This window comes from Salvelinus fontinalis, chromosome 13, assembly GCF_029448725.1.
Source record: "Salvelinus fontinalis isolate EN_2023a chromosome 13, ASM2944872v1, whole genome shotgun sequence".
Taxonomy (NCBI): Eukaryota; Metazoa; Chordata; class Actinopteri; order Salmoniformes; family Salmonidae; genus Salvelinus; species Salvelinus fontinalis.
In genome coordinates, this window is record NC_074677.1 from 41,841,340 (window position 1) to 41,902,287 (window position 60,948).

Below are 60,948 nucleotides of genomic sequence, written 5' to 3' on the forward strand. Positions count from 1 at the left end.
TGCGAGTGTAATAAATGCTTGTGCTTCTAGTTCCGACAATGCAGTAATAACCAACAAGTAATCTAACCTAACAATTCCACAACTACTACCTTATACACACAAGTGTAAAGGGATAAAGAATATGTACATAAAGATATATGAATGAGTGATGGTACAGAACGGCATAGGCAAGATGCAGTAGATGGTATCGAGTACAGTATATACATATGAGATGAGTAATGTAGGGTATGTAAACATTATATTAAGTGGCATTGTTTAAAGTGGCTAGTGATACATTTTTACATCAATTTCCATCAATTCCCATTATTAAAGTGGCTGGAGTTGAGTCAGTATGTTGTCAGCAGCCACTAAATGTTAGTGGTGGCTGTTTAACAGTCTGATGGCCTTGAGATAGAAGCTGTTTTTCAGTCTCTCGGTCCCTGCTTTGATGCACCTGTACTGACCTCGCCTTCTGGATGATAGCGGGGTGAACAGGCAGTGGCTCGGGTGGTTGTTGTCCTTGATGATCTTTATGGCCTTCCTGTGACATCGGGTGGTGTAGGTGTCCTGGAGGGCATGTAGTGTGCCCCCGGGGATGCGTTGTGCAGACCTCACTACCCTCTGGAGAGCCTTACGGTTGTGGGCGGAGCAGTTGCCGTACCAGGCGGTGATACAGCCCGACAGGATGCTCTCGATTGTGCATCTGTAGAAGTTTGTTCAACCTCAGGAGGCCAAATTTCTTCAGCCTCCTGAGGTTGAAGAGGCACTGCTGCGCCTTCTTCCCAACGCTGTTTGTGTGGGTGGACCAATTCAGTTTGTCCGTGATGTGTACGCCGAGGAACTTAAAACTTACTACCCTCTCCACTACTGTCCCGTCGTGGATAGGGGGGTGCTCCCTCTGCTGTTATGTGGATAGGGGATAGCTCCCTCTGCTGTTTTCTGAGGTCCACAATCATCTCTTTTGTTTTGTTGACGTTGAGTGTGAGGTTATTTTCCTGACACCACACTCCGAGGGCCCTCACCTCCTCCCTGTAGGCCGTCTCGTCGTTGTTGGTATTCAAGCCTACCATTGTAGTGTCGTCCGCAAACTTGATGATTGAGTTGGAGGCGTGCATGGCCACGCAGTCGTGGGTGAACAGGGAGTACAGGAGAGGGCTCAGAACACACCCTTGTGGGGCCCCAGTGTTGAGGATCAGCGGGGTGGAGATGTTGTTACCTACCCTCACCACCTGGGGGGCGGCCCGTCAGGAAGTCCAGTACCCAGTTGCACAGGGCGGGGTCGAGACCCAGGGTCTCGAGCTTGATGACGAGTTTGGAGGGTACTATGGTGTTAAATGCTGAGCTGTAGTCAATGAACAGCATTCTCACATAGGTATTCCTCTTGTCCAGATGGGTTAGGGCAGTGTGCAGTGTGATTGCGATTGCGTCGTCTGTGGACCTATTGGGTCGGTAAGCAAATTGAAGTGGGTCTAGGGTGTCAGGTAGGGTGTCTGACGAATCAGCGTATTCGGCAATGTTGTTGTTGGACGCAATGCGGAACATATCCCAATCCACGTGATCGAAGCAGTCTTGAAGCGTGGAATCAGATTGGTCAGACCAGCGTTGAACAGACCTGAGCGCGGGAGCTTCTTGTTTTAGTTTCTGTTTGTAGGCTGGAAGCAACAAAATGGAGTCGTGGTCAGCTTTTCCGAAAGGAGGGCGGGGGAGGGCCTTATATGCATCGCGGAAGTTAGAATAACAACGATCCAGGGTTTTACCAGCCCTGGTAGCACAATCGATATGCTGATAGAATTTAGGAAGTTTTGTTTTCAGATTAGCCTTGTTAAAACCCCCAGCTACAATGAATGCAGCCTCAGGGTGTGTGGTTTCCAGTTTACATAGAGTCAGATAAAGTTCGTTCATGGCCATCGATGTCTGCTTGAGGGGGAATATATACGGCTGTGATTATAATCAAAGAGAATTCCCTTGGTATATAATGCGGTCGACATTTGATTGTGAGGAATTCTAAGTCAGGGGAACAGAATGACTTGAGTTCCTGTATGTTGTTATGATCACACCACGTCTCGTTAACCATAAAGCATACCCCCCCGCCCCTCTTCTTACCAGGAAGACGTTTGTTTCTGTCGGCGCGATGCGTGAAGAAACCAGCTGGCTGCACCGACTCCGTTAGCGTCTCTCGAGTGAGCCATGTTTCCGTGAAGCAAAGAATGTTACAGTCTTTGATGTCTCTCTGGAATGCTACCTTTGCTCGGATTTCATCAACCTTGTTGTCAAGAGACTGGACATTGGCGAGTAGTATGCTAGGGAGTGGAGCGCGGTGTGCCCTTCTCCGGAGCCTGACCAGAAGACCGCTTCGTTTGCCCCTTTTACGGCGTCGTTGTTTAGGGTCGCCGGCTGGGATCCGATCCATTGTACTGGGTGGAAGGCAAAACACAGGATCCGCTTCGGGAGAGTCATAATTCCTGGTCGTAATGATAGTGAGTTGACGTTGCTCTTATATTCAGTAGTTCCTCCCGACTGTATGTAATGAAACCTAAGATTACCTGGGGTACCAATGTAAGAAATAACACGTAAAAAAACAAATACTGCATAGTTTCCTAGGAACGCGAAGCGAGCCGGCCATATCTGTCGGCGCCGGAAGTAGAAGTAACCGTCTTATGTAACCATACAAAATGTAACATATTATATACATTTAATTGTCCCGGATTTACTGTGTTACGTCTAGTCTGAGACCAAGCTGTTCGTTTTTGCCTTAAATAACCTTTTGTCTCATGTAACCATACCAAATGTAAGGTGCAGTATACTAAATTGATTGTTCCGGATTTAAATGTACTATGTTACGTCTAGTCTATGAGACCAAGCTGCAACCGCAGTCGGCAAACAGGAACCAACCCACATTCTGCTGCTCACAGAATAATTGTGTTCAAGCCGACGTCGTCGTCACTCACTTCGAAGCCAAGGAATGTTTCTCTGGTCGCTGCATTGGGACAGAGGTGTTTTCAGTTTCCCGTTAACTCCAGAACGCGGACTGCTTTGCCTACAGTAACTGAGCGAGTTTGACATATTGGATTAATTTTTTTCGATAAACGAGAGCTGTACCGACGGCGGGCACTTTATTGAACTCGTGTTGCTCTGCTCTTTATCAATTTAGATTTGAACTTTGAAATCCACCTCTCACCTACACGTTTGGGATCACGTTGAGGAATTGAAACGTAAGATCTTTGAAAACTTTCCCTTGCATTACAAGAATAGAATAGAATGCTCGACACAATGTCTGTTTGCTTCGAAATTAAGCGCCTATGGTGGTGAGATGAAAGGAAATAGGGAATATCTATGAACACACGGACATCTATGCCTGAGAGGTAATTTTTTTACAAATATTTAGCAACTTTTGATATGGAAACAAACACTGCAGACTTCTAAAAATAGCCTTGATTGTCTTGGGTTATTATTAGTAGGCTAAGGCTTAGCACGTCTGAATTTTAAAGCTCATATGCAGCTATTATAATTATTACCTATGGAAATAATTACATGCATGTATTGTTAAAATTAGTCACCGGTTGCAATTAAGGGCACATGAACAAAGTCAAGAGTTGCCACTTGCATTATTTAATAGCACAGCTAAGTCTTAGCCCAAATTGTAAAGATGTTTTGCAATTGTGAGGTCCATAGTTTATGATCACTTAATCTGTTGTTATTCCCCATGGGGTACTAACCTTCATGTATCCAGTGACAGTATAGTTGTTTTTCCTGTCTGTACCTCAAATCCAACTCTTTCTCTTTCTCTCTCTCTTTCTCAGCCTGGACATTATTCACCAACAACAGAGCTGCTGATAAAAAGCAAGCAACTTCTGTGGGATAAAAAAACAAACATTTTTTGGGGTCATTGTTGTTGCTGGTCACAGGAGATACTGAAATATGGGTTCTAGCCTGACATGTGCGGGCGTGGTGTGGGCTCTGCTCTCCTTCCTGTGTGCGGCGGCCTCGTGTGTGGGTTTCTTTATGCCATACTGGCTCCTAGGGTCCCAGATGGGTAAACCGGTCTCCTTCGGGACCTTCCGGCGGTGCTCGTACCCGGTGCGTGATGAGGTTCACCAGGCCACAGTGATGCTGGAGCAGTGTGGGCGTTACGCCTCGTTTCAGGGCATCCCTAGTCTGGAGTGGAGGATCTGTACGGTGGTGACAGGGGTGGGCTGTGGCCTGCTGCTCCTGGTGTCCCTCACGGCCCTGATGGGCTGCTGTGTGTCTGACCTCATCTCCAGGACCATTGGACGGGTGGCCGGGGGCATCCAATTTGTAGGGGGTAAGTTAAAATCATTATGCGCTGTTGTTTTTTAAGTGATTTGAAGATTGGATGGATGGATGGGTGGAAGGAAGGATGGATGGGTGGATACAATAATGAGTAGACTGACTCCTCCACCAATGGGTGTAGAATGTTATCGTTGAATGATTTAATAGAATGGAGCTGGGCTGAACAATGACTCCACAACGTTCATTTTTGGTTTCACCGTTTGTCTTATTTTTCGGACCTTGGGGGTCAGAGGGGAGAGAGAAATGAGGTGGTGATGGTGGGAGCTTCCTGATCCAGGTGCAACACACTCAACATGTGGTGTGTGTCCTCTAAGAAAAATTCCTCTTATAGAGGAAAGGCCTCAGTAGTAAATCAGAGCATACTGCTTCTCTTCCCCCTCATGCACTCATCCCCCTCTCCTCCATCTGTATAAAGACTTTGACCGCTTTATTCATTCAGCCAGTGTGGGGGACTGGGGTTGATTTAAGTGTGACCTCTTCTTGCTTGCATATCAGGGCTTCGGAGTCCTCGCTCTGTCTCTCTCAAATTCTGTATGCTTTAATGGCATGAATGACGAGGTCAATGTTGCCAAAGCGATACACATAAAAAGTATGAAAACAACAGGGACAACAATGAGAATATTAGCTATAATACTAAATATACAGGCATCTGCCAAAATAATGGAAACCCCTACATGAAGTGTCTTAATAGGGTGTTGGGCAACCACAAGCCAGAACAGCAATGTGCCTTCGCATAGATTTTACAAGTGTCTGGAACTCCATTGGAGGTATTGCTAGCAATTTATGTTATTCTGTAATAACACAGACCACAAGGCAAATCAGGGGGAGGAAAATAGGTTTATTCAAAAAGGACAAATCATGCTTGGAAGTAGATGGTCATGCTCCCCTGTCCTCAGTGATGCTCTTAGTGATTCTTTCCAGTGGCTCTCTCCAGTGATTCTCTCCCCAGAACAAAGGGACAGCATGTAGTGTTATAACCCAGCCCTAGCCTGTGGTTGACCAATTAGAATTCCTTGCAATAAAACTAGCCAATGGCCAAGTAACAAGTATCCTATTTCAGAAGACATATTCCTCCCATGTCTCTGATCCATTGCTCATTAATCCCCTATTACAGGAAAAAAAAAACTTTTTCCATTGATCGTTATTACTCTTGACTTCTCGGCCTTTTGACCTCTCTTCCTTTTGACCTCTCGTCCTCTGTCTCTGCGTTGTGTATTTATCTTCAACATATTCTTACAGTATGTTACACCATTCTTCCACTAGAAATTCCATAATTTTGTGTTTTTTTTTATGGTGGTGGAAAACGCTGCCCAGAATCTCCCGTAAGTGTTCAATTGGGTTGAGACAGAGAGGAAGAGGCCAAGTGAGAGGTTTTACTCCACCCTAAATTTTTCCACTAAAATAAGCCCATGAAGTGAGGAATTTTTGTATGGTCAATGAGAAAGTGTTGAATTTGGTCAACAACAAAAATGTAATTGCCAATTTGCTACGTAAAAGCTTATTTGATCTAATAGACATTTTGTAATGGTTAAAGCACTGATATATTACTGGACGCACGTGGTGTTTCGGGCGACATTAAATACAACTTATCTGGGAGTTATGCCTTCTGTCATAGAGAGAGGGGAATCATCATGGATATAACCAGTGGTGATTTTAGCATGTAAATCTTGGTGGGGCAAAAAAATTTATTGTGGGATGCATGCCAGCAAAGCCACTACACAACACATTAATTGCACTATAATGGTGACAAACGGTGCCCATAAACTGTTAGGGCCTACATAAAGCTGTCCCAACAGCAGAGTCCCAACAGCAGTCCCAATGGAAAACCAGGTGTTTTAATTGGCGTATGCTTACTTAGATTTTTACCTTACCTTTACCTTTTACCTCAAGATAGTCATGTAAACACTTTACTCTGCTTATTGCCGTACTCGGCTTACTGGCACAATCAGTTTAATATTGAATTATTAGTGTGCATGTAAACATATTGTATCCCTCAGGAGGCCAGTGGCCATTTCATGCACGATAAATATCTCCCGACATTTTGCTCTCTGAGATGACACAGCGTCCGCCTCATTATTTATTAATGAAAGAGGGAGACTGTTTATCCTCCTAAATTCTCCTCTATGGTCTGTTATAAATTCTGTTCTATAGTCCATGCAGTGGTTCTTACACGCTTAGAAATACACTTCCATTAGGTAATGGCTACAATGCCAGCAGGGGGAATTTTAGAGATCCTCACTTATGATATAATACAATACAATTTCCATGAAAATTGAGATAAAGTATTGCAATTTTCATGGAAATTCACTTGTTAAAGTAACTAACGAGTTGCTGTTTATTCGGTTCATATCAACAAAGTACTGAGTAATGGGTCTTAATACTTATGTAAATTGTAATTTTTCAGTTTAATTTTCAATAAACGTGCAAACATTTCTTAATCTGTTTTTTTGTGGGGGGGGGGGGGGGGGGGTTGTGTGGAAATAAACAATTGAATCAATTTTAGAATAAGGCTGTAACGTAACAAAATTTGGAAAAGTCGAGGGGTATGAATACTTTCCGAATGCACTGTATATGAGTACATTCCAGAGTATGTGAGCGGAGTGGAGCGATCCCATTATGACTGGAGCGCGGAGCGAGATTCCCAAAGGCTGGAGCATAAGGCCTTCTCGCCCACTACAATTTCGCTCCAGTAGTGCTCACTTCACGAGCTCAGGGCACGCCCGCACCAGCATGCATTTGTAGTCTACTTGTGTGCTGCTGCTATAGCCCCTTGTTTTAGCTTCTGTCGTGGCGTTCGCTAAATACTTTCATAAAGAAACTGATCAAAACACATAAAACACACAAAGGTGCAAATTCAAGGTGACTTACAAAGATGAGGACCAAGAGCAAGAGGGGTAGTGCCGTGTTCACAGCTAAAGAATCATGGTGGAATCTGAAAAGACATGTATCCCGAAAGCACGATGGTGTACTTATTACTACACGCACATGCTAAAAGGAACAAGGTGGGTAAATAAGTGGGTCAGTGTAGCAAAGTATTTAGAAACAAAAAAATCAGATCTCTTTAAACTTTTTGTTCTATTATATATATATATACACAATAGGCCATATTTGATTTTGGCCTGGTATATAACCACATGCAAGAAGCTCTCTGTTTTGATAGTTTTTTTTTGCCGAAAAACGTTAGGCCTACCTATAGAAAACTAAAAAAACATCTCTGCCCAGCTTGTCAAGAATGGACAAAAGTGTGGAAAGGATATTCTCCGCTGCTGGCCTTCTCTCCAGGCACCATCTCATGAGCCTGAAGCCACAGACTGGCCAAACTCGTGTTTCTAAATATGAATTTATAAAAATAATTTCAAAAGCATGAAGTCCTTTTTTGTTTAATTTGTATTTCATTCTAAGTAAATCACAGCCTATATGTGAAATGTGTAGACTATAATGATTTAATACAACAAAATGTTTAAATGCTGGACGCTTTATGTCCCTACCAACCTATTGTGTCGCACTCGCAAATGCTTCACAATGTATTTCTATGTAGGGTACAGCCTTGAAATAATTGAAATATTATAGCCTAAATAATTCATTTGTTCCTTCTTAGGTCTGGAGCCACACAGGGAGCCTATTTAGAGTGTTTATATGCTGTTTAATATGACATATTAAACAGCCTATTAATATAGCCTATTTGAATTATTCACCTTTTCATGTTTATTCGAATACTTTTCGTTCAAATCAAATGTATTTATGTAGCCCTTCGTACATCAGCTGATATCTCAAAGTGCTGTACAGAAACCCAGCCTAAAACCCCTAACGGCAAGCAATGCAGGTATAGAAGCACGGTGGCTAGGAAAAACTCCCTAGAAAGGCCAAAACCTAGGAAGAAACCTAGAGGAACCAGGCTATGAGGGGTGGCCAGTCCTCTTCTGGCTATGCCGGGTGGAGATTATAACAGAACATGGCCAACATGTTCAAAATGTTCATAAATGACCAGCATGGTCAAATAATAATAATCACAGTAGTTGTCGAGGGTGCAGCAAGCCAGCACTTCAGGAGTAAATGTCAGTTGGCTTTTCATAGCCGATCATTAAGAGTATCTCTACCGCTCCTGCGGTCTCTCATTAACATCAAATGGTTTGGTTTCAATACTTCAAAACCAAATGGTAGGTCCAGGTAGTTACAAAAATAGATGGGTGTTGGTTAAATTGTGATTTTAATCAAGAGTGAATTTGGAGAGGCAGTTTCTTTTTTTTCTGTGAGCGTGGAGCGGTTTTTAGCAGAGCGGTTGGAAGGACATGGAAATCACGTTTGTCTGCATCTGGGTACAATGTCGAAGCAAAAAAAGGTTATTAATTCGAACAAGGGCAGGCAAAGGTACCGGATGGCAGGCAGGGTCAGGTCAGGCAGAGGTCTGTAATCCAGAGTAGTGGGGCAAAGGTACCGGACGGCAGGCAGGGTCAGGGCATGCAGCAAGGACAAAACCGGGAAATAGACAAATAGACAAGGCAGGAGCAAGGGGTAAACCGCTAGTAGGTTTGAGGAAAAAAACAAACTCTCACAGACAGACAGAAAACACAGGTAGAAGTACCCAGGGGATAATGGGGAAGAAGGGCAACACCTGGAGGGGGTGGAGACAAGCACAAGGACAGGTGAAACAGATCAGGGCGTGACAGCAGTTGCACAAGCGCCGATCCATGAGCGATGAGAGGGAATTCCAACTTCAACTCTGCTCACATACTCCGCCTTATCTCAGCTCACTGGTCACCATAACACCCACCCGAAGCACGCGCTCCAGCAGGTATATCTCACTCGTCATCCCCAAAGCCAACACCTCCTTTGGCTGCCTTTCCTTCCAGTTCTCTGCTGCCAATGACTGGAACGAATTGCAAAAATCGCTGAAGTTGGAGACTCATATCTCCCTCACTAGCTTTAAGCATCAGCTATCTGAGCAGCTTACAGATCGCTGCAGCTGTACACAGCCCTTCTGTGTATAGCCCATCCAACTACCTACCTTATCCCCATATTGTTTTTTAACATTTTTTTTGCTCTTTTGCACACCAGTATTTCTACTTGCACATCTATCACTCCAGTGTTAATTTGCTAAAATGTAGTTACTTTGCTACTATGGCCTATTTATTGCCTTACCTCCTTACGCCATTTGCACACACTGTATATACATTTTTCTATTGTGTTATTAACTGTACGTTTGTTTATCCCATGTGTAACTCTGTGTCGTTTTTTTATCGTACTGCTTTGCTTTATCTTGGCCAGGTCGCAATTGTAAATGAGAACTTGTTCTCAACTGGCCTATCTGGTTAAATAAAGATGAAAATAAATAAATACATGTGCTATAGTTCAGTCAATATCTGATGGATTTAAAAAATGCAAAGAATTTGGATTATCTTCATCCGTTGTCTGACTGTTTGCGTTTATTAGAATTGTTTATTAGAACCTTTTTAATAATTTTGATGACCATTGTTAATATAAGAGGGGAGGAGATGTTATACAGTGCATTCGGAAAGTATTCAGACCTCTTGACTTTTTCCACATTTTGTTGTTACGTTATAGCCTTATTCTACAATTGATTAAATAGTATTTTTTCCCCCCTTATCGATCTACCCACAATACCCCATAATGACAAAGAAAAAAGTGATTTTTAGAAATGTTTGCAAAAAAAAACTGGAAATATATGGGGAGTTTCTCCCATTCTCCCCTGCAGGTTAGATGGGAAGTTTCGCTGCACAGCTATTTTCAGGTCTTTCCAGAGATGTTTGATCGGGTTCAAGTACGGTCTCTGGCTGGGCCACTCAAGGACATTCAGAGACTTGTCCCGAAGCCACTCCTGCATCGTCTTGGCTGTGTGCTTAGGGTCGTTGTCCTGTTGGAAGGTGAACCTTCACCCCAGTCTGTCCTGAGCACGCTGGAGCCGGTTTTCATCAAGGATCTCTCTGTACTTTGCTCCATTCATCTTTCCCTCGAATCTGACTAGTATCCCAGTCCCTGCAGCTGGAAAACATCCCCACACCATCACCATGCTTCACTGTAGGATGGTGCTAGGTTTCCTTCAGACAAGAGAATCTGGTTTCTCATGGTCAGAGTCCTTCTTCAGGTGCCTTTTGGCAAGCTCCAAGTGGGCTGTTGTGCCTTTTACTGAGGAGTGGTTTTTGTCTGGCAACTCTATTATAAAGGCCTGATTGGTGGAGTGCTGCAGAGATGGTTGTCCTTCTAGAAGGTTCCCCCATCTCCTCAGAGGAACTCTGAAGCTCTGTCAGAGTGACCATCGGGTTCTTGGTCACCTCCCTGACCAAGGCCCTTCTCCCCTGATAATTGCTGAGTTTGGCTGGGCAGTTCCAAACTTCTTCCATTTTTAAGAAGTTTGGTAGCCTAGTGGTTAGAGCGTTGGGCCAGTAACCAAACGGTTGCTAGATTGAATCCCAGAGCTGAAAAGGTAAAAATATGTTGTTCTGCCCCTGAAGAAAGCAGTTAATCCACTGTTCCTAGGCAGTCATTGTAAATAAGAATTTGCCTAGTTAAATGAAAAAAGAATGATGGAGGCCACTCTTCTTGTGCACCTTCAATTGCGCAGAAATGTTTTGGTACCCTTCCCCAGATCTGTGCCTCAACACAATCCTGTCTTGGAGCTCTACTGACAATCCCTTTGACCTAATGGCTTGTTTTTTTGCTCTGAGATGCACGGTCAACTGTGGAACCTTATATGGACAGGTGTGTGCCTTTCCAAATCATGTCCAATCAATTGAATTTACCACAGGTGGACTCCAATCAAGTTGTAGAAACATCAAGGATGATCAATGGAGACAGGATGCACCTGAGCTCAAATTCGAGTCTCATAGCAAAGGTATTTTATTTCTTTTTTGCAAACATTTCTAAATAATGTTTTTTGTTTTGTCATTTATGGGGTATTGTGTGTAGATTGAGGGAATTTTTTTTACTTAATCCATTTTTGAAGGCTGTAATGTAACAAAATATGGAAAAAGCCAAGGGGTCTGAATACTTTCCGGATGCACAGTGAAGCTAGAATGGTTGCGGCACGGTAGTGGGTTGAGCTAAAGGAGAGAGCAAGCTAATAATTCTACCCTAGGTTTTGGCGATATGGCCCAAATAACATAGAACAATATTTTTCACATTTTTCCCAGTATGCTGTTATTTTATGTTTTTGAATAATAAAAGTTCAACATTATGAGGTGTGCATGACCCTAGGGTGGCAAGACATACAGTACCAGTCAAAAGTTTGAACACACCTACCCATTCCAGAGTTTTTCTTTAGTTTGACTTTTTTTCTACATGTAGAATAGTAGTGAACACATCAAAACTATGAAATAACAAATGGAATCATGTAGTAACCAAAAAAGTGTTTAACAAATGTAAAATATATTTTATATGAGATTCTTCAAAGTAGCCACTCTTTGCCTTGATGACAGCTTTGCACACTCTGTTTGCTGCACGATATGGGCAAAAAAGGTTGGCCTTATTGTTTACCAAATATTGTAATTGCGATTTGACTTGCGATTTTAGATCAACAATTTTGGGTGAACTGTTGGAATCAAGGAAATAGAATGATTTTTGACCTTAATCAATTCAATGTTTATTGGTCTCGTACACAGTTTTGCAGATGTTATCGCAGGTGCAGCAAAATGCTTATGTTTCTAGCTCCAACAATGCCGCAACAATGCAACATTCTATAGTTCAAATGTAATAGAGGGCACTTTGAATACAGTGTTGTTTGACATGAAACAGCCAAGAGGCTGGGAATTAGAATACTAGCTAATAGGATCTCTATAGAGGCGTTATTGTGACAGGGTAGGGACACAAGTGTTGGTCAGTGTTTCCAGGGGAGTAGGCTACATTAAATGTTTTCTCTTTCTTCATGTAGCTAACATATTCATGCTTCACCTATTCCTCTCTGATTTAGAAGATACCATTGCACAAACAACATGCTGGCCTACACCAGCACTTGTGCGAGGCTGTATTGACTCAGTACATTTATTAGCTAGCTAGCCAACTAAATAGCAATTAACATAAGCAGCTAACACAATTTTTTTTTTAGCAACTTGATAAGAATAGACAAACTAGCTGTTTGCAGACGGTAAGATACACAAACTAATAGTATAATTATGGAATGCTTGAGGATTTATATTAGGAAGCGACGTGGAAAGCTGCATTGTTGTCATCAACATATTGTTGCATCTGCTGCAATCATGCAGACTAAAGAGGGAACGGTCGGCAAATGATCCCGTGGTCGAGCAACAACAACTGCGCTCATTGAGTGACAGGGGGCGGGGCTTGGTGAGAGAAGGAGAGAGCCGATGCAAGTAGCACAGTAAATTATAAAAACGGGAGTGGTGTATCACTTTAAACCTCTACAGGATCGGTAGGTCCCCCACGGGACAGTTGAGCTAACATAGGCTAATGCAATTAGCATGAGATTGTAAGTAGCAAGAACCTTTCCATGGACATAGACATATCTGACATTGGCAGAAAGCTTAAATTCTGGTTAATCTAACTGCACTGTCCAATTTACAGTAGCTATTACAGTGAAATAATACCATGCTATTGTTTGAGGAGAGTGCACAGTTATGAACTTGAAAATGTGTTAATAAGCCAGTTAGGCACATTTGGGCAGTCTGGATACAAAATTGAACAGAAATGCAATGGTTCATTGGATCAGTGTAAAACTTTGCACATACACTGCTGCCATCTAGTGGGTGAAATTTAAATTGCGCCTGGGCTGGAATAATACATTATGGCCTTTCTCTTTGCGTTTCAAAGATGATGGTACGAAAAAACAAAAAAACACATTATCGTTTACCAGATCTAATGTGTTATATTATCCTACATTCATGTCACATTTCCACAAACTTCAAAGTGTTTCCTTTCAAATGGTATCAAGAATATGCATGTCCTTGCTTCAGGCCCTGAGCTACAGGCAGCTAGATTTGGGTATGTCATTTTAGGTGAAAATTGAAAAAAAGGGGCAGATCCTTAACATTGAAATAAAGTAAATACCTAAACTAGTCTGTGCAGCAATACCGATATATAGTAAAATAAGAAATACCGCCCATCCCTATTCTACCCTAGCTGTATGATGATGTATGTATACCACAGGAGACAAAAGGAAGAAAAAGCGGAAAAGCAGTCACCTTTGTATCCGACAGACGTGTGTGATTGGTTCTTCGAGCTTCTGAGATTCCAGTGAATCGCACGTCAGATATCTAAACAAAATTATTGAAAGATAACCTAAAATACCATTTAAAAAAATTGAAAATATTGTGATATGATATTTTGGCCATATCACCCAGCCCTAGCACAGCTCAGCACAACACACTGAGCACTACTGTGTCTAGACAGGTTAGGGCTATATGTTCTGTTTTGCATGCTTTAAATCCTATTATGACGGATGAGGTTCAGATGGAGCCATGCATAGGTAATATTTCACTGTTTCAGACGACTTATGAGTTATCCGGAAACCAAAAGCTAAACCGCAGCTGTGAAATTGATCCTATTCGCTTGAGGCTATATGATATATTATTGTATGGTAAAGCACAAAATATGTGCTCTTGGAAGTATTTCTCTTCTTGGAAGTGAGAGAAGGAATAAAAAAATCATATTATTCTGTCTGTTTATTTTCATGCTTTTCACCGTCTGTCTGTTCGGTCGCTCTGTCTATCAGTTCTTCTATCAATCTACTGCATCATACATATCCACAGGTGCCAGGTGGTACTTGTCTGCTCATCTCCCACCCAATCCCTCTTGTTTCTCTTTCCTTCTCCCTGGTCTCTAAACTCTGGTCTTTTGAAGTATAACACTGTTCTCTCTGCAATCAATCTCCCATTCATTTCCCACAAAGGGCCCCATACCTCCAGTCTCCCTAATGTACGGCCCGGCAGTTCATCAAAAGAGGGAGAGACAGGTAGTGGAGGGGAGGAAAGAGACAGAAGGACCGAGGGAGGTGGAGAGAGAGCACGAAGGAACAGCAGTAGAGTAAATCAGTGACCTGAAGACAGCATGGACCGGATTGGTTCCACAAATAGAGACTGAACGTGCTGCTGTGGAAATTATACCCTTCTCAACTGGAGACTCACTCATGTAAATATGTCAATTATCCTCCAAGAGAGGTCATCCTGTCAAAACAAGGGGAGATTTGAAGGAAAGCACATTCATTAATTGCTAAAACAACAAACAAGTTTCTTTCCCAGAAACCAGATCTGTGGCTTGTTTTGGTGAATCCAAACTGATCAGGCAAAAGCCACATATACATATATGTATGTATATACTACTGTTCCAGAGTTTGGGGTCACTTAGAAATGTCCTTGTTTTTGAAAGAAAAGCAAAAAAATGTAACATTAAAATAACATCAAATTGATCAGAAATACAGTGTTGTCACGACCGTCGTATGAATAATTAGACCAAGGCGCAGTGTGAGTAGAGTTCCACATTTTAATAATAGTGAAACTTCCAATAACTATAAAGATCGTGAAATACATAGCGAACATAGGCACTCACACAAAACAATATCCCACATCGCAGGTGGGAAAAAGGACACACTAATAAGTATGATCCCCAATTAGAGGTAACGATTATCAGCTGCCTCCAATTGGGAACCATACACAGACACCAACATAGAAATATAATACCTAGAAACCCCCCTAGTCACGACCTGACCTAAAACACCATGGAGAACCCCGAGGGCTCTCTGTGGTAAGGGTGTGACCGTACCCCCCCCCCCCAAAGGTGCGGACTCTGACGCAAAACCTGAAACTAGATGGTTAGGGTGGGCAACTAGTGTCGGTGGCGACTCCGCTCAGACCGCAGATCCGGCCATGAAGCCGGGCTGAACGCCATGCCGGACTGGGCACCGGTGCAGAGGAAGGCTCCGGCCATGGAGCGGGACTGGACGCTGTGCCTGGACTGTACTTCGGCGCTGTGGAAGGCTCCGGGCCATGGCACCGGCGCAGTGGAAGGCTCCGGGCCATGGCACCGGCGCAGTGGAAGGCTCCGGGCCATGGCACCGGCGCAGTGGAAGGCTCCGGGCCATGGCACCGGCGCAGTGGAAGGCTCCGGGCCATGGCACCGGCGCAGTGGAAGGCTCCGGGCCATGGCACCGGCGCAGTGGAAGGCTCCGGGCCATGGCACCGGAGTCGCCTCTTCACTGTTGACGTTGAGACTTGTGTTTTGCGGGTATAATTTAATGAAGCTGCCAGTTGAGGACTTGTGAGGCGTCTGTTTCTAGACACTCTTGTACTTATCCTCTTGTTCAGTTGTGCACCGGGGCCTCCCACTCCTCTTTTCTGGTTAGAGCCAGTTTGCGCTGTTCTGTGAAGGGAGTAGTACACAGCATTGTATGAGATCTTCAGTTTCTTGGAAATGTCTCACATGGAATAGCCTTCATTTCTCAGAACAAGAACAGACTGACGAGTTTCAGAAGAAAGTAATTTGTTTTCTGACCATTTTGAGCCTGTAATCGAACCCGCATATGCTGACGCTCCAGATACTCAACTAGTCTAAAGGACAGTTTTATTTCTTCTTTAATTAGAACAGTTTTCAGCCGTGCTAACATAATTGCAAAAGGGTTTTCTAATGATCAATTAGCTTTTTAAAATAATAAACTTGGATTAGCTAACTCAACGTGCCATTGTAACACAGGAGTGATGGTTGCTGACAATGGGCCTCTGTACGCCTATTTAGATATTCCATAAAAAATCTGCCGTTTCTAGCTACAATTGTTAATGTTGTAAATGACTATGTCTACACTGTATTTCTGATCAATTTTATGTTATTTTAATGGACAAAAAATGTGTTCTTATTTCAAAAACAAGGACATTTCTAAGTGATCCCAAACTTTTGAATGGTAGTGTATATTAAAGGAGCAGTGCAGTCAAAAACGTGATATTCATGTATTTAAAAATATATATATTTCCATACTGAGGTCGAAATAACACTGAAATTGTGAAAATTATGATACACTAAAAAGGCAGTAAGAGCTTTTTGAAAGAAAGAAAAAAGGATGAATTTCAGCCTGTTCAGGTGGGATGGAGTTTTTGACCCACAGCATGACATCACAATCTGATCTGGTTATTCTGACTAATGACCAGTAATCTTTTGTTTGCATATGTATCCTCCTACTTTGAATGGGTAAGCGAGGTAGGTCTAGATGATCCTATCCGCCAATCAGTGCTTTGTATGTAAATATATACGCATTTCTATCAACATGCCCACAAGATCAGACTGATCATTTCAATGGCAAAAGGAGGCTCGGCGTAAATTTATAAAAAATATTTTCATGAAATATATATATATTTTTTAATTAGACATACAGTGATTTAAAAAATAAAGACTGCATGGGGGCTTTTAACACCCGAGCCACTGCCTGTTCACCCCGCTATCATCCAGAAGGCAAGGTCAGTACAGGTGCATCAAAGCTGGGACCGAGAGACAAGCTGGTTTTCAATCTCAAGACTATCAGACTGTTTAACAGCCATCACTAACATTGAGTGGCTGCTGCCAACATACTGACTCAAATTTCTAGCCACTCTAGCCACAATAATAAATGTCACTTTAAACAATGCCACTTTATACAGTATAATGTTTACATACCCTACATTACTCATCTCATATGTATATACTGTACTCTATACCATCTACTTCATAATGCCTATGCTGCACGGCCATCGCTCATCCATATATGTATATGTACATATTCTTATTCATTCCTTTACACTTGTGTGTATAAGGTAGTTGTTGCGAAATTGTTAGATTACTTGTTAGATATTACTGCATGGTCGGAAAAAGAAGCACAAGCATTTCGCTACACTCGCATTAACTTCTGCTAACCATTTGTATGTGACCAATAAAATTTGATTTGATTTGAACATTGAGTTCTTCACTTCACCTGCCACATTATTATGTAGCTTACGGTAGTCCCCAGTCACATGTTGTTTGTTTACAAGCAAACAACTCACTGTTGTGCAGCATGCACCAGGGGATCCAAGTACAGAATGGAAATCAAAACTAAATGTTTGCCAGCTTGAAATCTTATTACAATTAAGTTAAATGTCTAAAATATTTTAAATGCTCTGCAGTTGTGCATTTGGTTTGCTAATTTAGTAGCTAGTTAGCTATTTAGCTAAGTGGTTAGCTTCTTTCAAAATCAAGCATTCGCTTGGTAACAGCAGAGAATCCCCTCCTGGATCAAGAGCCTTGCTAGCTAATATTAATTTTGTGCGTGCAGCAAACTGTGAGTATATATTTTTTTGTATTACTTGTATAGTTTAGGTCAGAAACTGTACAAAATGTTGGCAATGCGCTCGTTAGCATTTAGTTAGCATTCTCTATGAGGATTCCTTAGTTTTTGTTAGCATTGTGTTAGCATTCTGGTAATTTATGTTTTGGGGCTTTGAATATCAGTATTTTTTTAATAAATAGCTGCGGTAAACTTGCGCACTAGGTAATAGATAAAGCAGATCGCGTTCATTATTTTGCTCATTCGATAATTTTTCATTATTAAGCTTACCAGTACTAGTTTCACAAAACTGTGGTTTGAGCCAGTCACATGTTTGTCTACAAAGAAGCACAATAAGAAAAAATGTTAGCTTCTATAAGTACTAATGTTTGCCAGCTATATATCTTAGTTAACTTAATAGTTATATCTTAGATGTGCCAAATAAATTCTCTCCAGCTGAGTTTTGCTAATGTTAGCTAAGTGGCTAATGTTAGCTTGGAAGATAAAGCTTCTTGCTAACAGAAGCAGAGACAATTCCCTCCTGGATTAAGAAAGTGCTTGTTTTGTGTGTGCTGCAAACTGCGTTTTGAGAACCTCGCATAACTTCATGAGCTGGGTTGTCTGTCCTCATAGTAAATGTTTGTGTGCACTCGTTAGCATTTACCTAGCATCTGCTCTGAGGATTCCTTAGTAGGTGTTAACATTTTATTAGCATTCTGGTACGTGACTTTTTTTGGAGATTTTATTTAATAAATAGCACCCCTTGTGTGCACTACCGGTAATACTGTATATCCTGGGATGGCACAGGCATAAAGGTATGGAAATCTGGATACCGTCCAACCCTAGTGTACAATGTAGCTCTGTGATTGTGCGTGTCTTTGTGTGCATTCAACGTACAGTGCATTCGGAAAGTATTCAGGCCCCTTGACTTTTATCACATTTTGTTACATTACTGCCTTACTCTAAAATTTATGAAATATAATTTTTTCACCTATTGACAAACAATACCCCATAATGACAAAACAAAAGTAGTTTTATGCAAATAAAAAATAAGTATTCAGACCCTTTGCTATGACAGTTGAAATTGAGCTCAGGTGCATCCTGTTTCCATTGATTATTCTTCAGATGTTGCTACAACTTGATTGGACATGATTTGGAAAGGCACACACCTATCTATTTAAGGTCCCACAGTTGACAGTGCATGTCAGAGAAAAAACCAAGCAATGAGGTTAAATGAATTGTCCGTAGAGCTCTGAGGCAGCATTGTGTTGAGGCACAGATCTGGGGATGGGTACCAAAACATTTCTGCAGCATTGAAGGTCCCCAAGAGCACAGTGACGTCGATCATACTTAAATGGAGGAAGTTTGGAACCATCCAGACTCTTCCTAAAGCTGGCCACCCGGCCAAACTTAGCAATCGGGGGAGAATGACCTTGGTCAGGGAGGTGACCAAGAACCCGATGGTCACTCTGACAGAGCTCCAGAGTTCCTGTGGAGATGGTTGTCCTTCTGGAAGAGTCTCCCATCTCTGCAGCACTCCACCAATCACGCCTTTATGGTAGATTGGCCAGACCGAAGCCACTCCTCAGTAAAAGGCACATGACAGCCCACTTGGAGTTTGCCAAAAGGCACCTAAAGATTCGCAGACCATAAGAAACAAAATTCTATGGTCTGATGAAACCAAGATTGAACTCTTTGGCCTGAATGCCAAGCGTCACATCTGGAGAAAACCTGTCACCGTCCCTATGGTGAAGCATGGTGGCAGCATGCTGTGGGGATGTTTTGTAGTGGCAGGGATTGGGAGACTCGTCAGGATCGAGGGAAAGATGAACGGAGCAAAGTACAGAGAGATCCCTTATGAAAACCTGTTCCAGAGCACTCAGGACCTCAGACTGAGGAGAAGGTTCACCTTCCAACAGGACAACAACCCTAAGCACACAGCTAAGACAATGCAGGAGTGGCTTCGGGACAAGTCTCTGAATGTCCTTGAGTGGCCCAGCCAGAGCCCGGACTTGAACCCGATTGAACATCTCTGGAGAGACCTGAAAATAGCTGTGCAGCAACGCTCACCATTGTACCTGACAGAGCTGGAAGAAGATCTGCAGAGAAGATTGTGAGAAACTCCCCAAATACAGGTGTGCAACGCTTGTAGCGTCATACCCAAGAAGATTCAAGGCTGTATTACTGCCAAAGGTGCTTCAACAAAGTACTGAGTAAGGATCTGAATACTTATGTCAATGTGATATTTAAAATAAAATAAAAACTGTTTTTGCTTTGTCATTATGGGGTATTGTGTGTGTGTGTGTGTGTGTGTGTGTGTGTGTGTGTGTGTGTGGATTGATGAGGGAGCAAATCTATTGAATCCATTTTAGAATAAGGCTGTAACGTAACAAAATGTGGGAAAAGTAAAGGGATCTGAATACTTTCCGTGTGTCATGGTGTCACTGTCCGTTCCATTCTTGTGGGTTTTGGAGAGCTTGTCAGGGGCCTCTGAGTCTGCCTACGGAATGTTTGTAATGCCTTGGAATTCACATAGAATGCCAGAGTGCAGGACATTCTAAACCCTCCCCGACACCCCCACCATCTCACCACTCCAGAATATAAAGCCACCTACAGCTGCCACTTTCCATGGCCACATAATAGGCTATGCTGCCTTGCTATGTGACTGTGAGGGCAGGCCATGCTCCAGTGCTTAGGGTGGGCTTCTGTATACGGTTTTGGCTGGCTGCTGCCTGCAACTGCTCTCATTTTCACCATCAGACATTAGATCTTGTCAATTCATTTATGTGTGCAGGGAAAGCTGATATCTACGGGTACACTCACAATACCGCATCCGCAAATGATTGAGCTTTGCCATTTTTAGCAATCAGTTGGCAAGAAGAAACGGATCTGTTGTGCTGATAAGATCTTCCATTATAGGTTTTTATATCCTTGTGGTTTTTGCCATGTTTTTCACTTTGAGCATTTCCCTGCCTCATTCTGGTTCTGTCTAATCTGAACATATCCCCCCCAGACGACATCTTGCGTTTGCTAATACCGTCATTCCTGGGCTGAATTACTGTAGCAGCAGGCAGACTCTGTGAAAGTCTGAAGATACAATCACTACACAAACACCCAAGGTTTAGACGGATTCCAATCCACCCTTTTATCAACAGTCTTTACAGGAATACATCAGCAATGAGGCCAACTTGTAGCAATCATGGAAATGTGAGATTCAGAGAGATTTAAAAAAATATATATTGCATCATCACCCTTTGCTTAAATTCCAGTTACTTGCCGATTTTTTTGTTTTTTTGTTGTTGAATTATACAAACATCACCAATTGGGACGTTTAGAACCATCTTGACACAGTAAAAGGGTTCAGTCCAGAGAGAATGGCAAATGTATTGGGACCAGTCTGTTTAGTCCAGGGGCACAGTAGGGCTACTGGCAGGCTGGATGCAGCCCAGAGGGAGATCTTTGAAAGCTACACAGTCTCCTTTGTTCTCCAGCCTCACGGACGTGCCAGTGGCAGTATGCCTCCTCTGACCAACCACCTTCTATGGACAATCTATTGGCTTTCATTATATTATAGCCTGTAAATACAGACAACTTTACTTCAGTTGATCCCTTTCTCTCTGTAGCTGTCAAGGTTAGTCTCAGACAAGGAGGTAAGTCTCAGACATTGTTCAAGTTCCTAACCCCATGCGCACGCAGGCAAGCGAACCGGACACACACACCACAGTACAGTCATTTAGACATCCAATATGGAGTAAATCACTGCCTCTCAGGCAGGTTGTTAAATATGCGGAGTGGTTGCGTTGCATAATTAACAGCTGTATATTGCCTCGTGACCAACTTTCTCATTTTCCCTCATTTGATAACCATGCTGCCTGGCAGACACTGTCTGTCTGTCTGTCAACGCTGCTGCTGCACACACTGTCCTGCTTTTAGAAGCCAATCACAGTAGATGTATTATTCTCCTTGGTTATAACCGTTTGGTTGGGGAATGTCTGAAGTTCTTTACTCTGCGGTCAGTGTTCTGTAGGGGTTCTAGAAGGCGAAATGGAATGGTGCTGGGTTGGTTGACTGCTATTCTTACCCTGCGGTCAGTGACAGAGTAGGGGTGGGTTGGTTGACTGCTGTGCTGTTCTGACTGTGTGGCCAATGGTCAGGGTAGGTGGGCCGTTCAGCTAATACATTTTGTACAGTTTGCGTCCGTTTGATATTTTCAGTAGAAATTGTGCACCAATATTGCGTTTTCAAAGCCTGTTATATTAGATGAAGTGCACTTTACTATAGACTACATGGAAAATTCAATAAATCTGATTTTTTATATCATTAAAGACTTGCTAAAGTGCCAAAAATCTAAATTGTAACATGTCCCTTGTCATGTTTTTACGACTTCTAGGAAGGTTTTAACCCACTTAACCCCCAAATTTCTTCATGTTTTCACCATCATTGTAAAGTGATATTCTTGCTTTGACAAGTCATCTCTGAAGATAATTTTTTATTAGTGATTCATTTACATCTGTCCCTCAGCCCTGTTAGGTGAACTGAACTTTAGTTTTAATACGGCGAAACGCTTCCTTTAATAAACAAATTAGGCACATGTGGGCAGTCTTGATACAAATGTTTGAACAGAAATACAATGGTTCATTGGATCAGTCTAAAACTTTGCACATACACTGCTGCCATCTAGTGGCCAAAATCTAAATTGTGCCTGGGCTGGAATAATACATTATGGCCTTTCTCTTGCATTTCAAATATATTAATATTGCATTTCAAAATAAAATGAAACTATCTCTTTGTATTATCTTTTACCAGATCTATTATGTTCTCTTACATTTCTTTCACATTTCCACAAACTTCAGTGTTTCATTTCAAATGGTACCAAGAATATCCTTGCTTCAGGGCCTGAGCTACAGGCAGTTAGATTTGGGTATGTCATTTTAGGTGAACATTTAAAAAAAAGGGTGTATTCTTAAGAGTCATCCGCATACATAGGTTCAGTTTGCGCCTAGCAGAACTTGGCTAGGTGAAGCGACTGTATGTGCTCGCATACTCCCTAAAGACATTTGCTTGAAAAACTTGGGGGAAAAATGGCAATATTGCTGCTGTTTATCTCTCTTGAGCCACCGTGCAACAACATAGCCAGTAATGCTTCCTCAAAATAATCTGAATTTATCTAAGATAAATCAAGAGATCTGTATTAAATGTTGACATTTTTGCAGAGGATGTCTTAGTTCCACAATTTTACGTCTAGCTAAGATATTTGGTGCAGTACTTTCATGGATCTAGTAGTGCACTGCAGACAGTAGGGTGTAGCTGCTGCTTAAATGACAACAAACACTTAATTGAAGAATCCCGTCCTTAGTTCCCACCCCTACTGTTGACCAATCACCAATGAGAGGGCGTAGACATCGGCTACCGAACTTCGACTCTCCTCAAGAAAACGTGTTGTGTGCGCGAACAGCCTGACAAACCCCCCCCCCCCCCCCGCCTAATATCAAAACGAACGAAATTGTCATCATAATATATGCTCAAACTGTTTCGACTGGGATGCATGCGACAGCCTTTTCTTCCTACCGCTTCTTCTCCCACTTCTGATTCCTCTGAAGCTCATCCTTTGCAGTCTTTTTAATCCTACCTCATTTATATCCCTCTCTCTCTCTTAAACCCACAACCATAAGTCTATATTGCTCACTTTTTCTCACTCTCGCCTCCTTAAAGACCCATTGGAGTCAAAAACATGATTTTTCCTGTTTTCTATACAGTGAGTATACCAAACATTAGGGACACTTTCCTATTTCTGAGTTGCACCCCACTCCCCCGATTTGCAGAGGGGTAGGCCATCATTGTAAATAACAAATTGTTCTTAACTGACTTGCTTAGTTAAATAAAGGTTAAATACATTATTTATTTATTTTTGTCTGGAGATGGACTCTAAAAGGTGTGGAAAGCTGTGATGCTGGCCAATGTTGAATGCAATGATTCCCACAGTTGTCAAGTTGGCTGAGTGTCTTTTGGTTGGTGGCCCATTCTTTATACACACGGGAAACTGTTGAGCGTGAGAAACCCAGCAGCATTGCAGTTCTTGAAACAAACCGGTGTGCCTGGAACCTACTACCATACCTCGTTCAAACCCACTTACAATAAATCTTTTGAATGGCACACATACACAATCCCATGTCTCAACTGCAGCTAGCGACTGGAACAAGCTGCAACAAACAGTCAAACTGGACAGTTTTATCTCCATCTCTTCATTCAAAGACTCAATCATGGACACTTACTGACACCTGTGGCTGCTTTGAGTGATGTATTGTTGTCTCTACCTTCTTGCCTTATTTGCTGTTGTCTGTGCCCAATGTTTGTACCATGTTTTGTGCTGTTACCACGTTGGGCTGCTGCCATTTTGTGTTGCTACCATGCTGTGTTGTCATGTGTTGCTGCAATGCTATGTAGTTTTCTTAGGTCTCTCTTTGTAGTGTTGTGGTGTCTCTTGTCGTGATGTGTGTTTTTGTCCTATATTTTTATTACATTTTTTATCCCAGCCCCCGTCCCCGCAGGAGGCGTTTTGCCATTTGGTAGGCCGTCATTGTAAATAAGAATTTGTTCTTAAATGACTTGCCTAGCTAAATGAAGGTTAAATAAATGAAATTTAAAAAATGGTTTCAAGGCTTTAAAAATCATTCTTTAACCTCCTCCCTTAGTCTCCTCCCCTTCATCCACACTGTTTGAAGTTGGATTTAACAAATCACATCAATAAGGGATCATAGCTTTCACCTGGTCAGTCTGTGATGGAAAGAGCAGGTGTCTTAAATGTTTCATACACTCGGTGTATATTTCCACACTGAGGTTGGAATAATACTGTGAAATTTGAAATAAAATATGACCATGCCCTTTTAGTGTCCGTGCTGTTTGTAAAGACCACCTGAAATTTCAGCCTTTTTTTTGACATCACCATGCAGTAAATTAGTTAATATAGCAATAAGAAAGAGATTTCCAACCTTCTCCGACAATTTTTTTCCCTCACCACTCAAACCAGTCCCAGACAGTCCTAGCAAAAATCTTGCTTGAGAAATTGATCTTAGCTAAGAAGCTATTTTTGTTTCTTTTTGGCCATTTTTAACTGAAAACAATCACAGTAAGGTACTTAATTGTTACTCAGAAATTCTTATATTGAGATAAAAATGGCTGCATTGGACTTTTTTAAAGCGTGCCATGCTTGTGCAGCGCAAGACTTTCTCTTCCAAGCTAAATTATGATGAACTGAAAGCTGATCTTACACGGACTAGGGTACAGTGAATAAATCAACATATGAAGCTGCAACTTAGCTCATTCCTGCCTACCTCAAATCAAATCACATTTTATTTGTCACATACACATGGTTAGCAGATGTTAATGCAAGTGTAGCGAAATGCTTGTGCTTCTAGTTCCGACAATGCAGTAATAACCAACGAGTAATCTAACCTAACAATTCCACAACTACTACCTTATACACACAAGTGTAAAGGGATAAAGAATATGTACATAAAGATATATGAATGAGTGATGGTACAGAACGGCATAGGCAATATGCAGTAGATGGTATCGAGTACAGTATATACATATGAGATGAGTAATGTAGGGTATGTAAACATAAAAGTGCATAGTTTAAAGTGGCTAGTGATACATGTATTACATAAAGATGGCAAGATGCAGTAGATGAGATAGTATATACATATACCTAAAGGCCCAATGCAGCCATTTTTATATTGATCTAAAATCATTTCTGGGTAGTACCTTACTGTAGGGGAGAGTGGGGTAAGTTGAGCCACCCTTGTTTTTAGGAAACCATACACAAAATGAATCATTTGACCAAATATTTAGGAAGTGGCCATCATTTCATGGAGTTTGTGAAGGAAGAAATCACATGGGCAAAGTGGTAAGCAGGTTAGGTCCAAAAAAACATATTTTTACCAAGTCAAATTAATTTGTTTTATAGGTTTCATGATGCTTGTATCTAAACCAAAGTAGATAATTGTAAGACTGTTCTATACATCAGTTAGGGTCTCTATAAGATTCAATATGAGGTCCTAAACCTAGCATGAGAGTGCCTCATAGCTGTGTTGGCTAATATAGTCAAAATGCTTGTTGTCTAAACTTTAAGTTCCGGCCTCCACCCAAAGTGTTTAAGGAAATGTGATTTCTAGTTCACTTGACTGCCAAGGAGCTACAGTATGCAACATACCAGGAGAACCTCTGCTTCAAGCCCAAACTTGGAATGAACTAAACATCCCTATCAGACACAATGTTTGTAATTGTATTATCTGCAAGTGCAGTAACTCAGTTCTGCAATGTGCTGGAATGTCCAAAGCCTTTGATACATCTAGGATCACAAGAATGCTGTATATACAATATGTTCCAAATCAGAAATGTACAGTATATCCACTGTGAACCAGTATAGACATTGTTTACTTGATGGATATCCTGTGTTGTAGAAGCACTATCTAATGTTGTAAATATGTCGAACCATCCTCCATGGTATGATATGAGCTAGTCTTTCTCTCACAATCATCTAGGATTGCTATTCCTATAAAGCTCTCCTTCGTCAAGCATTTCGCAGCGTTGAAATTAAGTAATGAACATAGTTGAACACACACGTGCGCTCTCACCTTCACCCACACATATTGTTGTCTCAATCAGAGCTCAGTGGAGTGATCGAGAAGACTCTCAGTGCCTCTCTCTGACTGGCCTTATTGGGGCCTGCTGACAACCGTGAAGTCTCTCCCCCATTGCGGAGAGAGGCACCGCAATGGGGGAGAGAGGCACCGCAATGGGGGAGAGAGGCACCGCAAATGCGGAGAAAGGTACTACAATGGGGGAGACTAGACGTAACACAGTAAATGTAAATGCAGGACATTAGTATACTATTTAACTTTTGGAATGGTTACATAAGGCAGATGGTTACTTAAGGCAAAAAATGAAAGGAGGGCGATTGGTTGGTGAGTATATAACGCAAACCAAAGGTTGCGAGTTAGAATCTCATCACGGACAACTTTAGCATTTTACCTCATTTGCAACTACTTACTACTTTTTAGCTACTTTGCAACTATTTAGCATGTTAGCTAACCCTTTCAGCATATCAGAATTTGTTTTTCCCCACAAAAGGGCTTTATTACAGACCGAAATACTCAGTTTCATCACCTGTCCGGGTGGCTGGTCTCAGATGATCCCACAGGGGAAGTCCTGGGCTGGCATGGTTACACGTGGTCTGCGGTTGTGAGGCCGGTTGGACTTACTGCCAAATTCTCTTAAACAATGTTGGAGGTGGCTAATGGAAGAGAAATTAGCATTTCAATATCTGGCAACAGCTCTGGTGGAAATTCCTGCAGTCAGCATGCCAATTGCACGCTCCCTCAAAATTTGGCTTTGTGTTTGACAAAACTGCATTTTTTAGAGTAGGCTTTTGTCCCCAGCAGAAGGTGCACCTGTGTAAACTTCATTCTGTTTAATCAGCTTTTTGATATGCCACACGTGTCAGGTGGATGGATTACCTTGGCAAAGGAGAAATTCTCACTAACAGGGATGTACAGTTAACACATTTTGTGCAAGACGTTTGATAGTAATAAGCATAAACAAAAAAATAATCAGCTCATGAAACATGGAACCAACACTTTACGTGTTGTATTTATATTTGTTCGTAAGAAATGGGTGACGGACATCCACAGATGAATACATACCATATGAAACGTAACATATCATACTAAATGTAGTGTTTCGGATTTGCGTACAGAATAATACGACCACGAGACCACGTTGGGGAGAGAGGCACTGCAAAGGAGATGTCATTTCAGACCAGGGGGAAGAAACCCAATTACACTCTACGGTCATGGTTTGAAGATTGGAGATACTCTATCCAAATCACACTCCCTATGTGGCTTGGAAACTGTTCTGTTCTTCCAACATCAGACTGGAGTTGATACCAGTTGAAGCCATCTCCCTCTTTTTCTTCCTCTTCCCCACGTAAAGAGCTGAGCTTTACAACACACCAACAACCTCTGACAAAAAAACAGGCAAAAGCAAGACGGCTCCCTACTTTCATCTGAGCGGCAGACTGACAATTTCAGAATACAACTTCAAAGACTCGCCGAAGGGTGTGAAAAAGAAACCAGAAAGAAAGAAGGAATGAATATGTATGAGTCATGGTGGTGAGACATCTAGAGGCACAATAATTAAGAATCCTCGCAGGGGGTGTCCTGATTTAAAACAGAACTGTGCGGGCTAAATGAGAGTACCTCAACATTGTTTTGGCAGACGAGAGGAGTTATGCCTACCAGACTGATTTGAAGGACATCCACTCACTATTAAACCAGCAACTACATGTTATTCAGTGTTTGGTATTTAGGTCGGGATACAATCCCATCGTGCCGTGTTGCGCGCTTGACATCGGATTGAATCCTGCCCTTAGTGTTAGTGTTGTGTTTACAGTACCCATAACCGAAGTGAGACGAGATAGAGAGAATGTTCTTGCTTTAGTTAAAAGGATGCCATCCCCATAAGATAGTGTAAGAAGTCTTATACAGTGCCGGATGTAAACACAGAGTTTTCTCCTGGCACCTATTCTGCCGGTGTGTTGTGGCCTATGGCACTTCAGAGGTTTGTAAAAAGACATCAACACATGCTGTGCTCTGTAGTGCTGCCGCTACCGCTCAGTTCAGTCAGTCAGTCTTGACCTAATTTTCCCACTCACACGTGTCTATTCCCGGCCTCTATAACCGTAGTCACAGACTCACTGTATACTGTCACACTACATTTCCTTCCAGCATCATTGCACCCCCTTGTCTCGCTCTCTCGCTCTCTCACTCACACACACCTCCTAATCTATGAACACCTCATTATCAGTGCATACTGAAGCTATCTTCTCCCACTCATTCACAATCTCCTCCTCACTCCTTTCTCTGTCACGTTATTCTGATCTTTTCCAATAGAAACAGTCAAACTCCTTCCCAGTTAGTTTTCCCACCAATATGTCTCAATTTTAGATTGGAAGTTAAACTGTTTACATACACTGGGATCAAATGAATATAACAGAAAATAAATAGCGCTATAGAATACACTGACTATACTGTAGATGTCTGCAATAGTGGGATTTGATCAGAGGAATCATGCCCTTCTCTGCTCCTTTCTCTTCCCAGCATTATGCAGATCTGCAGTAGAGAGCCGAGTGTTATAGTCTCTGGTGTGTGGTGTTTTAGGTGTTGAAGTCGTGAGTCTCTGGGACTATCCCAAATAGAATCCTGTTCCCTATTTATAGTGCACTACTTTTGATAAAGTGTTGCACTATAAAGGGAAAATGGTGCCATTTTCAAAACAAAATCGAATGTTAGTTGTCACATGCTTCGTAAACAACAGGTGTAGACTAACAGTGAAATGCTTTCAGGCTCTTCCTAACAATGCAGAGAGAAAAATATAAATAATAGAAAAATAATAACACAAGAAATAAATACACAACGATAACTTGGCTATATACATGGGTACCAGTAACCGAGTCGATGTGCAGGGGTACGAGGTAATTGAGGTAATATGTAAATATAGGAAGGGATAAAGTGACTAGGCAACAGTATAAATATAAACAGTAGCAGCAGTATACAGTATGTGATGAGCCAAAAGTTGCCGTTCAGTAGCAGAGAGAACAGTCTATGACTTGTGTGGCTGGAGTCTGACAATTTTTTTGGTGCCTTCCTCTGACACCGCTTGGTATAGAGGTCCTTTATGGCAGGGAGCTCGGCCCAGTACACACTACCCTCTGCAGCGTCTTGCGGTCGGATGCCAAGCAGTTGCCATACCAAGCGGTGATGCAGCCAGTCAAGATGCTCTCAGCTGTAGAACTTTTTGAGCATCTGATGGCCCATGCCAAATCTTTTCAGCCTACTGAGGGGGAAGAGGTGTTGACGTGCCTTCTTCATGACTTTGTTGTTGTGTGTGTGTGGACCATGATAATTCCTTAGTGGCCAGCTGCCCAGGCTGGCCTTATCATGACCATTGCATTGGCCTGTATTTGGCCTGCATAGCTCTGCCCTCCCTGCCTAAAGGTGGCTTTCCACACCAGACTAGAACTCATCAAAGCCAACTGCAGGGCCAGGAGGGGTGAAATGGCTGGAGACCTTTCAACTTCCGCAGACCAACTGTACTTCACCCACTGTTGGTCTGCCTACATCACCACCAGCATCTTCAGAGGGACCTATGACTTCAGAGGGACAGTTGTCTCCCTTTGAAATATATTGCTATTGCTACAGCTGAGCCCACTAGCTACATACATAATCATCAACACTTTTGTTGTGAGTGTCAGGGGTGACGTGATTGGCTGCCGGTGGGGGATACTGATGATTTGTCACCACAGATGGTTTGTTTACATAGCTGGTTTGGATAATTAACGTTGCAGGTTAGGTGAACTAACCTCTTTTGGATTCGTGAGACGGTAGCGTCCCACCTCTTCAACAGCCAGTGAAACTGCAGGGCGCCAAATTCAAAACAACAGAAATCCCATAATTAAAATTCCTCAAACATACATGTATTTTACACCATTTTAAAGATACACTTGTTGTAAATTCAGCCACAGTGTCCGATTTCAAAAAGGCTTTACGACGAAAGCAAACCAAGCGATTATGTTAGGTGAGTGCCTATTCACAGAATAACACAGCCATTTTTCCAGCAAAAGAGAGCATTCACAAAAAGCAGAAATATAGATAAAATTAATCCCTAACGTTTGATCTTCATCAGATGACACTCATAGGACTTCATGTTACACAATACATGTATGTTTTGTTCGGTAAAGTTCATATTTATATCCAAAAATCTGAGTTTACATTGACGCCTTACGTTCAGAAGTCACAAAACATCCTTTGATTTTGCAGAGAGCCACATCAATTTACAGGAATACTCATAATAAACATTGCTGAAAGATACAACTGTTATGCATGGAATTTTAGATCCACTTCTCCTTAATGCAACCGCTGTGTCAGATTTAAAAAAAGCTTCACGAAAAAAGCAACCCATGCAATAATCTGAGTCGGCGCTCAGAGCCCAATCAAGACACAAATATAGCCACCATAGTATGCAGTCAACAGAAGTCAGAAGTAACATTATAAACATTCACTTACCTTTGATCTTCATCAGAATGCACTCCCAGGAATCCCAGTTACACAATAAATGTTTGTTTTGTTCAAAAATGTCCATAATTTATGTCCAAATTCCTCCTCGTTGTTCTAGCGCTCAGTACACTTACAACTCACGACGCGCGGGCAGGTCCAGCGGAAAGTACGGACGAAAAGTAAAAAAAAGTTATATTACAGTCCGTAAAAACATGACAAACGAAGTATTGAATCAATCTTTAGGATGTTTTTAACATAATTCTTCAATAATGTTCCAACCGGACTATTCCTGTGTCTTCAGAAGTGCAATGGAACAGAGCTCGCTCTCACGTGAACGCGCATGGTCAGAGCATGTTCAGGTCATGATAGACCTTACTCATTCCTCTCTCCTTCGGCCCCACTTCACAGTAGAGGCATCAGACAAGGTTCTAACGACTGTTGACATCTAGTGGTAGCCTTAGGAAGTGCAACATTACCAATATCCCACTGTATCTTCAATAGGAGCTGAGTTGAAAATCGACCAACCTCAGATTTCCCACTTCCTGGTTGGATTTTTGCCTGCCTGATGAGTTCTGTTATACTCACAGACATCATTCAAACAGTTTTAGAAACTTCTGAGTGTTTTCTATCCAAAGTATATGCATATTCTAGCTTTTATGTCTGAGTAGCAGGCATGTTAACTTCTTATGGCTGCAAGCCCGATGTCGGTACACTTATGACAACAGCCAGCTCAAGTGCAGGGCGCGAAATTCAAAATATATTTTTTTGAAATATTTAACTTTCACACATTAACAAGTCCAATACAGCAAATGAAAGATAAACATCTTGTGAATCCAGCCAACATGTCCGATTTTTAAAATGTTTTACAGCGAAAACACCACTTATATTTATGTTAGCTCACCACCAAATACAAAAAAGGACAGACATTTTTCACAGCACAGGTAGCATGCACAAAACCAACCTAACTAACCAAGAAACAACTTCATCAGATGACAGTCTTATAACATGTTATACAATAAATCTATGTTTTGTTCGAAAAATGTGCATATTTGAGGTATAAATCAGTTTTACATTGCAGCTACCATCACAGCTACCGTCACAAATAGCACCGACGCAGCCAGAGTAATTGCAGACACCAACGTGAAATACCTAAATACTCATCATAAAACATTTCTGAAAAATACATGGTGTACAGCAAATGAAAGACAAGCATCTTGTGAATCCAGCCAATATTTCCTATTTCTTAAGTGTTTTACAGCAAAAACACAATATAGCATTATATTAGCTTACCACAATAGCCAGAAACACAAGCCATTTACCAGCAGCAAAAGTTAGCGATTGTAACAAACCAGCAAAAGATATAGAATTTTTGACTAACCTTGATAAACTTCATCAGATGACAGTCCTATAACATCAGGTTATACATACACTTATGTTTTGTTCGAAAATGTGCATATTTAGAGCTGAAATCAGTGGTTATACATTGTGCTAACGTAGCATCTTTTTCCCAGAATGCCCGGATATTTTTATGACACTCACCTATTCTGACCAAATAACTATTCATAAACGTTACTAAAAAATACATGTTGTATAGGAAATGATAGATACACTAGTTCTTAATGCAATCGCTGTGTTAGAATTCTAAAAATAACTTCATTACGACATCCAGCTTTCGTTATAGCGAGAGCGTGCCCAAAATCTGGGCGCAAACTAATAGTACACATGTTCGACAGATATATGAAATAACATCATAAAATGGGTCCTACTTTTGACGATCTTCCATCAGAATGTTGTACAAGGGGTCCTTTGTCGGGAACAATCATTGTTTGGTTTTAGAATGTCCTCTTCTCCAGTCAATTAGCACGGAAAGCTAGCAAAGTGGCGCGAAGCTCTCCTTCGTGAACAAACGCAGACAACGCAACACGCCTAACGTCCCGAAAAAATTTCAATAAACGAATAAAACTATATTGAAAAAACATACTTTACGATGATATTGTCACATTTATCAAATAAAATCAAAGCCGGAGATATTAGCCGTCTATAACGACAGCTTTTCAGAAGGCAATACCCGGTCCCTTCTCGCACCTTCCAGAAAACAGGAAATTGGTGTCACGTCATGCCAAGAGCTCTTATTCGGCCTCAGATCAAGTTATACACTCCATTTCTTCTCTCACTGCCTGTTGACATCTAGTGGAAGGCGTATGAAGTGCATGTATACTAATACATATCAAGCACATTTATAGGCAGGCTCTAGAATAGAGCATCGATTTCAGATTTTCCACTTCCTGTTAGGAAGTTTGCTGCAAAATGAGTTCTGTTTTACGTTAATTTTAAAAATCTAACTCGGCGATTGCATTAAGAACTAATTTATCTTTCATTTGCTGTCCAACTTGTATTTTTTAGTCAAGTTTATGAATAGTTTTCGATTAGAATAGGTGCCTTTCCCAAGATTTCTCCTGACATTTTCTTTGCAGCTTGGCTACTTTTCTCATTGTATAACCACAATTTGTGCCGCTAAATATGCACATTTTCGAACAAACTCTATATGCATTGTGTAATATGATGTTATAGGACTGTCATCTGAAGAATTCTGAGAAGGTTAGTGAAAAAATTTATATATTTTGGTGGTTTATACGTTATCGCTATGTTTGGCTTGAATCAATGCTGTTGTGATGTTTGCTATTGGTAAGCTAATATACCGCTATATTGTGTTTTCGCTGTAAAACAAAACAGAAAATCTGAAATTGTCTGGATTCACAAGATCTGTGTCTTTCAATTGCTGTACGCTGTGTATTTTTAAGAAATGTTTTATGATGAGTAATTAGGTAATACACGTTGCTCTCTGTAGTTATTCTAGTCGCTTTGGTGAGAGTTGTGATGGTGGCTGCAATGGTAAACAATGATTTATACCTGAAATATGCACATTTTTCTAACAAAACATATGCTATACAATAAATATGTTATCAGACTGTCATCTGATTAAGTTGTTTCTTGGTTAGTGGCTATTTATATCTTTATTTGGTCGAATTTGTGATAGCTACTGATGGAGTAAAAAAACTGGTGGAGTAAAAAAACTGGTGTCTTTTGCTAACGTGGTTAGCTAATAGATTTACATATTGTATCTTCCCTGTAAAACAATCAGAAATGATGGCTGGATTCACAAGATGTGTATCTTTCATTTGGTGTCTTGGACTTGTGATTTAATGATATTTAGATGCTAATATTTACTTGTGACGCTATGCTAGGCTATGCTAGTCAGCTTTTTTACTGATGGGGGTGCTCCCGGATTCGGGTTTGGGAGGAACTAGAAGTTAATCTTTGAACAATAACCCTCATTTTATTGGTCATATTAAATCAATCCCTCTTATGAAATCTGAAATGATTTCTAATTAAAAATTACTAATAAATTGTTAACATTTGTTTGAAATAATCTTATGTTTGTCATTGGTTTCCCATTGTGTCACTGGTGTTACCTTGCGTCACTGGTGTTACTGAATGGCGTGTTGGTGTTCTGGCATCAGTTGCCCAATTTAATTGAATAAGGTTTTTGTATCTACCTAACTGTTGCTACATTCATTAGTAAACATTTTAAGGATATGATCATTCAATTTTGATGACTCAACATCAATTATTTCTAATGTTACCAACAACAAAAATCAATGGTATAAATGAAAAAATGTCAGACAATATAACTTTACACATGCATGTTGACAATGCTTATGCAGTTCTACTACGCAATATATTATTTAAAAAATGCTGCGTCAGACAGGATTACCTACACATACTGACCAGCTCCAATAGAAGCATTCTACATGGCAGACCAATCCGAACTCATCTCTCGGCATGTCCAGCCCACTTATTATCTCAGACAAACATGGCTAGTGGGAAGGTTGCCGCCTTTTTCTGTGGCTTAACCAACTAGGCTCGTAATTTAACAATTTTATTAGTATTTACAGATTGCATACAAGTTTGTTATTAAGGCACATGAAAGTTCATATGTTCCAAAAGGCATTTCTGCCCAAAAATGCATTTTGATGAAAAAAGTTTATGTTCAAATGGTCTCCTGTAAAGTAGTGACACGCGACATACGCCTGGTTTCCTGAAACGAGTCACATATGCAAAAGTATATGGACATCTCTTCAAACTAGTGGATTCGGCTATTTCAGTCACCCCCGTTGCTGACAGGTGTATAAAATCGAGCACACAGCCATGCAATCTCCATAGACAAACATTGGCAGTAGAATGGCTTTACTGAAGAGCTCAGTCACTTTCAACGTGGCACCGTCATAGGATGCCACCTTTCCAACAAGTCAGTTTGTCAAATTTCTGCCATGCTAGAGCTGACCCGGTCATCTGTAAGTGCTGTTATTGTGAAGCAGTAACATCTAGGAGCAACAACAGCTCAGCCGCGAAGTGGTAGGCCACACAAGCTCACAGAACGGGACCACCGAGGGCTGAATCGCAGAGCGCTTAAAAATCCTTTCTCCTCGGTTGCAACACTCGATATCGAGTACCAAACTGCTTCCTGAAGCAACGTCAGCACAAGAACTGTTCGTCGGGAGCTTCATGAAGTGGGTTTCCATGGCCGAGCAGCCGCACACAGGCCTAAGATCACCATGCGTAATGCCAAACATTGGCTGGAGTGGTGTAAAGCTCGCTGCCATTGGGCTTTGGAGCAGTGGAAACTCGTTTTCTGGAGTGATGAATCACGCTTCACGATCTGGCAGTCCAACGAACAAATCTAGGTTTGGCAGATGCCAGGAAAATGCTATCTGCCCGAATGCATAGTGCCAACTGTAAAGTTTGGTGGAGGAGGAATAATGGCCTGTGACTGTTTTTCATGGTTGGGGCTAGGTCCCTTAGTTCCAGTGAAGGGAAATCTTAACGCCACTGCATACGATGAAATCCTAAGCGATTCTGTGCTTCCAACTTTATGGCAACAGTTTGGGGAAGGCCCTTTCCTGTTTCAGCATGACAGTGCCCCCATGCACAAATCCAGGTCCACACAGAAATGGGGTCGAGATCGGTGTGGAAGAACTTTACTGGCCTCCACAGAACCCTGACCTCAACCCCATCGAACGCCTTTAGGATGAATTGGAACACCGACTGCAAGCCAGGCTTAATCGCCCAAAGTCAGTGCCCGACCTCACTAATGCTCTTGTGGCTGAAAGGAATCAAGTCCCTGTAACAATGTTCCAACATCTAGTGGAAAGCCTTCCCAGAAGAGTGGAGGCTGTTATAGCGGCAAAGGGGGGACCAACTCCATATTAATGCCCATGATTTTGGAATGAGATGTTCGACAAGCAGGTGTCCACCTACCTTTGGTCATGTAGTGTATGTCTATTTGCTTCATTGAGTCCTGTAATCAGTGAGACTTTTCTTACAACTGCAGGCTTCCTCCACTCGTCACCTTTTACCAATGTGTTTCTAGTTGTGGTGCTTTTGGCTGCACTAGCTATATTGTGTTAAGTTAGAGCTTGAGTGAGTCCAGATGTTTCAGATGTTTTTTTTTAAGAGAGAGCACTGTCCCCCATACAGAGAAGGCCAAGCTACTTTCTAGGTGTGGTGCCCTTTGGCTGCACCACCTCGCGTGTTGGAGCTCAAGTATGTCCAGATGTGGTGTTTCTATAGGTACTAGTGGTGAATTAAAACATTGTCCCCTATCATATTCCTGTACCAGAGATCCTGGCTGTAAGGATCCTTCATGTCTAGTATCTGTAACTCTGCTACTCAGTGCTCACTGGAGACGTACTGTAAACTGAGTTCACAAAACATTAAGAACACCTTCCTAATATTGATTTGCACCCATGTTTTGCCCTCAGAACGTCGAGGCATGGACTCTACACGGTGTCGAAATCGTTCCACAGGGATGTTGGCCCATCTCAATTGTGTCAAGGCTTAAAAATCCTTCTTTAACTTGTCTCTTCCTCTTCATTTACACTGACTGAAGTGGATTTAACAAGTGACATCAATAAGGGATCATTGCTTTCATCATAGCTTTCACCTGGATTCACCTGGTCAGTCTATGAAAGAACAGGTGTTCGTAATGTTTTGTACACTCAGTGTATACAGACTTCACAGAGAGACATACACAGAAAGACATACAAAGATGTCAGAAAGACTGTGTTCTGTTCACGGAGGCCGTCAACATCGGTCTGGGGAATCTCTTTAAGGCTCAAGTCTACTTTACAGCTGAGTTCTATTTGTGTCATGTTCCGTTTCTGAGAGGAAAGCTTTATTTCTTCTGCGAAATCATTTTAATCACAGCATTTTTGTGGTGGGCTACTCTCTCACACACTCACCTCATTATGCAGGCATAGCTACAGTACTGTCTATATTTACCGAAATATACACAGAAGGTGCTTACACTCAATTTCAGGGGGAGGCAGTTGGTGGATTATGTAAAATCCTGACTTGGTTTAAAACTGCAAAGCAGCAGTGAATTTATCACAATCTTTTTCCTCACTATCCTTACTCTACATGGCAGCAACGTCAGGATTTTTAAGATCGAAGCAGGGAAGATTGTGACACCCAAGTCGTGACTAACATAAATGCACTTTCACTACGTTCACTACGTTCTTTAAAGGGATAGTGGTCTGTTTTTTTTTCTTCTAATCAAGCCCTTTTTTCTATTTACCCAGAGTAAGATGAACTTATGGATGTCATTTTTATGGCTCAGCATACAAGAGTCAAATCACATAGGGTGTCTCATCAGATATCAACAAGCTAGAGCCATCTGTGGAAAGAGCAAAAGTAGAACAAAGATATAAGTGCAAACCGATAATACGTGTGTCATTCAACATAAGGTGACAACTAAAACAGTGACATGAGCTCTGTCCCAATTCATCTCTGCTCAACTCCTCACTTCATCTCTGCTCGCATCCTTCTCAAAACCCATCGGAGGAGGTCTGAGGCGAGGAACCCCGGGTCGTCTCCTCCAATGGGGTTTTAGAAGGAGGCGTGATGGTCAGTCCATGCATCCATAGCTCTTGTCTATGAATTTGAGAATGGTTACATTTCTCCAGCCTCATCCCTAGTTTTTTACCAAAACGGGTGGGAATGGCAATGTTTTTGTTTCAACTGCTGATTTCTGCTTTAAAAAAACACAAATGAGTATACAAGTATGTTTAAAACCTCTACAGGATCAGTGTACCCCCCGCGGGACGGTTGAGCTAACATAGGCTAATGTGATTAGCATGAGGTTGTAAGAAATCCCGAAAATTCTCAGGACATATCTGATATGGGCAGAAAGCTTAAATTCTTGTTAATCTAACTGCACTGTCCAATTTACAGTAGCTATTACAGTGAAAGAATACCATGCTATTGTTTGAGGAGAGTGCACAATTATGAACTTAAATGTATGAATAAACCAATTAGGCACCTTTGGGCAGTCTTGATACAACATTTTGAACAGATATGCAATGGTTCATTGGATCAGTGTGAAAATTTGCACATTCACTGCTGCTATCTAGTGGCCAAAATCTAAATTTCACCTGGACTGGAATAATACATTATGGCCTTTCTCTTGCATTTCAAATATGATGTTGCAACAACAAAAAAACGGTTTGGTTTTTCTTTGTATTATCTTTTACCAGATCTAATGTGTTATATTCTCTTACATTCCTTTCACATTTCCACAAACTTCAAAGTGTTTCCTTTCAAATAGTATCAAGAATATGCATATTCTTGCTTCAGGTCCTGAGCTACAGGCAGTTAGATTTGGGTATGTAATTTTAGGCGAAAATTGAAATAAAAGGGGCGGCTCCTTAAGAGGTCATTATACATGACTGTTGGGAGTGCGGTACCATACCTTTAGATCCCAGGTGAAGCAGAGCTGACACGAAGTTGTGGCAGATGTCTTGACCACCCTCCGACTGTTCTCTAGACAGAGGTAGTGATGGAAGGTGGGTGTCCCAGGCACTGTTTGTGGCCACGTCACCTCCCTCAGAACCAGTCAAGATCTCCAGGTTCTTACAGTGGAGCATCAGCATAATCTATAGAGAGGGCAAAACAATACAGGAGATGGAATTAGATTTAGCATGGAATCGAAGTCCCAACTTGTACAAACCATTAACATTGGTAAAAAGATAAACAAAAGAAGGGTACGGGAGTTTGAGGAAGGTGGAGCGATACATATGTGCCGAGTTGTGTAAGGCATAAGATGACTTGGTGACTCACTGGTCCAAACTTGAGATCCTCTGTCTCATTGGTGTAGTGGTCCAGGGCGATGAAGTAGAAGCCCGACTCCACCTGGTCAAACGTGTTCTGTACACACACTGACCTGTCTCCTGAGAACAGCTGGAGTGAAAGAGAGCGAGAGGAAAATAAGAGGTCGGGAAATGTCGCAGACAGAGTTCAATGAGAGTTCAAACGTTTTAACATCTTTAATGTTGCATTCAAGGCAACAGTCCATTTTGAGACAGCTGTGGCTGTATCAAAAGAGGCAACTATTGCTAATCATTTAGCCAAGTAAGTGATAACACACTGTGGGACTGAGCTGCAGGGCAATTACATGTTAATTGAGTGATCCCTCAGATCTGTACAAAAAAACTATGATTTGTGTAACAAACCATACAACTCTATGCACTGTTAACAACTTGCAATTATTGGTTTGTTTGACATACATTTTAAAGTGGGAAAAACCTGAGTCTCAGCATCACTGTTGCCGTGGAATTGCCCTGTTCCAATCCACGCCACTTGTCAGTCAACAAGGCTCAGTATTAAACAGCCTGCTGTAATTTCATGCCCAACCTACCTTGTGGAGAGCTTCATCCCTTACCTACATTCCACATATTGTTTAGCAATGACTATCCTATACATTCAGTGTAGAACCATACTCTGCGTAGAACCATCGTTCTAACCAATAGCCAGCAGCTGGTCATCATCATCATCTATACATGACTAATGTCCTATATACAATGCCTTCATACGCCGTCAAAGTAATTAGAGGAACTCTCAGTACCACTAATGATTAAGTTATGAGGGTGAGTGGTGTGGTACCACATATTAGTGACAGTGGACCTGGACGGAGAGATACAATGGTTTGACTTCATTTATTGTAACTGCACAAAAACTGACAGACTAAAAGTTATCAAATCTTTATTTGGTTTGGCACTTGACCTCTCTTGGCTCCCCCTCCTCATTCACTGACCTCTTCCCAAGTGAGGGTCTTCCCTGTCTGTTCTCACCCTTCCGCCACGCTGGTCTTCCAAGTCCTCCTCCTCAACTTTTATTTATTTAACTAGGCAAGTCAGTTAAGAACAAATTCTTATTTACAATGACGGCCTACCCTGGGCAATGTTCTGCCAATTATGTACCGCCCTATGGGACACCAAATCACAGCCAGATGTGATTCAGCCTGGATTTGAACTAGGGACTGTAGTGACTGATACCTCTTGGACTGAGATGAAGTGCCTTAGACCGCTGCGCCACTCGGGAGCCCTAGACTTAGCTACAATGCTTTTAGTTAAACCAGAGACGGTATGAAAACAAAACCACCTTGGCTTTGGATAAACCACAGGGTTAAACATTAACTAGTTAGCTAACGTTAGTTAGCTTCCTAGCTAACTGACGTTTAACCTAGCTTGCCTCATCAATTGCTTTCTTTAAGAACAGAAGACCAAATAGCTATCTACTTAAATTTCAATATTGTAATCCTAGTTGGTTAACTAGCTAGTTCGTTGTTTAGCTAGTTTCTCTACTGAAAACAAGCAAATTTACCTCTTTGTCAGCCATCATTCACCTTTCACCACCCCCATTAATCTGTGATAAAAAATCAGTCAAGCCAGATTGGTCCAAAACCTGACCAATTGCATTTCAGTAGACTGCTACAGGCTATGTTAATTGGCTAGAATTTCCCCCTGATATAGAATTATAGTAAGCAGTTGAGAGCAAAATGGATTTTGGAGAGCAAATTGGAAAATTGGTTTGAGAGGGAGAGGAGACATTGTTTGGGGACGTGGTGTATTCGTGAGAGTTCAGCAATTTCTGGGTCTTGACAAAACACAAAAATCGCTCCTCTCAAATGAATTTACTACATGCAGTTCTGCTCACTCAAAGTCCCACTTGCAAGCTCTGAAGTTGAATTAGCGTGCACCACGCTGACCTGCGCTCGCTGGACCATCCTTTGCTTGCTCTACCACATTTTTTCTCTCTCAACTCAAGTATTTGCTCTGGCAATGATGTTACATCTTGCTCACATGCGCTATCTCGCTTCCGTTGGATTTTTTTTATCGTATTTGACTCCATACACTTGCACTAGTCTTACTGTATTTGGAAAAAAGTACACTTGAGGTGCAGTATGCCCTTGCTCTTTAAGGAATGACTTTGCATTTTCTCTTTCGTTGTGGAGGGCGTGGACCTGGCCTGTTTATTGAGGAATCCAGAAACGTTAGATTTTTTTTTGAAGTGCATCAGGTTGAAATAAAATAAACTTTGACAACCCTAAGGTGTCGCCTCTCCCTTTAATAGTATTTGTTTTAATGCAGCCATCTGCAGCAGCTTGAATACGGGAGCCAGGATTTCACCGGCGTCTGGTAATGAATAATGAGCAGAGAACGGTAGCAGGACACAAGACTCCCTAGCATGTTGAAAGGAGTCATATTAAAAAGTAACCGAAAACTAAACACGAAAGGGATTGGAGCCAGTATGACTGATACTACTTCAACTTTTTTTTTTTACACTTTGTGTCTTTGGCTGATTGAGTTAGCCCAGTGGTATTGAGCAAGGACCCCATTTTTTTCCGCCAGAATTTCTGGGGACCCCATTTTTTTCCCGCAATATTTTACATTTACATTTAAGTCATTTAGCAGACGCTCTTATCCAGAGCGACTTACAAATTGGTGCATTCACCTTATGATATCCAGTGGAACAACCACTTTACAATAGTGCATCTAACTCTTTTAAGGGGGGGGGGGGGGTTAGAAGGATTACTTTATCCTATCCTAGGTATTCCTTAAAGAGGTGGGGTTTCAGGTGTCTCCGGAAGGTGGTGATTGACTCCGCTGACCTGGCGTCGTGAGGGAGTTTGTTCCACCATTGGGGTGCCAGAGCAGCGAACAGTTTTGACTGGGCTGAGCGGGAACTGTACTTCCTCAGAGGTAGGGAGGCGAGTAGGCCAGAGGTGGATGAACGCAGTGCCCTTGTTTGGGTGTAGGGCCTGATCAGAGCCTGAAGGTACGGAGGTGCCGTTCCCCTCACAGCTCCGTAGGCAAGCACCATGGTCTTGTAGCGGATGCGAGCTTCAACTGGAAGCCAGTGGAGAGAGCGGAGGAGCGGGGTGACGTGAGAGAACTTGGGAAAGTTGAACACCAGACGGGCTGCGGCGTTCTGGATGAGTTGTAGGGGTTTAATGGCACAGGCAGGGAGCCCAGCCAACAGCGAGTTGCAGTAATCCAGACGGGAGATGACAAGTGCCTGGATTAGGACCTGCGCCGCTTCCTGCGTGAGGCAGGGTCGTACTCTGCGAATGTTGTAGAGCATGAACCTACAGGAACGGGTCACCGCCTTGATGTTAGTTGAGAACGACAGGGTGTTGTCCAGGATCACGCCAAGGTTCTTAGCACTCTGGGAGGAGGACACAATGGAGTTGTCAACCGTGATGGCGAGATCATGGAACGGGCAGTCCTTCCCCGGGAGGAAGAGCAGCTCCGTCTTGCCGAGGTTCAGCTTGAGGTGGTGATCCGTCATCCACACTGATATGTCTGCCAGACATGCAGAGATGCGATTCACCACCTGGTTATCAGAGGGGGGAAAGGAGAAGATTAATTGTGTGTCGTCTGCATAGCAATGATAGGAGAGACCATGTGAGGATATGACAGAGCCAAGTGACTTGGTGTATAGCGAGAATAGGAGAGGGCCTAGAACAGAGCCCTGGGGGACACCAGTGGTGAGAGCACGTGGTGCGGAGACAGATTCTCGCCACGCCACCTGGTAGGAGCGACCTGTCAGGTAGGACGCAATCCAAGCGTGGGCCGCGCCGGAGATGCCCAGCTCGGAGAGGGATTTTCTCACATCCCCACCCCAAAACTAATGACACAACCTAAACAATTGAGAATTTCACATTTTTACATCAACAGATAAACTTCATTACATTTTCAAAATGAAAAGAAAACAAATACATTTACTCTAACATTTTATTTTTCAAAAATGATCTTTCATAAAAACGTTTGTATAGTGTCCCATACAATAATCTGTACGCTTATTTTTTTGTTTAAAAAAAAAGCCTCAGCTTGTCATAGAAATTTGATGGATGATGTTTGTCCATTGCCAAAGAAGGCAAAGGCTATAAAAAGGGTAGAAGAAGAGAGATGTTTTTCTGTTACCGCTTTGACCGGAGGCTCTACATTCACTCCAATATAGAAATGGGTAAAACAATCACTTCAACATCACAAAGCCAATGAATTGTAGGTCAGTGGCACTAGAATTCCACACTTGACCTTTTCAGCAGAAAGACTTTTCTGTTGTGACGTGAGCAACCAGGTGTGGAGTTGAGGCCTCACCTATCTAATCTAAAGGGTGTGTGTTCTGCTCTGTGACTGGAACAAATTGTGTTTTTGCAGCTGACAATAGATCTCCCTCCCTCACCCCCCCCCCCCCCCCCTCCCTCTCCCAATGGGGTGAGGTCACCAGGTTCTGAGACAATAGCAAGGTAGGAAGTGAGCTGTTTTGACTGTTCCAGGTCAGCATGAGGTTAAGGGTAACAGGGAAGGGTTGCTACAGCTCCTCTGTGCCCTCCGAATTGTAATGAATTCATGCCCTGTTGGGCAGTTCAGTTAGCACAAACACTAAGGTTATCGCAGGCGAGCCATCTGAAGTGAGCCACGTATATTGATTGGTGATGAGTCGTTCGCGAACAAACAGCTCTTTTTGAAAATCTCTTTTTTTGTGAACATTGGGAACCAAATTGCATCGGGGAAAGAGCCGTTCATTTGGTTCCTCATCAGAGAGAACACTATTCTGTTGTTCTTGTGAAAGTCACCTCAGTTCTGCTGAATGTATAGAATGCCACTAATCAAAACAGGCTGGAAATAGAATCCCCAAAGGGAGTTGCTAAGCAGTTAAAATACACTAATAATGTCACTGTGTATCTTATTCCATTATAACAAGGTCCTCTTCCTGTATCCAAAAATAGCACTTGGCAGCTTCATAAAAGGGCAACATCAGAGCAGCTATGACGGCATATCAGTTCTGTATTTAAGCTGATTCATACAGTAAGCAGATGGCTGTCAGAGAAATGTTATAGCGGAACTACAGTAGTGCCGTTAGGGGGCCTCGGGGTTCTGTGTGAGCAATATTGTGCACTTGTTCTGTAATAATTTTGTCAAGATTCGCTTAAGCAGCTGCATGATCTATTTCAGGGAAGCAAAGTCTTCAAAGTGGTTCCATTGGTACTGGCATACCTGACAGATCTTATCTGTTACAGCCTGATAAATTGCCAGTAAAGTTGAGGATTTTGTATGCATTTGGCATATTCATATCAGGTCAAGGAAATAATGAAAAATGTTCTCCTTTTGAAGATTATTTCCTAACAAATTTGAAGCACTATCCTTTTCCAACCATTATGAACTCAGCAAAAAAAGAAACGTCCTCTCACTGTCAACTGCATTTATTTTCAGCAAACTTAACGTGTAAATATTTGTATGAACATAACAAGATTCTATAACTGAGACAAACTGAACAAGTTCCGCAGACATGTGACTAACAGAAATTGAATAATGTGTCCCTGAACAAAGGGGGTTCAAAATCAAAAGTAACAGTCACTATCTGGTGTGGCCACCAGCTGCATTAAGTACTGCAGTGCATCTACTCCTCATGGACTGCACCAGATTTGCCAGTTCTTGCTGTAAGATGTTACCCCACTCTTCCACCAAGGCACCTGCAAGTTCCCGGAGATTTCGGGGGGGAATGGCCATAAACGTCACTCTCCGATCCAACAGGTCCCAGACATGCTCATTGGGATTGCGATCAGGGCTCTTCGCTGGCCATGGCACAACACTGACATTCCTGTCCTACAGGAAATCACGCACAGAATGAGCAGTATGGATGGTGGCATTGTCATGCTGGAAGGTCATGTCAGGATGAGCCTGCAGGAAGGGTACCACATGAGAGAGGAGGAAGTCTTCCCTGTAATGCACAGTGTTCAGATTGCCTCCAATGACAACAAGCTCAGTCCGATGATGCTGTAACACACCGCCCCAGATCATGACGGACCCTCCACCACCAAATCGATCCCGCTCCAGAGTACAGGCCTCTGTGTAACGCTCATTCCTTCGACTATAAACGCGAATCCGACATTCACCCCTGTTGAGAAAAAAAACATGACTCGTCAGTGAAGAGCACTTGTCCTGTCTGGGCAGTCCTGTCTGAGTTTGCCAGTCCTGTCTGGTCCAGCCAGTCCTGTCTGGGTTTGTGCCCATATGCAACGTTATTGCCAGTGATGTCTGGTGAGGACCTGCCTTACAACAGCCCAGCCTCTCTCAGCCTATGGTGGACAATCTGAGCACTGATGGAGGGATTGTGCGTTCCTGGTGTAACTCGGGCAGTTGTTGTTGCCATCCTCTACCTGTCCCACAGGTGTAATGTTCGGATGTAGCGATCCTGTGCAGGTGTTGTTACACGTGGTCTGCCACTGCGAGGACAATCAGCTGTCCGTCCTGTCTCCCTGTAGCGCTGTCTTAGGCGTCTCACAGTACAGACATTGCAATTTATTGCCCTGGCCATGTCTGCATTCCTAAGGCACGTTCACGCAGCTGAGCAGGGACCCTGGGCATCTTTCTTTTGGTGTTTTTCAGATTCTGTAGTGTCCTAAATTTTCATAACCGTGACCTTAATTGCCTACCGTCTGTAAACTGTTAGTGTCTTAACGACAGTTCCACAGGTGCGTGTTCATTAATTGTTTATGGTTCATTGAACAAGCATGGGAAACAGTGTTTAAACCCTTTACAATGAATTTCTGTGAAGTTATTTGGATTTTTACGAATTATCTTTGAAAGACAGGGCCCTGAAAAAGAGACGTTTCTTTCTTTGCCGAGTTTAGAATCCATTTTGCTTTTGATGCTCAGCTAAACTATTTTTTCCCCAGACAGAATTGTGGGGGTTGTGTTTTCCTTCCCTACTTTCCAAGCCCTTGGCCCAACCTCATTCCATGTCTCCCCATGGTCTCTTCTAGAGTGAAAGGAAGGTCGTTGGAAACACTATAATACACTCGTTGCTGCAGGCAATGCCAATAGACAATGACAATTGACCTTTTAATTAGTATTTTAGAAAGTCTTCAAGGATGAAGTCTTCAAAAATGAATCAGACAACGATAGATTGGTTGTGGGAAATGTACTTTTGCAGCGATGTAGCAAAGCTGAAATGTGTCAGACACTGAGGATGGAAAAGTCTTACCATAATCACAGTAAGTTAGCCCAACTATTATAATCCTTATCCCTCTAGCTAATTTCCTCATTGTTCTCCCCCACATGCTCTCAAAGGCATATCCTTGGTTTGTTATTATCGTTCACATTGCTGAGCTTAATGCAAACACTGTATCATTCCCTTATCTTTGAGAGGGCTAAAGAAAAATGTAGAAAGTTGAGTCAGAGTTCATGCTGGATTAAAATATTATCTTGTTAAATGGTGAAAAAGTTAGCTTGTGTCAAGTTATTAATAGTTCAAGTTGTACAGTGTATAGCTGTACAACTTTTGAGTAAAAAAAATGGTGTACAAAATTATGATCTTTCCCCACTCTGCATTGCTCACTGCATACCATGCATACAATTAGTCTTGTGAGTGTAGTAGGCCTGTTTGGGTGAGTTTTATGAGAGGAGGGCGGTGTGAAATACGCTTCTACATCTGCTTCTACATGTGAGCAAGACAAATGAGCTGATTGTGGACTATAGGAAAAGGAGGGCCAAACAGGCCCCCATTAACATTGACGGGCGTGTTTGGCCCCCGGACCATGACCCATGGAGCGGGGTCAAGAGTTTCAAGTTCCTTATCCATATCACCAACAAACTATCATGGTCCAAACACACCAAGACAGTTGTGAAGAGGGCAGGACAACACCTTTTCTCCCTCAGGAGACCGGAAAGATTTGGTATGGATCCACAGATCCTCAAAAAGTTCTACAGCTGCACCATCGAGAGCATCCTGAGAGGTTGCATTACCGCCTGGTATGGCAACTGCTCGGCATCTGACCATAAGGCGCTACAGAGGGTAGTGAGTACGGCCCAGTACATCACTGGGGCCAAGCTTCCTGACATCCAGGACCTATATACTAGGCGGTGTCAGAGGAGGCACAAACAATTGTCAGACTCCAGTCACCCAAGTCATAGACTGTTCTCTCAGCTACCGCATGGCAAGCGGTACCGCAACGCCAAGTCTAGGAACAAAAGGCTCCTTAACAGCTTCTACCCCCAAGCCATGAGACTGCTGAACAACTAAACTAATAAAATGGCCACCCGGACTATTTACATTGACACCCTCCCCCCACTCGCTGGTTATTATCTATGCATAGTCACTTTACAAATTACCTCGATTAACCTGTACCCCCGCACCTTGACTCAGTACCGTAACCCCCTGTATATAGCCTCGTTATGTACATATCTTGTGTTACTTTTTGACTTTAGTTTATTCAGTAAATATTTCATTAAATCTATGTCTTGAACTGCATTGTTGGTTAAGGGCTTGTCAGTAAACATTTCACGGTAAGGTCTAACTACACCTGTTGTATTCGGCGCATGTGACATAACATTTGATTTGATTTTTACGTGTACTTGCTGTTTGGGGTTTTAGGCTGAGTTTCTGTATAGCACTTTGTGACATATTCTAATGTATAAAGGGCTTTATAAATACATGTGACAGATTTGATTGAAAGTACATAGTTCTAGCATTCACACCGAAATGGCCAGCATGGTTTCTTTAAAGTATTGAGAGACGGGATTCTCTAGTGATGACCTGAAGGCCTTGTGCTGAATACTCTGCAAGTATCCGGTGGAGTTGGTGGTCCACGGTAGTGTTTTAAACGGCACGCAGTTGTCATTCCAGCTGTCTCTGTGTTGTTTGGGGCTCTTGTGTTGAGTGAGCAGTTTTAAGGTCCTGTCAAGCTAGTCTTCGACAGCAGAGCCTCCTGACGGTGCGGTGCACCACCTGTTTCTGTAGAGACGTCAAGTTCAGTGAACAGTTTTAAGGATTTGGTCGTGCCGTCGAGCGACTCCGACAGAGGGCTGCCGACAGCATGCCACCTGTTCTGTGGTGAGATCAGAGAGCTGTCGGTAGGAACTCTCTCTGGGACACAACAACGGCTCGACGTTTGAATACACTCACTGCGGAGAGGGCAGCTGTTCTAGTGGGTCAATAGGCAGTTCTCCTTCCAAGACTAATAAAAAAATGATTTAACCTTTTATTCAACTAGGCAAGTCAGTTAACTAGGCAAGACTATTCTAAGGGGTGCACAGATAATGACTCAACTAAGAGGAATGAACTTGCCGGTCGTGAAAACTGTGAGGATTGGAAGGAAAATCTGTGGTGAAAATCTGGTCAACGTTTCTTCTAAGAGCTAACATAGACATCTTGGAAATCTTATAGAAGTCTGAGAGACAAAATGTTGAAGTGTGTGTGTGTGTGTGTGTGTGTGCGTGCGTGCGTGCTCTCTTAAAGAGTGGTAGAGCTCAGGACTCTGGCTGGAGTTCTTTACTGTAGTATGCATTTCACCATCCTGATTAGTAGGGCGCTGTAGATAAATGTTTACCAAATCACTCAAAAGTCAGTATAATGTTAATTAGGCGTGACTCAATTTTCCCTAAACCTTCACACTATGCAGAAACCATTTAAAGGAACACCACCCCTTTTTAACTTCCTATCATCTCAAGCACCATACCAGTGTCTACATAAGTAAAAACTTAAGTTTTCTATGTTTTATAGTCCAAAAGATAAGAAAAGGTCCTAAGAAAATGATTGATTAATTAAAATAGTGAAGTGTTCCCTTTTTAATATTCTGTGATTGTTATCTGTTCTATTTTGTTCTATTTTTTGCCATCTTTGTTTTTCTCACTTTGGTTTTGTCATCTGTATTATCTGATGACGTTCAAATACGGACCCTACCTCTCTATTGTATCACCTTGTTCCTTTATGGCATCCCTCAGGGCATAATGACCTATAGGTCATGTTCAGGGTGTGGTTTATTCCCAGACAGGCATTTCTCTCCTACTACTCTCTCCTGCTCTCATATACTGCAGTCAGTAGTCTGTGGACATTTCACAAAGCCTTTTAACCCAGATGAAAATGCCTTGAATGATTTGGGATTCGATTAAAGAGTAAAGAATCTAAAATGACACATACTGGATTTTCTGGGGTAGTATTCATAAGAAATGGAGGGAGACACTTAGGCATGTGTGGAATGTCTATAGAAAGGATTTGACGCATACAGACAAAAGGGGCTTAGAGAAAGACACGATGATATAGTGGGCCTGGGCTGGCAGCAAAGTAAGAGGATGATTTGAATACAAGACATTGCAATGTATCTATCTATGCATGTGAGTGGTTTCTACTTGTGTCAGCTGGCTGAGTTATATTCGAAAAGTTCTTCAGAGGATTCTTAAATAAAAGACCTCTCCCTAAGCTCCCAATGAATTTGTTTTTCAATAAGAGTAAAACATAAATTCTTCTTCTTTTCAGGTCAGGGTTTCAGAATATTCCGAATAGAAGCCATTCCCATAACGATGTTCTTAGTTAGATATAGCCCACTGCTGGTGGCACTGCAGTCATGCTTTCCTCTGTAACTTCTTACAACCTCCCGGAAGTAACAGACAGACAGTCAAAGACAAACAGCATACCACCATGCAGACTATCTGTGGTGTTTCTGTATTTGACTCCAGGTTATAAACCCAGACCGCAGGGTCTGAGTGCATCCCAAATGGCACCCTATTCTCTATAGGGTGCAACACTTTTAAACCAGAGTACTATGGGCCCTGATCAAAAGTGGTGCACTATATAAGGAATAGGGTGCTATTTGGGACACAGCCCCCAAGTCCTCCTGCCACATGCTCCAGTTGCTTGGACCTCCACGATCATCTCACCCACATCCTCACAACATCACACCTCCAAATCAACACATTCAATCTGGTTTAGCTACTGCCATCGCCGTTAAAAAAATACACAGTCAGTTTGAGGGACGTTTACTGCACATAAAGTGAGGTACAAGTGGTGTCCAACTTTTCACACAGTTTGAAAAGGAAGTAGCTATAGCATTTCACAAAAACAATCCTGACACCTTTCATGTGGTAAAGCAATCAGCTACAGCTGGCAGGATCATGCGCAGTGCCTTCAGTTCAGTGCCTTCAGTTCAGTGCCTTCAGTTCAGTGCCTTCAGTTCAGTGCCTTCAGTTCAGTGCCTTCAGAAATTATCCACATCCCTTGACTTATTTCCACATTTTGTTGTGTTACACCCTGAATTTAAAATGGATTCAATTGAGATGTCTTTGTCACTCGCCTACACACACCATAGTGGAATAATGTTTTAGGATTTTTTTTTAAACAAAGTATTTAAAAATTAAAAGCTGCAATGGCTTGAGTCTATTAGTATTCAACCCCTTTGTTATGGCAAGCCTAAATACGTTCAGGAGTAACAATTTGCATAACAAGTCACATAATAAGGTGCATGGACTCACTCTGTGTGCAATAATAGTGCTTAACATATTTTTCGAATAACTACCTCATCTCTGTACCTCACACATAGAATTATCTGTAAAGTCGAGCAGTGAATTTCAAACATAGATTCAACCACAAAGACCAGGGACGTTTTCCGATGTCTCGCAAAGAAGGACACCTATTTGTAGATTTTTATTTTTTATATAAAAAAAAACAGACATTGAATATCCCTTTGAGCATGGTTGTCACGCCCTGACCTTAGTTTTCTATGTTTTATGTATTATTTTGGTTAGGTCAGGGTGTGACGAGGGTGGGTATTCTTGTTTGTCCTGTCTAGGGTTTTTTGTATATCATGGGGTGTTTGTTAGTCTAGGTTCATTATAGGTCTATGGTGGCCTGAATTGGTTCCCAATCAGAGACAGCTGTTTATCGTTGTCTCTGATTGGGGATCCTATTTAGGTTGCCATTTTCCATTTTGGTTTTGTGTGTTATTGTCTATGTGTAGTTGCATGTCAGCACTCGTTATATTAGCTTCACGTTCGTTTTGTTGTTTTGTATAGTTTGTTCAGTATTCTTCGTTGAATAAAGAAGAATGTATTCAAATCACACTGCGTCTTGGTCTCCTCACTACGACGAACGTGACAGAATAACCCACCAAACCAGGACCAAGCAGCGTGAAAAGGAGGAACAGCGCTTAATGGGGAAATGGACCTGGGAGGAGATATTAGATGGTGCAGGACCCTGGACGCAGCCGGGGGAGTATTGCCGTCCTAAGGAGGAGATAGAGGCAGTGAAAGCAGAACGGTGATACGAGAAGAAATACCGGAGAATAGAGGAACGGCGACGATATGAGGGTACACGGCTAGCACGGAAGCCCGAGAGGCAGCCCCAATAATTGTTTTTGGGGGGGGGGGGGGGAGATTGGCTGAGTCAGGTAGGAGACCTGAGCCAACTCCTCGTGCTTACCGTGGTGAGCGTGTAACTGGTCAGGTACCGTGTTATGCAGAGATGCGCACGGTGTCTCCAGTTCGCATTCTTAGCCCGGTGCGCTCTATTCCAGCTCCTCGCATTTGCCGGGCTAGAATGGGCATCCAGCCAGGACATATTGAGCCAGCTCTATGTTCTGGATCTCCAATGCGTCTCCACGGTCCAGTGTATCCTGTTCCTCCTCCCCGCACTCGCCCTGAGGTGCGTGTCCTCAGCCCGGTACCACCAGTTCCGGCACCACGCACCACGCACCAGGCCTCCAGTGCGCCTCCAGGGTCCAGTACGCCCTGTTCCTGCTCCTCGCACTCGCCCTGAGGCGTACAGTGCGCCTCGGCAGTCCAGAGCGTCCGGCGACAGTACCCAGTCCAAGCGTCCGGCGACAGTACCCAGTCCAGAGCGTCCGGCGACAGTACCCAGTCCAGAGCGTCCGGCGACAGTACCCAGTCCAGAGCGTCCGGCGACAGTACCCAGTCCAGAGCGTCCGGCGACAGTACCCAGTCCAGAGCGTCCGGCGACAGTACCCAGTCCAGAGGGGCCACAGTCCAGAGCCTCCGGCGACGGTCCCCAGCCCGGGGTCTCCGGCGATGAGCCACAGTCCAGATTTGAGCCAGAGTCCAGATTTGGGTATGTCATTTTAGGCGAAAATGTGAAAAAAAGGGGACTATCCCTAAGAATTAAGAACTAATTCTTATTTACAAGGACAGCCTACTCCTTCCTCCCCGCTGGGGGATTGAACCCCTGTCTCCTAAGTGCCTGCAATATAGAAGACTATCAAATACTTCTCAAAGATGCCCTCTGGTGGTTATGCCAGAGATACTGTCTATAATGATGTAATGGTCTTGTATCCGCCCTAACAATGGGAGTTGTTGTCCCAAAGGTGAGAAGGCAGGCAGTCTGCCTATTAATCTGCTTATCGGTCTGCTTATTGTGGACAGATTTTGATGGGAGTAAACGCTCTCGCTTCGCCTCTTCCTCTCTGGTTATGCTGTCAGGTGGGAGAGTGTGTGCGGGGACACTCGCAGTCGCTAGCTAGTAATATAGTAGTCTTTTGAGGCGAGTGGATACTGTACTGGACATCATTACACCGGAGGGGTAAGTTTCTTTGTCTGTTGAAACTGTGTCGGTGCCCAAAAGGTTTAATAACATTAGCCAGCTACTTAGTGAGCCAGGTAACGTGAGCAATTAACTTTCTTACGCCTCATATCCACCAGATGCATCAAACTCTTTGCGTTCCGGCGGAAGTCATTGTCAGTGGAGCAGTCCGCAAAGCTATGGTAGGGGTGCCGCACTAGGCTGCGTTGCGTTCTTTGTACCGCATGTGTGCAATACTTTCAACTTGTGCATTGCTTTGCTTTACAATGTGGTGGTAAAAAGGGAAGTACACACACTCCAACTAGCTAGTTTTTAGCAAGTTAAAAAGCGAAGCACATGTGCGACAAGTTCGTAAAATGCGGGCTGGACATCCGACAAAACAAAACGCATATGCATCTGGTGGACATCGGGCATTACGCCTTGATCTCACGGACAGCGTCATTGAGTTTTGATTCACCAGAAGTACATTTATTTCCAATGGAACATTGCGTTGCAATGCTGCAGGTAGCCTAGTGGTTAGAGCGTTGGACTAGTAACCGAAAGTTTGCAAGATCGAGTCCCCGAGCTGACAAGGTAAAAATATGCCGTTCTGCCCCTGAACAAGGCAGTTAACCCACTGTTCCTAGGCCGTCATTGAAAATAAGAATTTGTTCTTAACTGACTTGCCTAGTTAAATAAAGGTTAACATTGTTTTGTTTTTTAAAGAGGCAGTTGCAATGCGTTCTGTGTTCTGTGTGGTGCATATGTTGGATTTAGCCAATGTATGCATCAAATTGTATGTGTAGACTTGACAGAAATAGTAGCAAAAGGTGAATGTTGAACTTTTGTTGCACACATAGCCAGATGATGCTGCATATGATTTTGAGCAGTGACGCTGTAGGTGTGATCGAGGCACAAGTGTCGCTTTATTCGCGTCTTAGCTAGCTAACATTGAAAATAGGCACTAGTTGGTTACTAGTCCAACGCTCTAACCACTAGGCTACCTGCCGCCCCGTGCAATTCACTATCTACAAACAAACACCCTTTGATTTGTATTTGTAAATCGAGGGCCTTAAGTAAAATGACTGCCATAAAGATTTGCACATAGGAGAGACATGCGCAAACATGACAGATTTGACAAACCTGCAACTCCATATTTGGAAGCGCTTAGGTCACCGGACTTTTGGCAGGGATTTAACGACAAGAATAAGACTAGAAGTTCTCAGGCGTAGACAAGAAGTTCTCACACATAGAAAACAAGTTCTCACGGTAGAAAGCGATGTGTAGTTGTAGAAAAAAGGTTTGTAGCCATAGAAAGCGATTTCTATAAACTGCTGGCAGCCTCTCATTTGGCCATTTTGATGCCTGCCTTTCAAGGCTGCATAAATTATAGTATTGTAACCATAATATGTTAACCATATATGTACCCATACTATGTCCAACGTAAATAATCAAAACCCTAGCCCTAGATTACTCTATATTTGCAACACTATTGCGGTGTACACCCGTTCATCACCCAAATAGTTGAATTAGCTGGCCAGTGTGATAGCCCCACTAAATGTGAAGGATATGTCATACATTGTAAGTGATTATAATCCATCCGCTGTCTCATGTTGCACAGACAATGAGCATTAAGGAGACATAAGTATTCCTGAGGCCTCTAACCATTTCCCCAGGAGAGGCATGCAAAAGGTAGAGGGGAGGTGTAGGACATGGGATCAGACTTTGTAACTGTATTGCTTCAGTCTCTCTCCTCGCCCCAACCTGGGCTTGAACCAGGGACCCTCTACACACATCGACAAGTCACCCTCAAAGCATCGTTACCCATTGCGCAACAAAATCTACAGCCCTTGCAGAGCAAGGGAAACACCTACTTCATTGAAACGCTATTAGCGGACACCGCTAACTAACTAGCCATTTCACACCGGTTACACTCACCCCCTTGTTTCCGCACCAACCAGTGATCCTGGTCAACAGCATCAATGGGGTCAACTTTTTCTCTACAACTACAAATCGCTTTATATGCGTGCTAACTTTTTTAAACGCGTGATAACTGTTTTCTACGACTACAAATCGCTTTCTACCATGAGAACCTTTTTTTACGTATGAGAACTACTTGTCTTATTTTTGTCGTTGAATCCCTGACAAAAGTACGGTGACCTAAACTATTCCAAATATGGAGTTGCAGGTTTGCCATATCTGTCATGTTTGCGCATATCTCTCCTATGTGCATATCTTTATGTCAGTCATTTTACTTAAGGCCCTCGATTTACAAATCACAATGTGTTTGTTTGTGGATAGTGAACTGCATTTGTGGATAGAGATTTACATTTGTGGATTGGTGATTTACATTTGCGAATAATACATTTGGCATGATATTGATCCCATATATTATGGCCTTTCTCTTGCATTTTTAAGATGATAAAAAATATATATAAAAAAATAGAAAACGCATGTTTATTTCTTTGTATTATCTTTTACCAGATCTAATGTGTTATATTCTCCTACATTAATTTCACATTTCCACAAACTTCAAAGTGTTTCCTTTAAAATGGTATCAATAATATGCATATCCTTGCTTCAGGTCCTGAGCTACAGGCAGTTAGATTTGGGTGTCATTTTAGGCGAAAATGGGGAAAACGGTCCGATCCCATTGGTTGTAACTGTCAATTGGGTAATTGCCTGGTCTTCATAGGGGCCAAGAACTTAAATGTACCTGTTTGAGGTCCTGTTAGACAGATTCAACTTGGTTTCTCAAGGGAAGGGTGTGCGGTCTTGCCCTCTACTTGTGTCCATTCAGATAGGACAGGTTTAGCCTGATAAAGAGGCTATTTCTTTTGGGCCATTGGCCGTCTACTTGTATATTTTGTATGATATACACACGGGAAACTGTTAAGCGTGAAAAACCCTGCAGTGTTGCAGTTCTTGACACAAACAGGTGCGACTGGCACCTACTACAATACCCCATTAAATATCTTGTCTTACCCATTCACCCTGAATGACACAATCCATGCCTCAAGGCTTAAAAATCATTCTTTAACATGTCTCCTCCCGTTCATCTACACTGATTTGAAGTGGATTTAACAAGTGACATCATTAAGGGAGCAGGTAAGAGCAGGTGTTCTTAATGTTTTATACGCTCAGTGTAAATCTACACCGAGCATGTCAACATGCCTTGCCTTCTGCTGACAATTACGTAATCAAAATGTGTTGTAGCCAAAATAATGTAAAGGGCTGACTGGTAGCCTCAATAAATAGACAAAGATTTGTAGTCGAAGAAGTCATTGCACTGCTATATGTACATATGTACCTCAATTTCCTTGTACCCCTGCACATTGACTTGATACTGGTACCCCGTGTATATAGTCAAGCTGTCATTGCTCATTGTGTATTTATTCCTCGTGTTACATTTTTTCCCATTCTATTTTTTTTTACTTGACTTGAGACTTGACTTGAAAAACTTGTCTTGACTTGACTTGCTCTTAGCATGCATGACTTGGACTTGACTCAACCCATTCTACTTGGGACTCAACTTGAGACTCGGAGCTTGTGACTTGAGACTTGCTTGTGACTTGAATAATAGTGAACTGGTCCCACCTCTGCTACAGACCATCAGTAACATTTCTACCTTCTTAACCCTAGCTGTAACTGTAAACCTTACCCTAACCCTAAACTTAACCCTAGCCCTAACCTTAACCCTTACCATAACCCTGATCTTACATATTGTGTCAATGTATTGATTTCCCTGTCACAGAGATGTGGATGTAGGAGAGAATTGATTTTTAGAGACCAATGGTACCTGGTAAAACTTATTACTACCTGGCTTTTCTCTGTATTTTCTTCCCTGCAGGTACCACCAGTCTTCTCAGTAGGGTTAGGGCTACCCTGCCCTCCATGAATAGTAACTACCTGAAGTTCACAGCACAAGTCTATAGTTGGAGACAACTGTGTATCTGAATAAAGCATGCATTTTACTTTTGTGGCCTGATTTAATTTACCCTCCTCTAAACCTGTTCCACTGTAGCAAACCCCTCACCAAAGTTATAAATCGAATAAGGACGTGCAGTAGACCTGTTTTTATACTTTTGTTTAATTAAACATTTAATATATTACATATCTTGCGACTCCTCAACCTCCAGGAACCCCACGTAATGCCCATCAGGAGAGGGGAATTTGCTCCTGGTGGAGCTGACAAAACAGCACCACTTGGTTGTCTGGCCCCAGCCGCTATCCTCGCATGGCCCACTCCAGGCACCAGTAGGCAGGCAGAATTGCCTACAAAGAACTAAACAAATATCTGTCAGGCACAATAGATAGCAAGACATTCATGTTACTCACCTGGTAACAGGTACTGTCTCTCCCGATACCATCATTGTCATTGATAATTGTAATATGTGGGGATGGGGGATTTTCTGAAATGAATGGGTAGGTTTGAATGGGTGAAAATAAAAAGTGACAGTCCTTCCAGTTATGCCACATCCTCCACACAAAAATGAATCAACATGTCTTTATACAAAGCCATGGGCTTTTCAGAAAGGTATATGAGTATATCATTATGGGACAGTTTGTTTGGTAGCTAGCTAAATTGTTTCATTACTTTTTCACAATGTAGCTAGCTATTCGTATGGAAATGAATTAATGTAACGTTAACGTGATCTGGTGACGCAAGTCAGCTAGCTAGGTAGAACCAGTCTAGCTAGCTACCGTGGCTAGGTAGCTGGCTACCGCTAGCTAGTTACTGTCACGTTTGAAGGTAAGACCCAGGTGCAGACAATGTCAAAGTAGCAAAAGTTTATTATTTCGAACACAGGCAGGCAAAGGTACAGGATGGCAGGCAGGCTCAGGGTCAGGTCAGGCAGAGGTTGGTAATCCAGAGTAGTGGTTGCAAAGGTACCAGATGGCAGGCAGGGTCAAGGCCGGCAGAGGTCGGTAATCCAGAGTAGAGGGCAAAGGTACAGGACAGCTAAATATATTTAGGGTCAATGATGTCAGAATATAACGTTATGTAGTTAGCTAGTTAGCTAATAACTTGTGCCGCTAGCTACTGGTTGCTAACGGTGCCAATTAGTCTAGACAAGAGAATGACGTCACATTCCTCAACATATACTAAATAGATTTCCAATCACGACATTCTACATTCTCACGTTAACTGAGACTGTATGATCCATAAACCTAATTGTGTCTATACTTTCTGTTTCTCCTCCAACAAAATATAATTATTAGCTGTTAGCATTTGCCTTTCCCCATGTAATTAAGCTTTTTAATTTTTTTAAATGGAAAAGACAGCAGAGAAAAGATTTGTTTTAATTACATCAACAACAACTTTCTCGGATATTCAAACGGAAGGCACTTCTGATATTTATCCTTTCCTGTGATTCGAGTGCCATTTCTTAAATGCCTCCTGAGGTCTCGCTTATGGCATAATGCTAATATTTCGATCCCCCTTTTTGAAAGAAAACTAGCAAGCAGACGTGGCGCCATCGGCTGACCATTTAGGGAATGGAGTTCTCAGCTGAGGTGTCAAATTTTGTTCAAGAATATGGGTATTGATGGAAGAAGAGGAAGTGGAAAAACTCACTTTAGTTAAGATGCATTGGCCAATCAAAACATATCGTTGCGTCTATAGTAAATTCCAAAATGACACTACACTATTTTTTTACGCCCTTTCTCTCCGCAATTTTGTAATATCCAATTATGATCTTGTCTCATCGCTGCAACTCCCCAATCAAGCTCGAGCGAGGCGAAAGTTGAGTCATGCGTCCTCTGAAATATGACCTACCAAGCCGCACTGCTTCTTAACACCAGCTCGCTTAACCCCGGAATCCAGCTGCACCAATATATCAGAGGAAACACCGTTCAACTGACAACCGAAGTCAGCTTGCAGGCAACTGGCCTACCACAAGGAGTCGCTAGAGCGTGATGAGCCAAGCAAAGCCCCCTTGAGTCGCTAGAGTCAAACCCTCCCCTAACTCGGACGCTGGCCCAATTGTGCGCCGTCCTATGGTACTCGCAGTCACGGCCGGTTGTGACACCTGGATCGAACCCCAGGCTGTAGTGACGCCGTAACACTGCGATGCAGTGCCTTAGACACTACATTATTTACCATTCATTGCTGTTGGGCAAAACATAATCTGAAACACAGCCAAAATAAACTGCAAATGCATTCAACAAGTTTGTCGAGTCACAAGCTTGATGTAGTCATTGCGTGCTTAGAATATGGGACCAAATGCTAAATTTAATACTATAAGTGAATTAGTCCAATTCCTTATAACACCTTCAAATGAGGGGACTAGATAAATAAAATGCATTCATTTGTAAATGGTGAAACAGATATGTATGAAAATACCCTCAAATAAAAGGTGACATTCTGTACTGGTTCCTCATATAACACATTTGATCTCAAATCTAAAATGCTGGAGTAAAGGTTTGCCTTCACTGCCCACATAAATATGTTGGGAAGTGTTCGTAGGTTCTTGATGAAAGTACCATCTCAGGAAATCATGTGACATAGTGGAACGTGGTATCTTTTTAACTTAAGTGGTTTTGAATAATGCAAGCTGCGCTATTCACTGTATGATGGGTTTGTTATGACATAGCTTAGCACACGCTCTCTCTCTCTCTCTCTCTCTCTGTCTGTACAGCGTTGCTGATTGGGTCGGGGTGTGCGCTCTACCCTCTAGGTTGGGACAGTGAGGAAGTCCGACAGACATGCAGCAACAGATCCAACCAGTTTGAGCTTGGTATGGGTCAAACATCTACACACAGTCACATCCACACAACATCAGCATATTCAAGTCACACGTTGATAATCAACAAGTCATTCAATTTGGTCACGGCTCATATTATGCTATGTTAGCTCTGATTTTAATTCACTGTTTGTGTCTGTCTGTCTTGTCTGTCTTGTCTGTGTGTATCCAGGTTCTTGTGAGATTGGCTGGGCGTTCTACTGCACAGGAGCAGGGGCAGCAGCAGCCATGATGTTATGTACCTGGATGGCCTGCTTCGCTGGGAAGAGAAAGAAGCAGTACCCGTACTGATGGCATCAAGGCAGGGCGGCCATGATGACAACTTGAAACAACACTTGAGACTCAGAGCAAGGGAGAATATCAGGGGGACAGAGTCTGTAGGCTAGCTATGCACTCTGTCATACGTGAAAAGTAAAAGAGCGGACCACCTAGAGCTGTATTCGATGCTGCAGTAGAAATCAATACACAACACACGTAATGAGACACTCCATCGTTCTGCAGAGCACTTCAAAGAGTGGAGTCCACATACTTGGTTGTCATTGACAGCAAGAGCAACAACATGTGTTTCCATCTCTCGTTTCTTTTTTCCATGTTTTGTTTGGTTGCTCCTCTATTCCCCTCCAGTCTGTCGTGTTCCAGTCCCTGTACTACAACTCTTCATCGTAACTGAAGTAATGGCACAACCTGTGGTAAAGAGAAATTACTCTACTTTTGATGTTACTTTGTTATTGTGAGTATTTTACATCCTGTATTTAATTAATATGTTTTGTGCCCCCACGTTGGCTTAGTGTTGCCTTAAATATATAAACCTTTACTGGTAACTTGCAATAATTTTGAACTGTTATCATGTCTATTTACAGTATATCTATAAACAGGGACTATTGAAGTCCCTCGCCATGTGCATCTGTCAAATATGAATGATGTATGTTTTTGTGTATTATGTTTATTGTATTACGACAACATATTCGCACCTTTTGTACGAAACACTATGTCTAATTTGACTTGGTTTTGTAAATACGTTGTAAATAAATATTGTTACTTTGAAGTCTTAATTAACAAATAAAACGTTCAGCAGTGGAGAAGTTGTAGTTTCACTGTAACGCCACTTTATCTGAACTGAATCACTTGGCATCAGCCAAGTGGTGATGGTGATTCATATGCTTGGTTAATCCTGGTTAAAATGATCTGTCATGTTTATCTTTATTGATGATGGTCTAGCTCTAACAACATTCAGTGGCTGTTATGAGCTCTGTTGGAGTTTAGGCATTACTGTGAACAGCGGGAAGAGAGGGGAATGAGCCATTCAACAGATGCTGCTGGAGGTAAATCATGAGTAAGGGTTAACACACACCTCTTCACTAGTCCCACAAAGCACGGCTCATGCTCTTTGCAAAACGCCTGGCTAGTCAATAATAAATTGGGGGTTAAGTGATTTTTCGCAGATGGTTTTAAAAGTGTTCTATATCACCAAACTGTTGTCTAGAGAGTGTGATGTCATTGGTCCACTGCCAGACCTTTAGTAAACACACCACTTCATTGAAGGACACATCCTGCAGCTAAAGGCAATAGAAAATCAATATAACACACGGTCAGTTCAATAAGTCTCTCAATGTCTTATTTTTCACTTCAAATTTGAATTTGAATTTGAGCAGACACATGCACATTTGTGGCCTGCTGGAGGTCATTTTGCAGGGCTCTGGCAGTGCACCTCCTTGCACAAAGGCGGAGGTAGCGGTCCTGCTGCTGGGTTGTTGCCCTCCTACGGCCTCCTCCACGTCTCCTGATGTACTGACCTGTCTCCTGGTAGCGCCTCCATGCTCTGGACACTACGTTGACAGACACAGCAAACCTTTTTGCCACAGCTCGCATTGATGTG

The 60,948-nt window shown here is 42.4% G+C and overlaps 1 protein-coding gene across 2 annotated transcripts; it reads left to right on the forward strand.

Annotated features, from left to right (window-relative positions):
* The first annotated feature begins 2,865 nt into the window (after positions 1-2,865).
* LOC129868716 (LHFPL tetraspan subfamily member 6 protein) lies at positions 2,866-60,154 on the forward strand. Of its 2 annotated transcripts, none has more exons than XM_055942903.1 (4): positions 2,866-3,341; positions 3,780-4,282; positions 58,968-59,066; positions 59,245-60,154. In XM_055942903.1, exons 2-4 carry the CDS (start codon positions 3,898-3,900, stop codon positions 59,361-59,363), a joined length of 603 nt encoding a protein of 200 aa, XP_055798878.1. In that variant the 5' UTR covers positions 2,866-3,341; positions 3,780-3,897; the 3' UTR covers positions 59,364-60,154. The 2 variants fall into 2 exon arrangements, with proteins under 2 accessions (XP_055798878.1, XP_055798879.1); XM_055942904.1 differs by having other exon boundaries at positions 2,866-3,191.
* Positions 60,155-60,948: the final 794 nt, after the last annotated feature.

What these genes read in the sequence shown, in the direction of transcription:
- LOC129868716 (XM_055942903.1), top strand. Translation starts at nt 3,898, where the DNA reads ATGGGTTCTAGCCTGACATGTGCGGGCGTGGTGTGGGCTCTGCTCTCC. An exon ending in GGGCATCCAATTTGTAGGGG is followed by an intron (nt 4,283 to 58,967) that starts GTAAGTTAAAAT and finishes CTGTCTGTACAG; the next exon opens with CGTTGCTGATTGGGTCGGGG. An exon ending in ATCCAACCAGTTTGAGCTTG is followed by an intron (nt 59,067 to 59,244) that starts GTATGGGTCAAA and finishes GTGTGTATCCAG; the next exon opens with GTTCTTGTGAGATTGGCTGG.